This window comes from Gouania willdenowi, chromosome 11 (genome assembly GCF_900634775.1).
Source record: "Gouania willdenowi chromosome 11, fGouWil2.1, whole genome shotgun sequence".
Classification (NCBI taxonomy): domain Eukaryota; kingdom Metazoa; phylum Chordata; class Actinopteri; order Blenniiformes; family Gobiesocidae; genus Gouania; species Gouania willdenowi.
This window is the reverse complement of record NC_041054.1, coordinates 24603837-24675925: the sequence shown is the minus strand read 5'-3', so window position 1 is coordinate 24675925 and position 72089 is coordinate 24603837. Positions and strand designations below refer to the sequence as shown.

General features: G+C 40.3%; 1 protein-coding gene and 1 pseudogene across 1 annotated transcript in view; one reads left to right on the top strand and one right to left on the bottom strand.

Moving 5' to 3' along the window:
- The first annotated feature begins 42796 nt into the window (after positions 1–42796).
- Positions 42797–42914, top strand: LOC114472702 (uncharacterized; annotated as a pseudogene).
- Positions 42915–64121: 21207 nt separating this feature from the next.
- lrrc3b (leucine rich repeat containing 3B) overlaps positions 64122–72089 on the bottom strand; it is a 15342-nt gene continuing 7374 nt past the window's right edge. Inside the window, exon 2 of the mRNA XM_028461267.1 lies at positions 64122–67193. Coding sequence (XP_028317068.1) covers positions 66277–67059 — 783 coding nt within the window. The 5' untranslated portion in view covers positions 67060–67193 and the 3' untranslated portion in view covers positions 64122–66276. The remainder of the gene's footprint in view (positions 67194–72089) is intronic.

The window sequence follows — 72089 nt, the reverse complement described above, 5'->3', positions numbered from 1 at the left end:
TATAAATAATAATTGTGGTGCTATTCTCGTTACAGAGAAAAAAAAAAAAAAAGGTCACTCATCGGAGGAATGGAGAGACTGCACCGAATGTGGAATAAAAGGCATTATGATAGAGAGGCTAGAAATATGTTATGGGAAAGAGATTATGTCAAGGATATCCGAGGAGGAAGGCTCTCTCCTTACAAAATAGCTGAGAAAAATAGGAAAAGGAAGGAATGGAAGAAAAAATGGGAAGAAAAATTTAAAATGGGGATGGCAAGTAAGGCCATTATAATCTTCCTCAACCTGGCACTTCTCAGCTTACTGATAACAATTGGAATTAAAACCTGGGTGGAAATAGAGAAGACGGGTTCCATCAAGCGGGTGGTTAAAGGAGAAATTGTTAAGTGCAAATCATGCAATGTATATACACCTATGGCAGAAATAGAAGTACCCATTCCTTTTAGTTCTGGGGGAAAGAAGGTTTTTGACCAAGGAAAGTATATAAGGAAGGGAGTCCAATTCTTAGCTCTCACACGAGGTTTGGTTGGAGAATGTGATAGGGAATTCTTTCTCCCTGAAAATCTAACTGACAGGTTGAAAGAAAGCCAAGATGAGGGGAAAGAGACTAGACAGCTTGATTGCAGTGAATATGTTCGACACCCGAGATTAAGACGGCCCGATAGATGCTTGAGAGAGTTAATGTGGGAAAAATTGTTGCTAAGAAATAATACAGCTTTAATGGAGAGTTTTGTGGATAAGGGAGAAAAGGTGTGTAAAAGGATAAGACTGATAAAGATAGAAATGGTGAAAAGGGACTTGAGTGAAACGTGACAAGGCCACAAGATAAAAATTCACCCGAATCACCTAATAAATATGTAAAAGCAACAACTTTTCCGGTGACTACATTAAATACTACAATTAGTAATATAACAAAATTAAGGAAGTAAGAAGCGTGTTAAGAGAATGGATATGATGGAACTGAGAGCATGCGAGATAGCATTTGAAGCTTATCAGGGGCCATGCTGTGAGGAAGAACTGATGAAGACTATGGAAAGGCTCTCAAGGGTAGCATATGAGAGTCTATGAGTCTGTGAGGCAGTAAAGGGTGACATGGAAATATGCACAAGGGAGGATTATGAGAAGATTTATGACGATACTACTGCAGAAGGATTCGCTGTGAGAGTAAGCTGTATTGGTGAGAAAGAAGGGATACTTCAATAGAATGTAGATATCAATCCTATATTCAGATATTAAGGAAAAAATGGGAAATAACTGAAGAGAAGTTTGGAGTGTATAAAACAAACAGAAATTAGACGAATACTCAGTGTGGAATGTCCCATCTCATGATGAGATCACAGAGGAAGAATATAACATTGTGAAATGTCCTTCCACAGTTGATAAAGAGGTTTTTTTTGCAAATTTAAATTTGAACCGTTGGGAAAAAAGGCTCTGGTTCATGATATTAAAACTATGCCATTGATGACCCCGGGGTTTACGATACAAAGAGATAAGAAGATTTCAAAGAAAATTAGATAGAAACGTGGTATTAGAGATTATAAAGGACAAAAAATGTAGCGTAGACGCCGTAAAATGGTATGTCAACATTTTCCAGAAATGGAAAGACGTAACAAAAAATTGGACTAGAAATTTCACATACGGGAATGGGACGCAATGTAAATCGATAAGGTTGCAGGAGACTATTTTGGAAAAAATAATGATGCAGGATTTTTTGGAAAAAAAAAAAAATAAATAATAAATAGGAGCCTGTATCATACAGGGAATGGTAGTCTGCCACGGATTCAAAGGAGGAAATATTGGATTGCACAGAGAAGCGATGACAGAAATCCTTTAAGACACTGTGTTTTTAATACAACCAAATCCCGATGAAAAAAAAAAAAAAATGGTTAAATGATGATGAACCAAACAGTGTGGTGGATAAGTTAAAAAAAAAAAAAAATGTGTATGTCTATCATACTGGGGGTTGATTTGACGCAGGCTACGAATGCATATAAATTAATACTGGAAGTGGTCTTCAGCAACACCAGCAGAAAGGTAGCTGAAGAACCGTTTAGAAGTGATTTATGGGAAGAGGCGATGTGGAACTGCAGCGGACACCTACCTATAAATCTCACAGAACTAAGAAAGGAAGCAAAGATGAGGCCCTCTGCATTCTTTGAAGCCTGGGAATGGAGTCAATTAGCAGGTTTATTACTGGGACAGAATGAAGGCTGGAATAGTTTTGATTCGGCTGTAATGGGAGTCTTAGTGATTCCGCACCTGATAGCAATCCCTAGGGAGGATGGGTCGGTGTTACATAAATTTTTGGCTTATCCATTGCCTCCCGAAGACCATGACGGTTTGGAATTTTTTAATGAGAGGAACACCTTTGATTGGAAAGGAAAAATAGAAGTTAAGAAGGATTTGGGGAGTTTCTCTGATGAGATCAGGGTAGAAAATATGACAGAATGGGGAGAAGCAAGGAAGGAGTTTTTGCCAGAAGAGATGCGCATATTAATAGAGGACATGCATATACGTTGGCAGATGCAGTTCTTTTATTCGTACCTGACAAAAACTACTTTTGGAAAGAGACAAGAGTGGATGGATGTGATGAAAATGTATAAGGCATACAAAGCATTTTTACAAAGAATAGAATATGAGAATACAGAGAGTACAGGTGAAATCTGGATTAAACCTTGGGCAGAAAAATTAGCTGCAAAAAAATATACATTAACAAATGAAGATAGGAAAATCCGCCATCTACTCCCAGACTTTTTGCACACAATTAAAAAGCATCACAAACACCAGGGTGAATGGAATTGGCAAGACTTCATACAGTCACCGTTCCCCTATCAAATGACTTTCCTCTATACCACCGAGAGATCATTATTCCTCACGGCACCCATAAATGATTGGAACGGCGAAAAGGATAATGAGACAATATTTAAGAAATGGTTGCCACTAACTCCTGATGCTCAATGGCATCAGCTTCGCTGGTCTCACGAAGATGAATCATGGAATCTGACGATTACAGAGGCGGCAGGTGCGAGAATAATTGGAAAGAAACCAGTAATAAAGAATGGTGAGACTTATGTAGAAAATATATGGAATACAGCTGAAGTTGAATGGCAACCTTGTAGGATGAGAGGAGGCGAATGGGAGTGTCTTAAAGATAAAACTCTAATACAGGAACTAAAGAAAACTGTAAATTCCACATATGCCTTTGCATCACACGATATGCTGACCGAGAACAGAAGAGGGATGTGTGTGATTCCCGGAAAGCATGTGAGGGTACCTCACTGGCCATCCCATGTGGCGTCTGTCGGATGGTTACAGGGAATAGACATAGGAGGATTGATGTATGATAGATTGAGGTTTGTTAGAAATGTGCTTTGTGATGGAAACAAATTAAAAAATAGGGAGAAAACTGTTCCAATTTTTCAGGAATGGAAAAATGATAATACAAAAATGAAACTAAAAGAAGATAGCCCATGGTATATCCCAACTGATACTGTGAGGAATTGTGCAGTGTCAGAAATCGATAACTCAAGAATTGTACTGGAGGCCTCGGATGATGTTTTTAACTGTGAAGCAATAGGGAAGCATAGTTATAGAGAAAAGAGTATGGAAAAAAGGGGGACAGGCCTGCCAGCTTGGAGGATGTTTGGGGCTATGATGATCGGGGTCGCCGTACAGGGAGTAAAAAAGGGAGTGGTTGAAACTGCTCAAAATGTTTGGTGGTGGACCAAAGAAATAATGTGGTACCTTAAATGGATAATGCTAGCTATTGGGGGTATAATATTTTTGGCAGTAGTAGGAAAAATATTAGCAATTTTAAATTGCTGCAGAAAAATGTGCAACTGGGCATTTAGTAGAGCAGATAGAAGACACGAAACATTAGTGACTCAGTCTGCCAGGAAGTTGGACAAAGAAATACAAAAGAAGAAGAAAAGGCATCGTTTTAGGAAGAAAGGAGAGGCCCTTTAACCAGGGGCCTCCTGCTCAGCAAAGGCGTAAAAAAAAAAAAAAAAACATCATAAGATTGGGCGTTGACAGGGCGTTCCCCGTCCACGGGGGGGGGAATAGAGGGCTCCTCTCAAGAGATATATACTGCCCATGAGGCGCCTTTCGTTACTCTTGCACAAGGAAACGACCTGCAGGAGAACTGATAAGCAGCTAACAGGCGATTGACAGAGACCTGACCAGATAAAAGGAGAATAGAAATGGCTGAAGCAACACCCAATTTCTACCATCCGGTAAATATAACAACAACTCTCACATCCACACCTATGCCTTGCAGCACGGCACTAAATAAACCTTTAGAGGGTACACTGGTTTTCAGCTGTTTAATACAACTGATATTGTGCTATGCTAATACAACAAAAATATTAAGAAACAACACAAATACGAATATGGATTGGGAATTTTGTAGTAAGGAATGGGAAAAGTGTGAGAAAAATCGACTGACAACAACTGAGGCACTAACTGCCTACTGCCACCACTATGTCCCTTCGGATGATACACTTGTGTTCCGCTGTTTAATACAACTGATGTTGTGTCATGACAGTGAAATTCAAAATAACACAGAAAGAATAATAGACTGGCAACTTTGTGCAAAGCAATTGGAAAATTGTGAGGCAATGACACTGGCACTTAACGAAAACCCAGCTGTCAGCCATGAGAATATAATTCTAAAAATTAACGCAGACTTCTTTCTGCTGGCCATAATAGCATGTCTATTGATTTTGATAGCGAGGAGAAACAACTTAATTGAATGGATAAAAGTTTTAACCTCATCAATTATGATAATTGTGGTGGGTATTCTCAGAAGATTCCTGCTGAGAATCACACCTTTACATACCTCCTTAGTAATTTTTTACATTTTATTTGGTGGCCTCCCTACCCGCAATTGGCAGGATGAATTCTGGATTGCGACCACAGTTATATACATCCTAGATATAATTTTAACTATAGTTAGGATAAAGACAACAAGAGTTAACCACTTTCGTTTTATAGGCGCAGGTATATATTCAATTTGTTTTCTATTAATATTAATAGCTATGTACAAAAAGGGATCGGCCCTCAGCAAAAAAATGACAAAAAATTTAGCAATAACATGGGGGTTTTTTTTTATCTTCTCAGGAATCATCATGATAACTATGGGACAACCTACACAAGTTTTGGCCATAGCCTTTGTGGGGTTCGTCATAGGAATAAATCACCATAAAAGATTGATAGTACGGGATAGAAATGTTATTGACAGGGGAGGAATCCCCTTGCATAATATTTAATTTCATGCTAATGTTTGAATTCTCCTCCCCCATCATAGGACGGAAAATTGGTGCCCCGCGACATGACACTTCTACCAGAAAAAGCAGAATGGTACACCAAACAAATAAGGATTGCGGATGCAGAGCACGAGAGATCCCCAAGGGATTATGCTCCTGTGGGCGTCAGTAAAATGAGAGAAATTAATGACGATGCCTGGTTTTGGATGTCTTTCAGGCTTAACAAGTATAGATCTGATGGGAGAAATGGAGAGTTGCGCAAAGTGATTTGGGATACCTCAGGAATAAGGGGACAAGATGGATATTTAAATGACACGCCATACCCTTTCCGTAGGTGCGTGGGACTAAATCTCCCTACACCAGCATGGATTAGAATTAATGGGGCCCAAAGAGAAAATAAGAATATAAAGACTACAATGATCATGTCCAAAGGTTTATTGATCCAAAACGAAAACAGAGAGTACAGATCTGCCTGTTTGGAATTAGATGTTGACGGTGATCCCTTTATTTCAGAAGACAAACCCCTGCATTGGCACCCAGGGGTTCTACCGTGTGACGTGATGATACCAAATGGGGCCACAATGGCAGAGGCTTTTGAAACTGATACAACTGGCTTTTTGCCCTTGTATGAGTTGCATCCTCGAATGGGAATAGAGTTGTGGGAAGTGTTAATCAACCCACAGGATGGGGGGTGCCCATTTTGGCTTTTCGGGCAGAGGTTATTTTTAATGACACCAGAACCTTCAGTGAGATGGAACGATAGGGAAATGGCCGCTAGGCACCCCGATTACAAAAAGCAATCGGAAAGGATAAGCTGGGGTTTACGAGGCAGCACACGCTGGTGCCACACGGGGAGGAGGTGGTCTGCTTCTATGACATGTGACAGGGTCAGAATGGAAAGCGGCCCCCTGAACTCGCGGGATCTTAGATCCACTGATTGCGGGGGTCCTGATTTAACGTACTGGGGGGATGCTTGGGTGCCCCGCAATAACAAAGTCTATGAGACACCCTTGACCCTGGGGAATTACCCCTATCCGGACAGGGATACTCCTTATTTCTTCAGTGAAATTACTGAGGGAAGGATGAGTTACCTGAACCCCCATCTTTACCTAATGACGAGAGCAGAAGCAAGGAAAGTTAATTTTACTGCACTCAGACAGGTGAGGGAGTTAGGCGATGGAATGGAGACAATTAACATCGGGAGTGACTACATCTCGTTTTACCAGAAACGTTACCAAAAACAAAACAGAAAAAACAACATCCTTGAAAAAAACAGATGTGGGGATATGTCCAAAATTCCTGCCGTGGCTCGGTTCCTGGCATTAGGGTGGAGCATGAGTGATGATAAAGACATAGAAGAGAAACTTAGCATTGAGGACGGGGAGGGAAGTGATTCTTCTTCAGGAGATGAAAAAGCTGGAGTTGGTTCCCCCGCTAAAAGACGAGGAGAGGATGGAGATGATATGGGTCCGGAGTGGAAAAAGGAGAGAATGACTCTGACTGAGGCCCTGTCTGTGCCACCTCCTCGTGCTGTCTCACAGTCTCCTGCGTGTATGGAGATGGAATGGGAGAGAGATGACAACACAGGAGAGATCTTCTTTGCCGAAAGGGTGGCCAGAATATCCCCCTTCCCCACTGTGATGAAAGTCGAGTCTGCTGAAGAAGTGGCTGACTGCTTTCCCCCGCTGGAAAATGAATCGGATGATGATGGGGCGGAGCTGTTGGGTGCAGAGACATTCGTGGGTGAAAGGGGGGGGGAGGCCCCCAATGAAGGCATAGAGACAGTGACACCTGCCCCGACTGATGACAGTCTGGAAAGACTGGAGCGGGCGTTCTCGGTTCTCAGCGTCATACTGGAAGACGTCAGGGGTGTCGTTATGTCGGTTGTGAAGGAGGGTCTCACCCCGCCACAAGGGGCCTCGGATGCCAGCAGGCTCTGAGAAGTAATTCCGTAAGGGGTTGACACCCTAGACGGGGGTGGCTACTCTGGAAACACCCGGCGGGCGACAGCTCTGACCGATGCCGGTCATATATGCTCATGATGATTAATAAGGAGGATGTTGTACGTTGTGTGTATTAATCATTCATTCATTATTCTGCAAAGAAGTGTTTATTTAACCACTACAGCTATATGCCTGTCCTGATGTGTCACGCCTATTAAACTGCCATTATTATAAAAAATGATAGGAAAAATGTTACACAAGAAAAGTTATGACCATCTGGTGCTAACACTTCTATTTTCATAAAAAAAGGGATACTGTGTTTTGCTAAAACGCCTTGTGCAACCTTTTACACTGTTGTACTCCCGTTGAACCATGACATCTGCATATATGCATAACCTTTTGTACTCTTGTATGCCATGACATCTGAGTGAACTTGAAGCATCTGTTACACCAGTAAGGCATTGAAAAAAAAAATGAACTTGTATTCTCTTTTCCTATTCGCTAAGGCGGTCAGGGCATGAATTATGACACACTATCACGCCACGCTTCTTGCTATATATATCTCACTGATTTTTAAGAACGGGAGCTTTTTAGAGGGAGAGCTTTTTAGAGACGGACATTCTAGTTGTTCGGCAGGCCCCTGTCCGTTCTTGTCGGCTGTCAGTTCAGGACTTTGATACTTTGAAACTTGTGATTGACTTTTGATTTTCTTTTTGTTTAATTTTTGTGAAACCTTTAATAAAATATATTAACTATTAAGAAGCCTTCTTGAGTAAATTAACCGCCTGCAATCATCCACCTGAGACAGCGCCCGGGTGTTGAAAAACACACTCCTAGACCTCTGGTAAGTGAAAGCCCCCTCGGTTCCTTTCCTCACAGAGAAGGGAAAGGGGGGGAGCTAGCTCATACTGTTGTAAAAAAGAATTGTTTCCAGCTTTGACCTACACTCGGTGGGTCTTAATATCAATCCCACAAAATAGCGAGACGGCTCTTAGACTTCCTATAAGAGGAGGTACAATTAGTCTTATCTTTTATTAGAAAACAATAATAAAGGATAGGCAGCCAGCCTCGGTGACAAGGTAGAGGGGGAATTCTTGTATTAAGAACGGCAGTTTTAGATCCCCTACCGTTATAAAGTCCCGCGGGCTATCGACATTACCAAAGACAATCACCTCCATCTTGTCATGATTTAGTTGAAGGAAGTTTTCACTCATCCAGCAGTTTACTTTTCTAAGCAGTCACACAACACCTCAATGGAACAATAGTCATCTGGGTTCAGTGATAGATATAGTTGTGTGTCATCAGCGTAGCTCTGATAATCAACCTCAGTTCTGTAGAATGCGTCCTAAAGGAAACATACAGTATAAAGGCTAAACAGAAGGGGTCCAAGAACTGAGCCCTGAGGAACCCCACAGGACATTGGTAATCTGTCAGATTCAAAGTTTCCAATGCTTACAAAATAGCTTTGCTCCTCCAAGTAGGACTTAACCCATTGCATTACTTTTCCATTTAGTCCAACTTAACTCTTCTTTGTGAATTTTCTCTTCCATTGTTGCTTTTCTGTTTTCTGTTTTGTGTCGTGTTGTGGCCTTTGTGTTTCAACTTTCATGGTCACGGTAAACGTGACTTACTGCACATAACAAGACTCTTTCAAATGTTATTGATTTTAATCGAATTACCATTGAAACACCTGTCGACTACTGACAGATGAAAAGAAACACACCACTAGCTCGCATTCCCCAGGGAGTGGGAACATGTCCAATCTAATTAACCAGTATTGATATCTGAATTCCAATAGATCATATTATGTTCTGCTTTAATACAGGAGTAGAGTGATATTAGTAATGATTTAAGACAATTTATGAGCAATATGACAAGTTGTTCTTAAAGAAAAATTTGTAGTTTAATAAGGACTTTGCAATTGGTGAACAGCTGGGCTTCCAGACTGCAGCTATTCACAGGGGTTAAATATATATATATATATATATAATTAAACATTTTGAACACATTTTAATAATCAATTAGTGAAATTTAGAAAGCACTGATGTACAATATGATCATAGTAATACAAGTGAGTGTACTACTGTACTACATTTAGGTTTGTGCATTTAAACTACAACAAATCAACCAAAATATCATTAACCACAAATAAAGAGAAGACTTCTTAATTAAATGACTCCATTATTATCACAACAAACATTATCTGTTACTTGTAGTAACATTAGATCATCACAAGGTATATTTAACACAATTAAACATCTACTAATGCAATGTTCACTGCGTTTTATTGTTTAGCTTACTGGACTTTATCTTTCCAACATTAAATCTCTGTTTTTTTATGATACATTTTACTTATTGTTTAATAACCTTAAACATGGGCCAGAGATATGACCACAGATGATCAGGAGAATCTTCAGCCTTCTTAGGTTCTGTCTCTGTCGACACCATCGTAGAAAAACAACACTATTAGACGTGTCTCGCCTCGCTCTGATTAGCTTGTGCACTGACAAGTATGACATATTAAAGATACAGCAGAACTGGGTCAAGCCAAATGAGGATAAACAGAAACTTTATTTGTATTGGAACTGGAGCAATGAAAAACGTGAGCTGACAAAATTAAAAGTAGCGAGTAGGAAATCTACACAGACAATATTTGTCTTTTAAATGTCTTTTAAGGAATCTAATTTGGTAAATAGGTGGAATGAAACAGTATTCAGTGCCTGCCTATCATCTCCCACCTGGTGTGCAGGGACCAACACTGACTCTTGTATTTTTACTTCATATTCTAATCATTTCTATCATCATTTTATGTGTTTTTTGTGTCATGTTGTGTGTTTTGTTGTTGCTTGTCAGTTCTTTTTTTATTATTCAGTATATTTTTCTTTTATTGTGTGTGTTTTTAGTGTCGTTTGGTTGTTTCTTGTGTCGTGTTGTATAGTTATCTGTTATTTTTGTGTATTTTGTAGTGATCTTGTGTGTTTTTCTCTCATTTTAGTGTCTTTGTTGTGGTTCTGTGTGTTGTTGGTAAAAGTATTAGTGTGTGTGTTTTTGGTGTCATTTTGTGTATTTTGTTGTTGTGTGCTCTTTTTATTATTCAGTTTATTTTTCTCCTTTTTTGTCGTTTTGTGAGTTGCTGGTAATATTCAGTGTGAATATCGTTCTTAACTATAGATAAACATTATAAAAACATATGTTTTTAATGCTTTCATTTGTAAATTTTCTTCTCTCTCACTCAAGTCCCCCCTGTATTGCCATTGTGCACCGCTAGGGGTACACGCACCCCCATTTGAGAAACACTGCCCTTGGTGATACACCTTATGACATTTAATATCAAAATATCTTTTTGCACGATGTATCATCTCCCTGTTAGCAATACGCATCCCACAAAAATAATACTTAAGTAAAGTATACAACTATATAATTAAGTAAATATACTTAGTTACCGTGCACAGTGCTGAGTAAAGGTCACAAGGCATACATTGACCTTTTCATCACAGCATCAACTCTGTGTTCATAAATAGCTTTCATAGTAACAGATAGAATAAGAGTGTGCTATGAGAAAAAGGTATGGGTTTGTAAAACGTGTGTTACATTGGTCAAAGTGACTCAGAACTGGAGAATTTATGTAATGTTATCACTAAACATGTCATTTTGTGTGTTTTTTGAGTCATTTGGTGTATTTAATTTGGAGGTGCACAAAATCAGGCCAAGCATGAGGCCCCCGGACCACCAGTTGCTTGTTTCTGATGTAAAGTTTAGCCACAAAGTTGGGACAACATGGCACAGCTTCGACTCAAAAATTTAAAATTTATGAATGAGTGGTCAAATTCAAAGTACCAAAAAAGTGAACATTAGAAACATGAAAAATGTTAATCATTTAGAAGTAAAACCCATATTATCTATTAAATAATACAATTTATATTCAATTATGTAAATTCATTTTTAAAGAAAAAAAAAAACCTGGCTTTTCAATCCACAGCATCACATATACGTTTTTGAATCCTTTTTATTTATTGAAAATTAGGCGTATATATATATATATATATATATATATATAGCGTGAACCCTTTCTGAGGAGAACTCTCTGTAAGTGTGCTGTCACATTAGGTACTTTGCTGCCCTCTACCTAACAACTACAGCAAATGCACCCCTGCCCTGTGTTCAAAAAGAAGAAATGTAATGAATGTCTTGAATTGTGTATTGCGTCCAAAACTGTAGAATAGATTAATTGTAATATTCACACTGCTCTAGCAATTTTTCAAATAATGATGGAAGTGTATGGATATTTTTATTTTGAACTCTGAAGATTAATATTGGGTAAAAAACAAACAAAACAGAAACAAAACAACAACTTTAAAACATAATGATACAATAACAATTATATAATTTCTATCTTTTAGGTTTGGTTTAATTATTTTAGCTAATTGTTTTTCATTTGTTTAATATTAATATACCAAAAGTTGTTGTCCCCCCCCCCCCCTTTCTTTTTTATTTTTATACAATACATCTAATAAAAGAAAATATAAAAAACAAAACTAGGAAAATCTAAAGAGGGATAGACTCATGTCTCATAGCCTAAAGGTCTTGGGTTCAAGCCCTGTGTGTGTGTGTGTGTGTGTGTGTGTGTGTGTGTGTGTGTGTGTGTGTGTGTGTGTGTGTGTGTACCCCCGCCTAACGCCCAATGAAAGCTGGATATAGGCACCACCAGCAGACCCTGTGACCCTGAAAAAACAGCAAGAGGCTCAGAAATTGTTCACAATGTTGACAATGATCAAATCCAGAAGGGGGCAGTATTGCTTTATAAAGGGAGAAAACACTGCAATCAAATACAAGAGTTTAAATTAAAAGTTCTGGTTAGAATTTCAGGGAGTATTAGAATATGGACTAAAAGTGAGTTAGTTTTAGTTACTGCATCAGCACAGACTTCACAGATGGTTCTCAGCTTCCCCAGCTCATGGACACGTCACTGCAGGACTGAGGGAAGTCTTATGTTATAATAACATGCATCTGTTGGAGACTAATGAAATGAATCAATCTTGAGTCCTAAAGAGAGGGTTTGGCCTGACCTGGACCTTGACCAACAGTGTTGGACACGTTACTTTAAAAATGTAATATATTACATATTAGTAGTTACTGTCATTTTAAAGTAATTAATTACATTACAATATTACAGTCTCTGAATTGTTATGCGTTACACTACTTTTGAGTTACTTTCACCAAAATAACCACAGAAGTATGACTAGCATTCTAAAATGCTAAATTATAGTTTATTGCAGCTGATTATATATACAGTGGAGGGTGATGTGGTGTAGCATAATGACTGTGAAGGCTACATCAACTTAATATAATAGGCACAGTGAAGGCTCATGGTGCAATACAATAGATCAATGATCGTCAGAATCACAAAAGTAGACAAAGTTAAAGTCTGTAAGTTATGATAAAGATATTGTAAATACTTTAAGTCTAGGCCTATTCATATGAAACACAATAGAGCTAGAAACAACTATAATGTGACCTATAAACTTATGACATGACAAGACGCACAATCTCTTTTCTTTTGTTTCTATTCTTTTATTCTCTTTTAATTAAAGCTCACAGCACAAAGCTGACATGTACTGGGATTGGTAACCTTTTATATGTCGCATGTTAATTTAATATATCTGTCTATTATATACTATTTTATATGCGCGCCCAATACAAATCAGTCATAAGATAACATGACCACCAGTCAAAATTTAACACTATTTTCTGAGCCCTCAATACAAACGAGTCATAAAGTCTATAAATAGAAACAATAACTCAGCGCAAAAATGGAAATGTACTATTTTCAACTGCCATTAATATGACGGCGGCGGCGACGGCGGCTCCGGTCAGCTCTGCTATTGTTTTTTGCCACAAGCTGCTAGTGACATTTCTACTGTGAATGTCTCTACAAAAACCACTTTTGTATGAGCCTCAGTCTCAGCCAGTGTCATGTACTGAGTTTGTGTCACAGTTTGTAATAATAACACGCTACATAGCCGCTCTCTATGACATTGTTAGCTTACTTTGCTTACATTGAGGCTGCATATTCTCCACCACCAGTCTCTTCACTTGTCTTGGTTCAAGTAGCACGGCAGACCGAGAGAAACTTCATTTCTGCTGCTTTGTCTGACTGTTTTTCGCACTTTTGTCCTCTGCTCTCTTTCTCTTCGCCGCACCTGCATCTCACTCTGTCAACTTGGTGTTAGCATGTTACCAGTCCAGGTGTTTCTTCAAGTTACTGGTGCTATTTATCATATCTCAGGTTAAAATAGATTGTAACACGTGTTACTGAGATTTTCAAAGGGTATAATATTACCAAAATGGTATTAATGATGCGTTGCATTACTGCGTTAAAGCAAAAAGTAATACATTACTGTAATTGTGTTACTCCCAACACTGTTGACCAGTGGCGTAACCTCATGGTGATAGACCCTGGTGCAATTTTGTTTTCTGTGCCCCCACCCCTACCCTAAACACAAGTACACACACACACGCACAGACACAGCGAGTGAAACTTCCTTCTTATTACAAGATCTTATCCATCTTTACCGTTTTTCTTCATTAAATGCATCTTAAGACCTTTTGTCAACTATCCAAAAGTTGTATGTAATAGATCAAATCCCAAAGCTGAAGAAGCTCAGTCTGCCAACAAAGATGATGGTGAACTTCTACAGCTCCATCATCCAGTCCATCCTCTGCTCCTCCATCACCATCTGGTACGCTGCAGCTACGGCCAAGGACAAGGCCAGACTGCAGCGTATCATCCACTCTGCAGAGAAGGTCATTGGCTGCAATCTGCTCTCCCTCCAGGACCTGTACACCTCCAGGATTTTGAGGCGTGCAGGAAAGATTGTGGCCGACCCCTCCCACCCCGGTCATAAACTGTTTCAATCTCTCCCTTCTGGAAGAAGGTTTCGGTCCATCAGGACCAGAACCTCCAGACACAAAAACAGCTTCTTTCCCTCTGCCACCATCCACATGAACACACCCCAAGTCACCCACTGAACCCCCCCCCCCACCCGATCACCACCTCCATGATGACATTATCTGCTGCACTGTATACAGTATATATATATATATATATATTTATATTTATCCTATTTATCCTTTATTCTCTATCTATCCTTTATTTATCCCTCATCCTTTATACAGTATTTATTATTATTATTATTATTATTATTATTATTATTATTATTATTATTATTATTGTTTTTTTTTTTTTTTTTTTTTTTTCTTTGTTTGTTTGTTTTGTGCACCAACTACTAAGACAAATTCCTTGTACTGTCCTTAAAACTGTACATGGCCATTAAAAACATTTCTGATTCTGATTTCTGATTCTGATTCTGATTCTGATTCTGAGACCCGGTCCATGTAGGAGGCCTGTCTGGTGTGAGCCCGGCTCGTCCATACAGTGTGCCACCCAAGAGGGTAGATAACGCAGATGGGCATGGGGCCGGCATGCGGCGGGGGTCAGTCTGGATCCAGTAAAAAGTGACCATAAATAGCTGTAAATGGACTGATATGCAGACATGGGACATTGAGGAGGAGACTTAATGTAGAGATGGAAACTCATCCGTTGAAACTGATCAGAATACGCCGAAACACATGTAAACCTTCGGTAACAGGAGTACAGCAGCCCACCTACCTGCCTGTTCATAACAAGTAGTTATAAGTATCTCGGGATTTAATGCTTTTAGGTGTTCTTTATATACACAGGGTTTTTCTATCAGATATGTATAAATATCTGGACATTGAACATTGGGACAGGAGCACACATCTGATGACCACTCATTTTCTGGAATTGCTGCATGGGTCCTGCAATCATTCACCTGTACTTAAAGTTTCCTTAAATAAGCGGCCGCGTCCTCAGGTGACAAGCGTTCTACATACTTAAAACTATTTTCAAGGTTCAAGGTTCAAGGTTCTTTATTGTCAAATATGCCCCATGTTAAACATACAGCACAGATGAAATAGCAATCCCCCCCAACCCCCAGTGCAAACCTGCAGTGCATAAAAAGAGCACTTAACACACAACAAACACACAAAAAAAACAACTAGCAATACTATACAACAAATAACTTAATTAAAGACATAACAAATAACAAATAACGAACAACAATGAGGTAGAATGTGAATAAATTACTATGAGGTAGAATATAAATAAATTACAGTATTAATAATATAAACAGAGTGCAGATGAAGTTAAAAAGTGAGGTAGTGTGCAAATAGCATAACAATACAATGACGGCTGTGCAGAGTTTATGGTGCGCGAATTAGTGGAGCACGCAGGGGGTGGAGGTGGAGGGGGGTGATGCCAGGTCCTGTAGGGGCAGACTGTGGCAGGATGAAGGGGGGGGGTGGAGGGCAGAGGGGGCAGAGGGGTGAAGGAGGGTAGACAACTGAGGGCAGAGGGTGGAAGGAGGCGGAGGGGGGATGGAGGCAGGGGCAGGAAAGGGGATGAGTGGACGAATGGGAGGGAGAGCTGGGAGGGAGTTGAGTCTCCTGACAGCCTGGTGGAATAAACTGTTCTTGAGCCTGCTCGTTCCAGCACGGAGACTCTGCAGTCTCCTCCCAGATGGCAGCAGGCTGAAGAGGCTGTAGGACGGGTGGGTGGGGTCACCTGCAATCCTGGTGGCTTTGCGGGTGAGACGTGAATTGTAAATGTCCAGAAGGGGGGGAAGAGAGACACCAATGATCTTCTCAGCTGTTCTCACGATGCGCTGCAGAGACTTACGGCAGGACACGGTGCAAGCGCCGTACCACACGGTGATGCAGCTGGACATGATGCTCTCAATGGTGCCACTGTAGAATGTGTGCATGATGGAGGATGGGGCTCTTGCTCTCCTCAGTTTGCGGAGGAAGTAGAGGCGCTGATTAGCTTTTTTGGCCAGTGATGCAGAGTTGAGGCACCAGGACAGGTCTTCGGAGATGTGCACACCCAGGAACTTGGTGCTGCTCACCCTCTCCACTGCAGCACCATCGATGGTCAGAGGAGCATGCTGGGTGTGCGTTCTCCTGAAGTCCACAACAATCTCCTTCGTCTTCTCAACGTTCAGATGGAGATTATTGTCCTTGCACCACGAGGCCAGCCTGCTCACCTCACTCCTGTAGATTGACTCATCGTTGTTGTTGATGAGACCCACCACAGTCGTGTCGTCCGCGAACTTAACGAAGAGGTTGGAGCTGGAAGATGGGGCGCAGTCATGGGTCAGCAGAGTGAAGAGGAGGGGGCTCAGCACACATCCTTGGGGGGCCCCCGTGTTCATCATGATGGTGCTGGAGGTGTTACTGCCGACCCGAACTGCCTGTGGTCTCCCTGTCAGGAAGTCCAGCAGCCAGTTGCACATGGGGGTGCTTAGGCCCAGGTTGTCCAGTTTGTGGATGAGCTGCTGCGGGATGATGGTGTTGAATGCTGAGCTGAAGTCGATGAACAGCATTCTGACGTGGGCGTCCTTGGTCTCCAGGTGGGTGAGGGCTGAGTGGAGGGCAGTGGAGATGGCGTCGTCGGTCGATCGGTTAGGCCGATATGCAAACTGGTAGGGGTCCAGGGTGGAGGGGAGGGCAGACTTGATGTGCTGCATGACCAGCCGCTCGAAGCACTTCATGAGGATGGGGGTTAGTGCGACCGGGCGGTAGTCATTGTAGCAGGATGGAGTCGGCTTCTTGGGGACCGGGATGATGGTGGTGGCTTTGAAGCATGTGGGGACAACAGCTTGGCTCAGTGACGAGTTGAAGATGTCGGTGAGGACATCTGTGAGCTCCTCTGCACAGTCTCTCAGGACACGACCTGGGATGTTGTCGGGACCTGGCGCTTTCCGTGCATTTGTTCTCTGGAGGGATCGCTTCACGCTATCCCGGGAAAGCGACAGTACCTGGTCGCCAGGAGAAGGTGGCGTCTTCTGTGCTGGGGTGCTGTTGTCTGCCTCAAAACGAGCAAAGAAGTTGTTGAGGTTGTTTAGCAGAGAGGTGGAGCTGTCACAGGTCTGCGGAGGGGGCTTGTAGTCCGTGATGGTCTGGACCCCCCGCCACAGGTTCCTGGTGTCTCTGCTGTCGGTGAACCGGTCTGCGATCCTCCTGGAGTATTTCCTCCTGGCCAATCTGATGCCTCGTGACAGGTTGGCCCTGGCAGTCCTTAGGCCCCCCGCGTCCCCAGCTCTGAAGGCAGTGTTCCTGGCCTTCAGGAGCCTATGGACTTCACCTGTCAGCCATGGCTTCTGATTGGCCCGAATGGTGAAGGTCTTGGTGACCGTGACATCGTCCATGCACTTTTCCATGTAGGACGTGACGGTCTCTGTGTACTCCTGGAGGTCGGTGATGTTATTGTTGGTGGCTGCTTGTTTGAACATACTCCAGTCGGTGGTGGAAAAGCAGTCCTGGAGTGCTTCTGTGGACCCCTCAGGCCACACCCGTACCTGCTTCCTAACTGGTTTGATGGCTTTAACCAGTGGCCTGTATGCTGGCATTAGCATAACAGTGGAGTGGTCTGAGGCTCCGAGGTGGGGGAGGGGGAGGGCTTTGTAGGCCCCTTTGTTTACAGTGTAAACATTGTCCAGAATATTATTACCTCTAGTGGGAAACTTGATGTGGCCATGAAGTTGTGGAAGCACACTCTTGGGGTTCGCATGGTTGAAGTCCCCAGCCAGGATGAGAAAAGCATCAGGGTGTGCTGTCTGCTGCGCACTGATGTGTTTGTGGAGATCATTCAGAGCCTCACTCCTGTTGTTGGTGGAGCCAGGAGGGATGTAAATTGCTACCAGCAATATGGCACTAAATTCCCTCGGCAGGTAGAATGGCCGGCATTTAATAACCATAAACTCCCCAACTGGTGAGCAGTGCTTACACACTACCACCGCGTCTCGGCACCAGGCATCACTGATGTAAACACACAGACCCCCGCCGCGAGTTTTTCCACCCTCGACGAGCTCTCTGTCTGCCCGGTAGCATGTTAGCCCGGCTAGCTGAATAGCATGGTCCGGAACACCGTCATGAAGCCATGTCTCCACAAAAACAAAGACACAACACTCACTCACAGTCCTGGAAGTTGTTCGGAGTAAGCGGATATAGTCCAGTTTATTATCCAGCGAGCGTACGTTGGCCAGAGTGATGGTCGGGATAGCCGGCCGGTGAGGGCTAGCCGCTAGCCTAGCCCGGATACCTCCACGCTTCCCCCTCTTCTGCTTCCTTGTATTCCGACCGTGGCGCTTCCACTTTGGGCTTGTTGCAGAAGTGGGGGACGGTGATCGAGCAGGCCTCCGGAGCAGACCGCAGTCCCGTAGCTCTTCCGCTAGCACTGGATTAACCTCCGTATTTGTGGTTTTGCCGATGTCGAGCAGGACCTCGCGGGTGAATGTGCGCCTTGGGGTTAGTGGACGAGCTTTAACAACAGTTCATTCATTGCCTTTTGTCAATTTTTCAAGTGTCACATATGTAAACAACATGGTTTCTGCACTGAGTATGCGCGTGTACGTCAGTCTCGTGTTTGTGAACATGTGGGCCGCTGTGCCAGTTTTACTAAACTTTATAGCTACTGATACAGGCTCTGAGATGAAATAGTTAAAATGGCTGTCAAAATGATGTGGTCGCTATCTGTGGTGCTGAACTGCTTTGAATTTCTGTTGTTTTGATATTAGTGACCATGTAGTCTAATGTTTTTGTTGTTCTCTTGTTTTGTTATACTTCATGTTTGTTTGCTGGACTTCAAAATGACATAGTCGCTCTCCGTGGTGCCAAAGCTTGTGAGCCTTGATGTTGCGGGCATGTGTATGGTGTGAAATTACGTTATCACGAGCTTTATTATTTGGGTTTAAAAGACCCGGTCATTTGCCCCGCCCCCAGCCCGGATCTGATTTGTTCAGCTTGTGTCCAGCACTATATGATCTTGAACATGTAAGCAGGGGTAATACCTCAAAGCAAATGCATGTAGTGAAACACACACACGCACGCACGCACGCACGCACACACACACACGCGCGCGCACACACACACACACACACACACACACACACACACACACACACACACACACACACACACACACACACACACACACACACACACACACACACACACACACACACACACACACACACACACACACACACACACACACACACACACGGCTTGTTTCCAAAGCTTTCCAGTTGGGTAAATAAAACCAAGGTTTGGTTACTGTACAGCTAAAGTTAGCTTGAAGAAGACATAGCAAGCCAACCATTACTGCATCTTCTGCTTTCTACCACATAACTTTGTGCGCCAAAAATTGTACATGTCATGCTACGCTACTAAAAAAATGTAAACAACTTCTGCTCCTGTGTCCAGCTGATACATAAGGTTTGTGTTTGAGTGAGCGTGTTCAGCTCAGAGCTTGCCGTGGCCTCAAGCACACACACGGTGTCAGTGTGGGTCGTATTCTGCAGCAAACATGGACCTGATTGGCTGGTAAACACCAGTTAAAACCTGAAACACTGACCTCATGCTTTCATTATTCCCTGAGGCTCCAAACCAGTAGAGCTAAAAATGAATGAATGGTGTGTCTGCAAGACGCTAGCACCATGATGAAGTAGTGCAGCCCTGAGATGAATTGACTGCTCATAATAAAGGCACAGCTGCATTTCCAGAATCTAATTTCACACTAAAGAGAGAATTATTATTTAACATCCTCACACAGAGATCTCATCTCAGCAGTAGGCAGGCTGTGACGGACTGACACGAGCAGCACACGCCTGCGTGTGCGTCGTAGTCAATGTGTGCAAACACGTGCGAGAGTCTATTTTTGTGGTGTTGTGCTTTGATAAAGCAGATGAAAGCTTCTTGCTTCAGCAGGGTTTGTCTCAGCTGAGAACAGACGCTCCCCCTCACACCAGATAAACAGCTTTCCTTCTGGACATTTTTTACACTATTTATTTGCTGTTCGTTGGTTGCAGCAGCCGAGCACCACATGTGCTCACGCACTGGCTCCACGTGCACAATAGGTCTGTGAAGGAGCTGCTTGCCTGTCTTCTCCAGCAGCAGCAGAAGCAGCAGCTCATTAGCAGGAGAAAAAGTCAGCTTTCCTCCCCAAAGCCTGCACTGACGACCCTCGTTCTCACTTCACAGAAGCGTTTATTCACATCCTGAGAGAAACGACTCCTTTGTTATTCATGAGATCCACCGTTCACATGCCTGTAGATGTGTAAATGAAATCTGTGGTTAATTTTAGTGTCACAAAAATCACACAAACTTGTCACGGAAGCTTGAAAGGTGGCACGGTGAGAGAACTGGGATCGGATGTGGGAAACAGACAGGTAGAGCGATAATTCACACAGATTTACATGCTTCCATTTCATCATTTCATATAAAGCAACCAGAACATGGACAATGAAATACAAAACCAGATTAGGGAAACACCGAAAACCTTTGGAATAAGGGTGGGAATATCGATTTTCCATCAAAACAGATCAAGACCAGCACCAATTCCTGATAATTTCTACACTTTTTTTTAACGTGATAACAAAGAAGAAAACTGGATGAAACGACAGATCCTTTTTTCGTGCATTAATCCACTCTGTATAATGACCGTATGAGACTCCATTGTGGACGTTTGAGTCACAAAATGCTGCAGTCTCTTATTTTTCTTAAATGCAACCAAGCTCTGCTTTAAATTGTAATTTATCATGGAATTTAGATGGACTGTTTTGAGACATGTTTGTTTTTAGCTACCAAACCTCTTTCGCCAATAAATGAGCTTGAGTTTTTAGTTGTTTTTGTATTTTGGTCGTCATTTACAGTTTAACTGTTAAATATAAAGCATTTCCCATTGGCTCGCCTTAGACGCCTGCAAAAACCATGACTAGCCATGTTATTTATTGGCAGAAATACTTTTAAACTCTTTACTTGACATAAAAAAAACCTCAGGTATTTAAAAATAATTATGAATTTATCAGTAGCAGTAGTAGTTTTAATACATACATGTTCTGCATTGATAGGGTTGTAGACACCTTTTTTTGTCCATCAAGTGTATTTAAAAGAATCTAAAACTAAAGAGAGAATGTTATTTAACTGTCGAACCTTGTCATGGTTTAAAAAAAATTAATAAATATTATGGTCGTGACACGGTCTCCGCTCCCCAAACCCTTGGTCTTGTCTTGGTGTCGATGCATTCTGGTCTTGAGCCCAACACTACTGTATCCCTTCATGATTTAAGCCATGTACCCCCTACTCCTGCACACCTAAAATACACAATTATGTAATGTCATACAATGTAGCCCTACAGTAAAATTTGTCCCAGAATTTTTATTTTCTCTTTGTTTTGAAAAAATACTTCTACCAAACATTTGTTGATTGACCATATAACAACAATACAGCATATTCATCCCCCTGAAACTATAAAATACAACTCGCTACAACTTTACTGAAAAGGCTGAGGGTGAGAGGAGGCACATAACTCTGCAATATTTGGCTGAATTTTACATATTTCATATTTGCCCTTCTTTTAATGATTGTTTCTCAGTCTGAGGCTGGATGAGGGGGCTCTGCATATGGATCCTCTCTGCTGTCCAAGGCTATGCTAGTAGCTCAGCTATCCACACGTGTACCGCTGCTAGCATCTTGGTCACCTTGAATATTGCTTCAACTGTGGGACTAGTGATAGCAATCAATGTGGAAGGACGTTTATCTTATTCATTTTCAATGGTTAGTTGCACACGAGGGAATGAACAATAGTCAGTCATAGTTGGAAATCAACCAATGACATTTATGTAAGTCTATGCAAAGAGCAGGGCGACTGGCAATGTCATGAATTTGCTCACCACTAGAGGGTTGTCGTACATAGGCCAATGTGTCATTTATGGCAATGCATAGAGGCTCCTGACTGCTGCTGCTCTATTTATATTCGAGTTTCCAATGTTGTCACACTGTTTTTAATTTCTATTCACGTACAATTGACAATTTGCGGTACCCCACTGTGGGAACCTAGGATTTAGAGTTTAAATCCTATTTATTTAACTAGTCTCACGTTAAAGAGATATCAGACTTGTTAGATTTGTGCTTGCGGCAGACATAGAAAAGCAGATGTCTTGGTCGGCAGCTGACTCTCAGCTCTTCTTGTCGTGCTTGTCTAAGATTTTGTGGGGATCACTTCACAATAAAACTTCCATCTGATCATTTAGTACTCCAACAAAGCATATAATTTATATGGAATCTATATATTGTTGATGGTACAAATGGTATCACGATGTCTAAGGGTTGGTGTGAGTGAAGCATCCATTTCCATCACTGCTACATCTGTTCAAGTGGGCTTGTCTTTCCAACTACAGGAGATATATACAGTATGTTATAGCTGCTATCTGCAGTTTCTGAGAAACGTCTCAATGTCCCGCCCTAAACAGCCTCACTTCCTCCCACTGCCTCCCCCAATCTACCAGAAGCCACGCCTCTAATTTTCTGCATGCGCGTCACGGAACATAGCAAGGTCTCATCAGGTCACATTGATATAGGTCTATGGGTCAGGTAAGAGCCAAAATCATATTTACCTGTTTGTTGTTGTGACGCGTGGCCTTGTTTCCGTGCACTGTTCCTCATTCACTTTGATTGACAGTCTCAAAAACAGGAAGTCAAAACCTATTGGATGGGTGCACTCTGCGATCGTTTCCATTTGTATAGGGGTCTATAGGACGAAGGAGGGACTTATATACATTAATGTATATGAATGACCACCAGCAGTAGACCATAGTAAAAGACTAGTTAGGTATTTTTATGAATTTCAAATAAATCATACATAAACTCCAGATATTTTTTCATACAAACTTTTTAAAGATCTGTTGTTACCTGACTTGTCTTTTAAAAAGAAGACAAAATGAACTTGTTGATTTTATAAAACATAGACATTGTTCAAAGGTCTCAAATGCTGCCAGAAAATGTAGAATGTAAAAACTTGTATTTATTATTTTTAGACTGCATGAACTATTAGTCTCTGTTTTTGTGCCTCTTTTTGCACTTTAAATTGGAACAAATATATAATTCATTTAATCATAGAAAAGAAACAAAAAAGGGTAAAGTGACAAAATAGGGAAAAGTCTGAGATAGAATTTAGGAAATTTTGAAATGGAAAATCAGTGCCACTAAATGACCATTTGTCAAAAAACAATTGTTTATGATGAATTTCACAAAAAAATAGCAATTTTAACCCTCTACATTTGTTTGTGAATAAATTATCTTTGATGTATTGATCTACAATCTATGGCGAGGAGCTTTAGTACAAGGCTCAGATACAAGACTCTATAGATCTCAGGAAAAATGGTGAACTGACTCGATTTATATAGCGCTTTAATTACCTAAGTAGTCCCAAAGCGCTTTACAATAACAGCCACTTTCAATAGTTCACAAACCATTAGAGCAAAGCTGCCATGCAAGGCACTAATCCATGGGCCCAAGGACACTTCAACACATCAACAACCCCTCCACCACCTGAAGCACAATTTCCCCATATAGCCAAAGTTAATCTCTTTTCTTTTTTAAAAAAACAAAGAAAGAAACATGTTTATCTCCTTAATGCTCATACTTACTACTTTTTTATAAACTCATTGAGCAGTGACATTTTCCACATGTTTATAGTATTATTCAATAGATGCATTTGATACCTGGATGCCACTATTTGCTGATATGTTCTGTGCTACAATGATGGATCAGAAATGTTTTTGCATTCATGTCAGGACTGATATGGAAAGAACTCAGATATACATACAGTGCCATCATACATTTTTTTTTAATAAATAAAGAGGAACCACTGCTGATGCAACGATACAGGGAGCTTGTCACTTCTGCACACATAACCGACCTAAGCAGGAACAGATCCTAATCTACCATCATTATGACTGACCAGACAGAATCAAATTCCATCCTGACGGTGTGGACTCTCAGGTCAGTTGAGATTAAAGCTGCTATTCGGAGTTTCTGAGAAAACGTCTCCATGTCCCGCCCTCAACAGCTCTACGTCCTCCCCTGCCTCTGCCAATCTACCAGAAGCTATGCCTCTACGTTTGTGCACGCGCATTGCAAAACATAATAAAGTTGCATAACTACAAAAACTACACATTTATTGTCAGAGTGCCTTAACTTTTGATTAAAACATGTTTATTACCTGTCCATGAGAAATGTCACCAAATCCTGGTCCGTTCGCAATCCTTTTAAAAGCAGCAACTCCCTCCACCTTTGAAAAGCAGCTCTGAGATAAATTCTGTTGTAGTCACAAAGATTTTTATCCACAAGCTTTGAACCCGGACCTTTTTTTTTTAGTAGAAGCTTTATACGTAGGCAATCGTGGTATGGATAACTGGAGTTTCGGAGCGCTCCTCCATGACGCTATGCTGCTCAGTGATACCGGTTTGCTGTTGTGACGGTGCACGCACATTCATTTTGATTGATAGTGGCCCGCTCCAGGAAGTCGAAGCCTATTGGCTGGGCAAAGTTGGCGCTTTCTTGCATTTGTATAGGGGTCTATAGGATGAAGGCGGGAGTTATTTTTTCGCATTTCAAAAGAGTGATACATAAACATAGATTTCTCAGAAACTCCGGATATCAGCTTTAACATCAATTAGCTGGTTTGGTAATGATACACAGCAGCTTTATATTGAGCTATGGGAATTTGTTGTCATTGAACAACTAATCTGAGCAACCAACGTGCTGAGAGTGGAAAGATTAACTGAACAGCTGCAACCAGGCATTTATTTTTAACAACCTTGAGCAATACTCAAACATGAATGTTGTGATGATGGAGAAAACTCAAACATGCAAACTCCAACTAGAGGCGCCCTCTGATCCGGCCCAGAGAACAGGATTTGAACCATGCAAAGATCCTCTGGCTCTGAGGCAAAGGAACAAACTCAACCTGTGGAAGTTTGTAGCTGTAGTTTTATACAGCTGGTTTAAATCTTTGAATCTTCTAAATAAGTCTGACATGACACCTGTCATTAGCATGAATAAGGTGTCATGAAGGATCTAATCAAGCATTGTTCATAATCCTAACCCTTTGTGACCCTAAACTTAACCCTACCTTTTTTTTTTCTTTTTTTTTCTCTCCTTGTCTGCACATGCTGTCAAAGGTCGACACTACAAGAAGTGCAATCATTATGAGACAGCAATGCATGTTTTGTTATTGCAATAAAATAAATGGATTTTTATTGCTTAATTGTGACCATCACCAGCCCTCCCTAAGGAAGGGTAAGAAACCTTTTATTATAGGGAGGATATAAAAAGAGAGAGTGGTGTTACACCTAGGTGGAGGGGGAGGGGGAGGGGGAAGGGAGCAGGGAGGAGAGACTCAAGGTTGGAAATAGAAAGGGTGGGGACGAATAGATTATTTTACAGTGAGAGTGAGATGTGAAGTTTGAGAACATATTGTGCTTATTACGTTGTGTAATCAACCCAGTGTGGTGACAAGTGTGAAGGCTAGCTATAATGGTGGTGGCTGTGGACAGAGGGAAGGAGTGAGTGGTAATACCTAAAGCAGGTTTTTGGGATCAATGTGTTTAAAGTTAAGCCCAGTATGAGTTTTATCCCATATCCCAAGGGATGCCAGTGCATCGTAGACAGTATATGTGCAAAAACCGCTACCGCAAACCCAGGAACTGCCCCGGGCCCGCAAATGCAGCCAGGCCAGTAGAAAGAGTGGGGGCCAAGGAGCCCCAGGCCACCTCCCACGGCTGAGCAGCCCCCCAGACGCCCCCGAGATCCCAGGCCGAGAAGCAGCCACCCCCCCCACGCACACATCCGAGGTAGCACCCAGCGCATCTTGCCACCGACCCCAACCCCCAACCCCAAGGCCCCCCGCCAGCATCCCGCCCCCCCACCCACCCACACCCAAGCACCCAACCCCCGAGGGGAGGGCCCAGAGAGCCCCACGTCCGAGACCCCAGCAGAGGAGCCAAGGCCCACACCCAGCAGACGGCCAGAGCCGCGTCGAATGGGCAGCCGGCAAGCCCAGAGCCAGCAGGGACCGGACCCCAGGCCAGAAGGACCCGGAATGGAAGCAGCACTCCCAGGGACGACGACCACGCTCATAGCCCCAGCCCACGAACCGGCCCCAATCCAGCAGAACCACACAGCCCCAGACAGCACAAGAACATTTGCCCAGGCCCCGCCCCCCACCGGACAGCACAAGCCACGGGGCAATGCCCCCCCGGCGCACAAGTGACCGGCTGCCGCCACCGCCGGAGAGAGGCACCCCAATGGCACACAACCAGTGCGGAGCAGCAGCCCCCAGCCAAACCCACCCACCCGCCAGCCCGCAGATAGCAGGACCAACCTACCAAGCGGCCGATATCGACTTCAACCACCGGAACAGCTAGAGCCGCCCCCCAGCAAAAACCACCATCCCGGAGCGCCAAGCAACCCCACCCCAACCCCGGTGTAGACGCCAGCACCCCCCAGCGCGCCCACCCCGGGGTGGCCTGACCCACACACCGCGAGGCATGCCCCCAAGGCAACCAGGAGACGAGACAAGCACCAAGCCCCACACGTAGGGAAAGGGCACCCCCACGCCCCACCAGGCCAGCCCCGCCCGGAGGGACCCCGCAAAGAGAGACCCCAGCAACACCCCTCCACGCCCCCAAGAGACCCACCGCCCCGCCACGCCCAACTACACCCTTGTACTCTACACGGCAGCCCAGCCATCAAAAGAGGGACCGGGCCCCCATCCAAAAACAGGCCCAAATGTGTGAAGCTACCCACCACCCTGTTATGGTGCCTCTCCATTCCCATTCCCCAATAGAGAGGCACTTCCCTATCCCCTGAGTGAATGTGTGTGTTTAGTGAATGTATGAAGTGCTATTCAAAAAAGGTGGATGGAGGGGAGCGGTGCCTTAACCCTACCTAACCCTCTAACCCTAGCCACAACAAATGCAACATAGCTCCAAAGATTTCATAATTTAACAAAAGGTGTCATAATTTAGCCTTCATTCAGCCTTCATGACACCTTATTCATGCTAATTAAGCAATATCACATGAGAGGAAGTGCTGTTGTGATGAAATATCAGCAGTGGTGTGATTTGGCCCTAGATAATCACACCAGATATTGATTTTTCACACAACAGCACGACCTCGAGTGTGATATTGCTTTTATACAACAGTTCCACAAGTGCATTTTATCAGTTAACAGTAATAAGTGACAAGAGATCATGATTTGTTTATTTATTTATTTGGCTCCGCCAACAAAAATAGTTTCACAAGTAGAGAACACACAGACTACACTGCAGGCAAATGCGACTCAAATCTGATCTTTTTGCCCGTATGCGACCTGTATCCAATCTGTTAAAAACAGTCTGAACAACACAATTCTGATTTTAATGAACTCTGCATCCTTGAAGCCGTTGACATCCCTATCCCACCACTGTTGACTCATACTCCACATCCAAACAGTCTGTTGTAAAGATGTAGCAGCCATCACTGAAAATGGCTTAAAGATGCAATCCTTAACTTTCAGATCCCTCCCTCCCTGCTGCTCTCTTGCCTGCCTCCAAAGTCCCTCCCTCAGAGGAGCTAACAAGCTCACGTTAGCCCAACAGCAACATCACAGTAATATATTATGCACTGTTAAAAGCATATTACTGCAACGCTTCTCTCAAGAAACAAACTACTAGTTTCATATAAGGCTGTCCTTACATAGTTACAGGTTTAGCAAATAAGACAAAAAGTCACTTTTTATAAGAGTTACGGACTGCACCTTTAAGTGATAAACCTGGCTCTCTTCTTTTTCACTCTCCTTAAAGTTATGTCATGCTGACTTCTGTTGGAAAGAAAATTTATGAGCGTGACACACAGTCATCCATATTGGTCATGGGTCACCTTAGGACCTCTTCTGTACATGTGCGTCACTTCAGGGTCACATTCTGTTAATACTCCAAACTGATTGATGATGCATTTAATATGTATTATGAAAGATTACACGCACAAAGAATTGTAGTTTTGGAAAGAATCTGAATTGTGCATTAAGATCTGCAGTGTGAACGTAGTGACAATGTACTGTGGTGTGTAGCCCAAGATGTAACGGTAATTAACAGTATTTAGATCAGCTGTACAACAGGGTGATACAGTCCGTATCGGTGGGTTGTTGCTCTATATCAGCACTCTTTGAATGTCTGTCGTCCAATCAAATCACTGGGTCGGGACAAACTGTTGTATAATGACAGATAATTATAGCGTAATGTCAGCCTTATGGCGAACGATATTACATTACATGAGGAGGGGAGAAAAAATAATAGACACAGACGTCATCCTCATCTTTCTTCAATTCTTTTGTTCTGAGCTGAGTTAGAGCCCAAGCCTTTTCATTTTATTTATTTTTTGCTAATTTATGCATAATTTCACAATTTGTACAGCTTTTTTACAAATGGAAATATACTGAACAACAAACAAGCTTCATTTGGAAGATTTATCTCCGGTTGTGTGAGGATGTCTTTTGAAATGGTGGCACTGTGTTTGATTTGATTTACTTAATCAGCAGAACAATTGCTTTTTGGATCAGGTGACAGTCAATTCATGGTGTGACCTCCATGTGTAGTAATTAATGCAGCTATTCTTCTGTGCATTAAACGCACTAAATCACAGATTTCTTGTGGAATCACATGTCAATCCTCTTGCAAAGCATCATGGAGTTCTTCCACTGTGTTTGGCATCAGGATACGGGCATTAACCAGAGATAGGGCAAGGTAGTATGGTCACACGTGGTCTTCCCAGATCTTGGTCTGACATGAGTGGTCCCTGGTCTGGGTCAAGCCTACTGATAATGGACTTGTGTATTAGTAGAAAACTCAGCAGGACAATCACCCCCTTGTCTAAACAATGCAGAAGATGGAGACCTAAACCTTGAAGAATTTCCTTCTTGTATTTGGATTATCCAAATGATTCCTCCCAGATGATTACTCCAAAAACCTTCCTGGCTGCAAACGAACACCAGTAAGAGAACCTGTATTACTCCCTTCATAAATTATATGCAGTGGCACTCTGTCAGGCACAGGATCGATTTTAAGGATTATTTATGGATTTATAACACTGCTAATGGGTAAGTGTGAACCATTTTACTAGTGTTGCTTTACAAGTATGGGTCCCATGAAGCTCCCAGGTCTTCTTATGGTGCTCCTTTAAGATGATTAATACTTATGAGATAACGGTCTTTGGGGAGACATTCATCTGAGGATGTCTCCTAGAAGACACAGCCTAAAAGCGTGCGATGCAAGGACTACATTGACTAAGCATTTTTCCTCACCCACAGGGAACAGATTATTTTTCTTTGGCCGTCCATTATTTATAAAGCGTTGAGCCTCAAACGCTCCTTAGCCATCTTCTAACCATTTGTAACAACATTTTACATAACTGTATAATTAGTTCTGCCTATTTCCATTAAGAGAGTTCAGTGTTCCCCGTCTTTTTTTCTAGGGTTTGTCTTGTCCGATCAAGGACAAAAATTGCTTACTTCTACTACAAGGAAACTTTAGATTCCAGCACTATTGTCTCTTGGGTGACCATATTTAGATTTTCAATAATAAGGACACTTGGGTTGACCTCTTTATACTCAAAGTAGCCTACTCTTTGCTTTCTTGAATCTATCTTGTAAGGGCAAAATACAATAGTAGTAGAGTAGATACATTGGTTGTTTTTTTATCCATAAGGTTTAAAAAGGAATATGTCTTTATAAGACAATCTAAAATCATTGGCAACTCAAGGTACAGTATTCTGTCATGCAAGGTGGGTGTGGTCGAGGACCCAAGCACAGAAAGAGATGGAGGCAGGAAGCAGGTGTAGCCATTCATTAAATCAGTTCATCCATCCATCCATTTTCAGACCCGCTTTGTCCTATGTCAGGGTTGCGGGGGTCTGACGGTGCCTATCTCTGGCTCACACTGGGCGCAAGCCTTAATGCTCAATTCCGATTTTTTGCTCAGATCCAATTTTTCGTTTGTCCGTTCACATTACTATTTAAAATGTGACTTGTACCAGACTCCAATGTGAACGGTTTGCGGCTCTAAGCATTGACGTGTTTGTCTCAAAGTTTTTGTGCAGTGGAGCCAGAGAATGAATGCGTAGGGCTCAGAGGAGGACGAGGAGAAAGAAAAAGAGATACAAATATTTTGTTTTGGCTTTTTGTGGTGCCGATTTGCTCTGAAACACAGACCATTTATGATACGAACCTTATTCAATTGACCCAAACCCGACAGAGCAAAACTGAAACCGACAGGTCCGACAGACATTAGGTATTTATATCAAAGCCAGACCCGAAACCAACATTTAAAACCTATATTTAATTAACAGACAACTAGTAATGTCAACATCAGATAAGCACACGTCAAACACACGCAGATGCACAGTCAGAAACAGTGCATCTATTTACATAATCCACGTATCAAATATATGGATAATCCATGTTCTTGTGCAGAAAAAGGATTGATTCAACAGTGGACGCTTAAAGCCTGTCTTAATTCTGTCCCTCTCTGCTCAGAGGAAGGGCACAGCTATTTTTTTTTTTTTTTGCAGCACAGCACTCACTCACACAGCTCACTCTGCACTGACCGTTCACACTGAGGTTGTATTGAAAAAGGTCAGATCTGTTTCTGACTCAGTACCACATATGAAAGTGGCCTAAACCTGTTTTGAAAAAAATCAGATTTGGGCCACATTTGTTAGCAATGTGAACGCAGCCTAGACTCCAATCAACCTAACAGTTATGTTTTTGGATTGTGGGAGGAAAGCCGGAGTATCTGGAGGAAACCCACACAGCACGGGGAGAACATGCAAACTCCACAGAGAAAGAACTCGTGTCCACACCAGGGCTTGAACCCAGGACCTTCTTCTGTGAGGTGGACGTGCTAACAACAAAGTCACTGTGCCAAAATCAGTCCATGTTTATTTCATCTAACAAAAATCCCAAATCCAAAAAACCAAAAGAATCACGAGGAAAACTTGGGGCAGGGGACAAAAACATTGACAATGATCCAACAACCATTCTGTGTCCAAATACTCAACTAAATAGTGAGGGAGGCTTGATTGGGAACGGGCCACACCTGAGTGCAAAACATGAGGTCGCTAATCACTCACAAACCAAACACACTGACGTCATAAGCAGAAATACCTGAGAACGCAAAGACATGAGTTGAAACATAAAACAAGAACTGAAACAAAACGAAGACTTACAGAACTAAAAGAGGACCACAAGGGCTAAACACAAACAAAACCAGAAAGACCCTGACATGACCTTTCTTATGCCTTATAATAATATGTCCTTATAATCAATTATTGAAACAATGAGAAACATTGCTTCCTAGAAATTAAAACAATGGCTAAACTCAAGGCTTACAGAACAGTAAATAATCATTAAATATACACTTCAATAAATAACTGAAAGTTTGCAGTGACATCGTCCCATGCTGACTGAGTTTTATTCAGTCTTTTGTCCATTGAAACTGTGTAGACCTGACGATGGGAAACTGTGGAGGGTCAGCTCATAGTTTGTTGTGTCTAGGGAGGGACGTTTTCACTCTTCATGTACTTAAAGAAGAAGAAATAGAAGAATATGTACACACACACATGCACACACACACACACACACACACACACACACACACACACACACACACACACACACACACACACACACACACACACACACACACACACACACACACACAAACTGAGTACATGGAAAATATAACTTAGCTTATTCACTGCTCAAACCTATACATAATGTAAACTTAGATATTTTGAAGGCTTAGTAATGTTATCTAATAAAACTTTTAGCCCAAATCCTAAACACACTAACATACTCTGTTCTAAAAACCTCCCCACATGTTTCAAGGATCCATGTACACTTACATTATTGTAAAGACTCTATAGCTAAAAAAAAAAACAGAATGACTGATCCAGAAATGAAACTTATCTGACCTTAACTTCCTACAGGTTGAGTTTCTTCCAGTGGCTCTTTTGTTTTCAAATCTCTCTCTGAACCTCAATGGAGATTTTTATCTTTCAGGAGGGTCTTTCTGCTGATATTTTTCAAATTAAATCCACAGATATTAGGTCTATTTAAATTTATCTTGAACTGTAGTCCTTCCCTGATCTATTGGCTTTACAGAGCACCTCTTTAGCTTTCAGAAACTGGTGGAATTTCTGAGATAGAGCAAATGTTAGCGGAGTTACGATCTTTTAAATGAACGTGTTCCCTGAGGGTCCTTGGGAAACCCAGACATTTTCTCGAGTTTGTAAAATTTAGCCGGACCTGTCTGGACAAGACATGAAAAGAGCACATGTCCGGGTAAAAGCTGACGTACGGTCACCCATTGCCACTCTTCTACAAAACCTGACTTCCACCAATCAGGCTTTTTACATTACTGAAAGTCTGGTTGGAACACTTTATTTTTCTCCTCTTCTCCTTTTCCTACATGCAGTTATTAGTTGAGCTGAAGGACTCAGAGATTGGGCCAGTTGTGGTGCTATCACAGAGGTTGGCCTGAGACAGCAGAGTTTATCGTTTTCCCACTGCTCCTGAAAACCTTCCCTCACCAAGCAAAATGATTCCATTGTTGACCAGCAGCTGCTGCATTTAGATCAATGCTGTTCTTTTGGGCTCTGGACTTGTTTAGTATGACTGCTTGGGATGGATAGATGGACATATTAATCTGAATAATAATGACATTAATAAATACATAGATTTACAGTATGTATTCATCTTCTGACCTGCGTATTGCTGTTTGGGGTTGCTGGGGTCTGCTGATGCCTATTTCCAGCTCCATCCCTATCTTAAGACATATCTACTGCATTTATATTATTCAAGATGCCTGTGGGCTCTGCAAGGAAGAAGCAATCTTCACCCTTAGCTGGCACCAGGGCCCCATATCCAAGCCAAAGCTGCTGAACGGCACAACAAGCATTCTTTAAACAGTACCTGCATGTCATCCAAAGGTTGTTTTTATCCACCCAAACACTCTGCCAACGTGTGTTTTCATCGATTGAAAGGAGTGATGTCAAATCACTGGGAATAACAAAAAAAATAGTGTGTGGGGGGGCGGGGGACCAGAACAGGACAGAATCACTGTCTTCCTTGTCTGTCAAAGAAACACAAGAAATGATGGAAAGAATGTAATAAAACACTTATTAAAGAAACTGTTCTTCTACAGCAGTGTTTCCCAACAAGGGGTACGTGAGCACATTGCAGGGGGTACGTGGAAAAATTAAGAATTTATTTGCAAGATAATGAAAAATATTCTTAGTCATTTCAATGAAATGGTACGTGTGCGCTCTGACTTGTTTTTAAATTTTAAATGCCCGTTTAAAGGGGACATATTCAAAGAAGCTCCTTTTGAGGAAAATGTCAAAAGTTCTATATAACACAGGCAGGTTGATTATTAACAGGTAATGGTTCTATTAGGATAATTCACTTGTTTTTTCTTAAAAAAAAAATACATGTATAAACTTTTTTTTAATGTTTCGCCACTTTATTACCTTTGAAAGACCAACATATAAAACACAATAGTTTTACATAACATTGAAACATAACATTTACATTTTGTTTTACCTACATGCACTGTTTGTGAACCAGAAATGAACAAAATAACAAACAATCACAATATGAACAAGGTGTGTGTGTGCGTACGTGCGTGCGTGCGTGCGTGTGTGTGTGTGTGTGCGTGCGTGCGTGTGTGTCATCCTAGTGGGCCCTGGCACTGTCTTTATTATGTTTTCTTGCAGACAGTTTTGCCTGACGCATATTTGGGGATGAAGACCACTGTATTTCACCATTTTTTGACAGGAATGTCTTGCTTGGAAGAATAGGAATAGCAATTCCTTCATCTTGTTCAAAATCAGGATCATCAGAATTTAGCTAAAGATAGTCTTCATCTTCAGACACATCCTCCTGTATTTCACTGTCATGATGGCTTCCAGAGCCTCCAGAGGGGTTATGTTCAAACTCTGAGTATGTTCAGGCTCAAATGAGGGAAACTCTGAGTATCTCATTCCTAAACGCAAGGTATGTTCTTCTCTGAGTATGTTACCATGGCAACATTGTCCGTGAACTAAACCTGGTCGCTGGCAGGTTTTATCAAAGAAACCCTGGGTTTCTACCTGGCTCCGCCCACCTGAACACCGTTTCTGAACATTTTAATGAACCTTAACACTTTTCTCTGAAACACATTAATAACATCACACACCACAGACGTGCTCACATCATTACTAATGTTGTGCTACTTTACGTTTTTTTTTGTTTGTTTGTTTTGTGCAAACAGTAGTTTTCTATCTAACATTGTGGATACAGATCATTTAGTGACAGACACTGAGAGGTTGATCTGCATTAAAACATCTACTGACATATGTAGTAAAGTTCTCTGAATACAAACCTGTGGATAATGTAAAGGAGGAGATGACAATTTAAATGAATGCATTTTTAAGGCTCGATTGTTTTTTTTTATATTGTTATACAGTTAAATCTGTAGATCACGGCTCTTTGAAGATATGATGGCGCAGTGACTTATGACACTGCTCTTGAAAGTGACGGGTTGCGAGTTCGCGTTCCGCATCAGTGTTCTTTTACGACATTTTTTAGGAAGTTGAGATGACTCTGGCGACAATATTACATTAAAAATCAATATAAATGATGCAATATCAAGCGGCATTTACTGTCTTTATATCCAGTGGAACAGGAGGGCTCTCTATGTAGCCATCCTATGCTGCTACCATGTTTCCTCAGACACATTTTATTCATATTATTCACCACTCGTCACGTCACTGAAGCAATAAAGTGATGAAGCGACCAAAAAGTGTGACTAATTACAGGTGATTTAAGCCACTATAGTTACTGAAGACTGAACACACCTTTAGAACAGGATCATATTCCTCAAACACCGGCTTATTTCACCCATTACGGTGAATAAATCACTATTTTCCGGGTGGTTGTCATGGCAGCTCAAGTCATCTTCGATCCGTTGATGATGGCTTTTTATCGTGCGTGCACATAAGTAACCCAAGGTTTACATACTCAGAGTTAATTGACCCACTTCATACCAGCTGTAATGGAACCAGATACCCAGAGTTTCCCATCGCGGGGTATGTTGACCCAGAGTTTATGGATAAACTCAGAGTTTGTTAACCCTCCTTTATGGAATACCCCTCTGGTCTGTCATCCTTTTGCTTCTGCTGCTCATTTTGTAAAGGTCTGTCTGACAGTGTGTAATGTTGGTTGGACTCCCATGCAGATAATCTTTTATATGTTTTGCCCCTCCCCTGTTGAGTGCCCACTAAATGTGGGTGGAGTTTACCCGCAAGAACATAAATGTTTCTCGTTAAAAGCCATAACACCTGTGTGTGTGTGTGTGTGTGTGTGTGTGTGTGTGTGTGTGTGTGTGTGTGTGTGTGTGTGTGTGTGTGTGTGTGTGTGTGTGTGTGTGTGTGTGTGTGTGTGTGTGTGCGTGCGTGCGTGCGTGCGTGTGTGTGTGTGAGGTGAAATATGATTGAGGTGAAATATGATTGGGTTGAAATATATCTCACAGTTGCACAGAAAGAAATAGTCTGACATTTCTGACACCCTTTTACCTCTAGTTTGACTGCTGGGTCAAACTGACCCGAACAGTATCTATGTGATATAAACATGTAGGGGGTGGTTGGAAATATGTAAGATTAACCATTTTCATATCATATGTTGATTGCACTAATTAAGCCAAGCAGAATAAGTTTCATAATGAAAAAATACGTTTAACTATTTTTACTAGATCTTCAAACTTTAAAATGAGTAAATTTGAACCATAACATAACAGGAGGGTTAAAAGCTGAAATATATTCAGGCGGATTCTACGCATAGCGGATTCCGCACTCCTCAGAGCTTACATACTCGGACGGACTGCAAGTAGTAGTTTCCATTAAAATCCTACATTTCCCACATTTCTTAGAGCTTCTCTGTAGTTCTTGTACTCCTAGGACATGTTTTAAAGGTGTCTGTACATTCGTAGCTCTTCCGCCAGTCTCTCCTCTAAGCTTATCTTCATCTCTCCTGTTCTGTTTCACCAGGCGGTGAAATGTAGGTCAGTGTTACATTTAATGCGGGTCGATACAATGTCGAGCAGTGTTTGGTGTGACACCAAGTACGCAGACAACTCAGTGCAGTAGTAAAATCTGAGCTTTGCAGTTATTTGGCCTGGCGGACTCTGCTTTGCGGAGGTAAGCTCGAGTTTTGAGTAGCTTTATTTATTGTTAACAGTGGACTCTTAATGGTGTCCCAGAACCATCCCGTTCTGCATCATCCAACCATCCAAAGTGCTGACTCTTTTCAGGGACAAGCTTGGCCTGGTCCCCCACACCACTGGGATAGAAAGAGTTCAGCGCATGGGTAAAACATCAAAGGCAACAGCTAGGTGGTAAACTGCTCAGGTTGTCAAAACAAGTTCGGATAAACTATGAACTACGGCCAGGCCCGCGCCGAATAGCACGCACCATGTTTTCAAGAATTCAGTCAAATGACTTGGTTCCACCAAGTAAAAAAAGACTAGCATTGGACGTGCAACATCGATGTCGGATTTTGGTATCAGTGTCACAGCCATACAGAGACGATACCGGACCTCGTTCCCAGTACCGATACCGTACAGGGTTGGTTTTCAACACTGATAGAGAGCGGTCAAATCTCGTTCCCAATACCGATAGCGTGATCAAACCTTGTACACTTGAATTGCCTTTGAAACGATATATCACACGACTATGTTCTGTCCCCTCCCCCTTTCAAAAAGGTCTCTGAGAGGCTCTTGACATCCGTTCATAGAATGTCCATGTCAAATTACTGACCGATTTAATGAGCATTAACAAAGGGGTCATTTGAAAAATTAACAAAATTAAATTTGGAAATTACCAAAAATGGGGAAGAGCTCCCGGGGGGCCCCTGGCAGCCTGTGACACGTACGGGGAAATGGGGCCCATTTATATATTGGTTTGCGCCAATGATTTGGTACCACCAACTGCCGTAATATTTGACTCACAAATAAAAGAGAAATGTATTCATTTTTTTGGGGGGGGGGCCCAAATCGAAAATTGGGCCCCAAGCGTTGATGCGTACACATCTATAGATTATACCTCCTAAATTTCAACCTGATCCATACACAAATAACAGAGGAGTAGCGATTTTAACTAGTGTACACAACAACGAGAAGAAAAACCACAATTAAGTGAGTGGCGTTTTACACTTTGCACCTTATTTGTCGTATATTGAACACTAGTTTGAAAAACAATATCTTTCCACAGCTCTGGAAGGAAGAAAGAGTTACACCACTACCAAAAAACAGAAAAGAAACACTTTTGGAGAAAGCAGCATCAGATCAAATACAGGAATACTTGTCAGAAAATAATAATCACAAATTCCCAGCATGCCTAGCCTACAGAAAAAGACACTTTACTTGCACAACTCTCACACAAATGACAGACGACTGGTACAAAGAGTTAGATCATAAAGATAAACACAGTCTATAGCAGTCTTATTAGATTTTACAGCCACTTTTGATGTGATTAATTGCATCAATTTAGACCATCAGCTGTGACTTGGATGGAAAGCTTTTTAAATAGATCACAAAGAGTTTTCTAAAGGAAGTTTTTCAGACAGTGTTTCCTTGGAATGTGGCCTTTCCCAGGGTAGCTGCCTAAACCCCCTGCTCTATTCTATTTACAGAAATGATGTAGTGCCCCTAGAAAGTGTCTTGCTATAGAAAAGTGTGAGTGAATAAAAGTTAAATCCTCTTTAAACTGACCATGTAAACATGCAATTCCTAATGCAAATTAAATTCTGAATTAAACACACACTCACACGCACGCGCACGGTTCACCCAAAGCGAGCAAAAAGTGAAGCCACTCCAGCGAAGTGTTGGCGCTCTGCCGGAGACAGCACCACTAACAGATTCTTAACACATTTATATTGCCAAGAGAAGAAGAAGAGATTCACTGTTCACTCAGATCACTTTGGATTACAATATGCTACAAGATAATTTTGAATTTTTGACCAAATGATGCCAAAAAAGACTTACATACTGCAGCTTTAATCAGTACAGGAAACTAAAACTAAATTTAGAATCATATAGATATGACACTAGACGTGCAAGAAAAGGACAGTTTTCACTAACAAAAGCAAACACCAATTTCCTAAAACATACAGTAGAATACAGAGCAAGCACCATGGCACATCATCACATCGTATTGATGATATACCTGTAAATATGTTTGTTTTTTAGCCTGGACCCCAGGAAGATGAGCTGTGCTCCAGGGTACAGCTAATGGGGATCCAAAATAAATTAATAAACATGACTCAAATTCTGATGTAGCTGGTTATGATTTACAGTTTGCATAAACAGGACTGAATCATAACATAACATAACCACTAGAGCGAACATGGACTTGTCTGTGAAAGGTCACATTTACAGACCTTGGAGTTGCTGTTAACTTACCAATAAATGGGAAGAGCTTCGTCACCTTTATAATAAGTATTGACTAGGCCACTGGGAGTGAGGCCCAAGGCCAAGGCAGGCTGACTTGATAATACTGTATCATGTTTTTCTGCAGTCAGTGCCTTCTCCTCCCCCTTCTCTCTCTTCTCTGTTTCAGGTGTCATGAAGCTGATGATGGCAGTTCCTGATCACGGCTCAACTAGTCTGGGACACTCTGATGTTCTATCTCTCTATCCTGTTCTGTTGCTCCTTCTGTCCACTAACCCCAACCAGTCACAGCAGATGGCTGCCACCTCTGAACCTGGTTCTGCTGGAGATTTCTCCCTGTTAAAAGGGAGTTGTTTCTTCCCACTGTCGCTAAATACTTGTGCATATGAATCTTGTTGGGTTTTTTCTTTCTTATTATGAATTTGATATTTTGATAAGCGCATTGAGAAGACTTTGTTGTAATTTGTGCTATACAAATAAAGTTGAATTGAATTGAATTGAATTGAATTGAACTGAATTGAATTGAATTGAATTGAATTGAATTGAATTGAATTGATGGACAGTCTCTAAATTGCCCATTGGAGTGAATGGGAGTGTTGCTCTGCGATGGACTGGCATCCTGTCAGGGGTGTACCCCGCCTAACGCCCAATGAGAGCTGGAGATAGGTACCAGCAGACCTTCTCAAAACTGGAAAGAGAAGCAAGCAGATGGATGGTTACATCAAAATCAAGCACATAATGTAGTTTGTCACAATACAGAGGTTTTGTATTTATTACCACATACTACTGATCCTAAGGAAGACGTTCCACCAGAATGTTCCATGTAGTACGTTTTAGATTTCAGGCTGCATATATGAATACATTTGTACGAGGCACAGCATTCCTGTAGATCTATGATGCTGCTGTGAGTTGGACATAAAAAGGGATCATTGTCATCATTTATTACCATCGAAAAAAAGTATTTCTGTTTCATCTCCAGTACTCTGCAGCACAGGTCTCTGAACTGAGCTGCTGTTACACAACCTTCTGCCATTCCCAAGGGGTTTTCACACACTTCATAAACGTAGATATCCGCCACACTTTGGACCTGCACAATAAATCACAACAGGTCTTCTCAGCATTTATTGAACTGTGCCCAACTTCTTAAAAAATCGACTAAAAGTGTACAGAGCCAACTTCATCTGAGGAGACTTCTAAAACCTTTTCTTGCTCTCATCTGTCATCCTTTAGGGGAATGTGACTGAGTGTAAGTCAGTTTAAACACTGAAAAGTGAAAAATTTCCAGACCCAAGGGTAGAATTTAACACTTTCCTTTGGACTCGGCTATGGAGACAAGTGAACAAGATGAGATACAGTGCGCCTTCTGCGTTTCTCAGCCCCCACAAAGAGCTGAAACATTCCATATGAGGAGAGAAGGGAACAGATGGAGGGCCTGCATGTGATGATGTTGTGTTTGCAGTCTTTTCTTTGTTCGCATGTAATAACTACAGCTTAGTGCGACCCATCTGCTGCCACAAGGTCTCAGTCTCTAAAGCAATGTGAGCATCGCGTATGTGAGAGAATTCAACTGTGGCAGAAACACACAGTACACAGTACAGTACGGAAACATTGGCAACACAATAAGGTGCTTATAATTAGAGCTGCAACTAACAGTTATTTTTGTAGTCGACTAATCTATCAAACATTTTTTCGGTTTACGGACTAATCACGATAATTTTTTTTGTTATTTTGGTTATTTTTGAATTGCTATTTCAAACCACCCGCTTAAATCCTCACACCTGTGATAGTGTACTCTGACAACATGTTTTACAGCACGTGTCAAACTCAAGGCCCGGGGGCCAAATCCGGCCCTTTAGAGCATCAAATTTGGCCCCCCAGGAGACAGTAAAAAGGATAGAAAAACATGAATTATTGTGTAAAATACCAAATAATCCAGTTGTAGATATCTGAAATTCTAGAATATGTTTTATGGGCTTGAAGTTTTCCTTTGTTTACATCACATTAATGCAGTCATTTTTAATTTTAAAAATAACTCCGGCAGGGACTGATATTACAAACAAACAATGACTTTTAAAATGTTTTTTTTTTTTTCCCCAACCAATAATCTGTGGCCCACACAGTTTGACACCCGTGTTTTACAGAAAAGAAATAAAACAATGACAGGCCAAAATAATGCATTTATTATAGTATATTTTCAACATGAGAAATTGTGATCACAATAAAAAATAAATAAATTAGATAATACAAAGTGCATGTGGTCTTGAACAACTATTCATAGCGGAAACACTTTGTAAAAAAAAAAAGTAACTAAATATACAGGTTCAGGTGGTAAGAACTTTAAACCAACTAAATAGTTATTTTTACTTAAAGCATAAACAAGAGTCACTTACTCAAAGGTTGGCATTATTTGAGGGCAAACAGTCAAACTAAGATTAATAACTTGGATAAAGGAAACTTAACCCTCGGAGCATCTTTGTGACCAAAAGTGACATTTTGAGTGTTTTTATTTGTTTGCCTCTCAATTTGGTTATTTTAAGGCTCGTTGTATGAAATGTTGCCACTATTGTTTTTTCATTTTTATTTTATAATTCCAAAGTCTTGTGTATAGAAAAGGAGAGATGCATCATACTGACAGTTAGTAACCTCGAGACCAAATTTGCCCCATCGACTCCCATTGTAGCCACATATTTTTTATACACTGTAATCATGACATATCAAAATGCTTCCTCAATTAATACCTAATAAATCTTTGAAATAAAGAGAAATATGTTTTAGATGTAAAGACCCCCTACCAACATCATTGCATAAAGTTGTAGGAAAATTTCAGTGAAGGCCTGGATTTCTCATTTTGCAAAATGTACAAGTGTAATTTTCTTAAAACTGTCCTTGTGCCAAAAATAACAATGCATCAAATTAAATTCTGCAATAAACTTAATGACATGGTTAAGGCTGTAATATTTTCATCCAAAAAATTTCACTTTTTGAAAATACTGCATATTTAGAATGAGAGGTTCTCGTGATAAAAAGTCCATACCAACATAAAAAGGGTTAATACATTATACTATAATACATTTTATAAATATGGCTAGGTCTGAAGTAGATACGGTGGAAGTAAAAAATAAAAATAAAAATAAAATAATGGAGTACATTTTTATTGCACTTTTATGAAACAGACTGTATATGTACACAAGAAGTGTATATAAATTTAAAGGAGTGGACAAGGGTTTTTTTTCATGCTTGGGCGTGAGACTGTCTCTCTTCTTTGAGGCAATATTTCCAACAGCAGAGAAAAGATGCTCAGATGGTGTAGACATAGCTGGAATGCATAGGATGACTAGTGTTCAATATTTATCCTCATTCACATTCCATCAAGCAAATCCACTGTCAGCCTTTGAAAGAGGCTGTTCTCCAAAGTACATCAGGACCTACAACATGTAACAGATGAAAATAAGAATTCTGTAATGTTACCATAATTATGTGTAAATAACAAGCAATAATAAATTAAACTAAAATGAACATCTTACCTCATTTGTGATGGCTTGGTTGTGATCATCCTCTTCACGTGACTATGTCACTGTTTGTGGATGAGTCACAGCCAAGCAGTGATTCCATACCTGGAAAAGTCTCACACATGTTCTGTCTCCCAGCCTCTAGCATGGACTGTGAGGCTAGAGTTTGGAATTTTTTTTAACAATGAACCTCTGCTCAGGAGACAGAAATTTCAGTTTCCTAAAGCATGGGTCTAATGCAGCTGTGGTGATCTGTTTGCATGGACTATCACAATGTCATTTTCAGACCAGCGTGCAGTGATCTCCTCCAAAGCAACTTCCTGAAGAGTCTGCACAGGTGCTGCATCACATGTGGTCTGAGTGGACTTCAAAAACCCTCTGCTGCACCCAGTGTTTTGTTGCTCTTAGGGTGTTTTAGAGCACGACTGATAACTGTAACAGGTTGGACTTCACCTGTATGACAGGGGTAATTATTTACTTCACTAGATGATTGGACGGTTACGGCTCTGAGTCCCAACAGCCCTACACAATTCATACCTGCCCCACTGCTGTTTTGATCAAGGCTAGAGGAATTAGGCTCCAGATGTTGTGATCGTCACGGCAACCTACTGGAGTGTTTTTAGTAATGTGTATTACTCCGTGGCCATACCAGCCTGTTATTGCCCGATCTCGTTAGATCTCGGAAGCTAAGCAGGTCTGGGCCTGGTTAGTAGGTGAATGGGACACCACTGAGAATTCTAGGTGCCACAGTGGTATCTGCCATTGTGTCCTTGGGCAAGACACTTCACCCACATTGCCTAGTATGAATGTAGTGTGTTGGTGGTGGTCGGAGGGACCTATTACTGTGGCAGCCTTGCTTCTGTCAGTCTGCCCCAGGACAGTTGTGGCTACAATATTAGCTTATTACCACTAAGTGTGGAGTGAAAGAATAATGCTTTCATTCTGTTAAGCGACTTTGAGTGTCCAAAAAAGCACTGTATAAAATTGATTTATTATTATCATACACTAACCCTTACTAGGCCATCGGCTAGCTCTCAGAAAGTGCAGAGAAATTGACTTTTGTTCTAAGCAATAGGAAATACTTTTTTAAAACTCTTTTTATTTAAGTATAATACTTAAACTTCTTCCACAAAAAGTTCCACACGCAGACTTCCTGCAGTTAATGAGTGTACTCCTAAAGTTGAGAAGTTTGTGAAAAAAAATGGACATTTTAGCCTCTACAAGCACTTTTGATTCCAATTATCTCAGAGAGTAATAAGGCCTCAGACCTCACATTTTACAATAATACAGACAATACTAAAATGTTTCAAAATGTGAAAAAGGAGGTGGATAGGGGCTTTAGTTGTGTAGAAATCTCATTTTAAAAAAAGTCATGTTTTAAACAATTGACCTATTGTAACAAGCACAGGGACCTAGTTTCTTGGACACAACATTTTCAAAGTAGAATTTATAAACAAAGATGAATAACAAATTGCTCCCAATAAGTATAAACTATTCTTTAATTATATCCAATGCATTTAATATATATTTTCTCACTATGAGAATTTCTGTATACACGTAGTTAAATGAATATTCATAATCACTCTCATCATCACTATTATCAGGAATGTCCTAAGAGAGGTACAGACAGGAAAGCAATTTCTCAAAGCTGCGCGTATCCATGGTGACACCGAGTTCACATGACACCACATCTAGGAAATGCTCTGCTGCGGCATTAAACTTGAGCTAAACTGCTCTGTTTTTTTAACTGCTTTGTTTGTATCCTGGCGATGTACCAGGCCACTGCTTTGGAGCGTATTGGACTCGCACTGTTTGAGATATGACCGAATTATGTGTGACCTCAGGGGAACTGGACGGACAGCTGTTCTCTGAACATAAACAAAAAAATCATGGGAAATATTGCAATTTTCTTCAGAACTTTGCCAAAGAGGATGCATGCAAATTTACATCATGGATTCTTACATTTTCTCCACACTCTTGTTTGAACACTGCGTATGCACACACATATCAGTAGCTCTGCAATTTGTTTAAAAGTGTGGAGAAAATGTAAGAAGCCACATGATTGGCTGAAAGCAAACACACCCGATTGGCTGATGAATCTGTCAATCACTTTTATCAGCCAATGGTGACGTTCGTTGACCCGCGACGTCAGGGCAGTCTCAAAGTTCACTTCACACATTTCTCTCACAAATACACAGATGTTTCACAGCACAGAAGCAGTTTGTAAATGCACCTTCAGAAATTTGCATCATCTGTGGATTTATATTACAAGTGTGCCTCAAAAAATATTTGTGAAGTAGAGCGTGTGCATTTCAAAATTTATATTACAAGTTTGCATAAAATATATATTTGCGAAACAGATCTTGTGCATTTGTGAATCTGAAATACAACTGTGAAACAAAGCATGTGCATTTGTGAAAAACCCTGAAAGAGTTCATTTATTATGACACTGTTCTGATTCCATACATGTTGACCTAAAAAAAAAAAAAAAAATTTTGTAGTAGTTTGGTCACTCCAAAAAAACATACATTACAGAAAAATACACCATACGAAAAAATATATAAAAATGAGTAAAAAAAAAACAACACATTCATAATGCGCATGTCCCATAGAATTAAATCAGAGAAATTGCACACGCTATTTTACTTTGCACCTGCAAATACACCCCTTTATAATGGTACAGAGTATGTTGTTATTATTATGCCCATAATTGACAACTCTACTTAAGCGCCCTCTATATGAATACATACTTCCGACGGGCACTGTACTAGTCATAAACTACTACTACTGCATTTTGAATTTATTTTGGCGGGTCCATAATACAGCTTTCAAAACTTATGTTACAGAAGTTATAATAAAAACAGTTAGATTGGTAAATGTGTTTACATTTCTTAATTGTGAAGCAAAACTTGAGATGTTATATATATATATTTTTTTTTTTATTTATTTATTTATTTTTTAAATTTTTAAATGTATTTTTTTTTTTTTTTTGCTGGAATGACTTTCTGTTACTCACTGAGTGTGCTTTGATTGGCTGATCCAGCTTTGCGAGGAGGTGCACAGACACACAGCAGACACATCAACAACCTAGTCTTTCCCACTTGTGTGGGTTGCCACATAAACAATTGCAAAGTGTGGCATGCACAGCAAATTGGCATCCACCCATGCTTTTCTTGTAAGATGTTTGCAGCCAAGACAATATTAGCACCATTATTATGTACAACAGCCACAATTTTGTTTGTATTGATCTCAAACCTCGCCACTGCTTCTTTACTCCATCCAGCAGAGTTGGATTCAGTGGCATTGTTGTGAGGCAGAAGCTAATGAGCTCCCAGTCACTTATAAAGTGATGCCAAGATATGCTTCTGTGGCTTGTCCAAGCATCAGCTGTGAGGGTGATTTTATTGCTATTTAATTTGAGCGCATGTTTTATTACACTAACTGTGCTTTAATACTTTTCTTCCATTATTTTTGTGAAATGAGTTCTGCATGCAGTGTAGTCCGGATGGAAGGTCTGAAGCCGTCATCCTCAACCATGGTAATTGGTCTCATATCAGTGACTATCATGGTCAGGATGCTCTCCGTTAGTACTTTAGCCATTTGGGGGGTGCATGAACCTTTCCTGATGAAAAACTCCCACAGATGCCTTTGCTTAGAAACTGTAGATTATGTCACAATTTATAAAATATATATGTTAATGTTACGGCTCCTATGAGAAAGTTATGCCAAAAGGCTGGAGGGGCCGCACCATAAAAGACACCAAACAGAAATTAAGGTTCAGCAAAGTATTGATTTATGTTTTTAAAAGTAGCAGCATAATAGAAAATAACTCAATAAAACAAAAGGCTGGAGACCCTGACCAAACTGAACAAAAGTAGGAAGGACACTGGGCCAACCCTACGACCCTTGTGACTGACGTCAAGGCACATTGACCTAGCGCCCTTTTGGAAGATGATGGCCCTATACGGCTGCACCTTCGTGGTATTACTTGAATAATAGTGTTATTTTTTAACTTATTGAAAGTAGCCCATCTGCTAAACGAATGTTGAAGGTTGTTTCTGTTTTTCCTCAATAGGTCAGAGGCCACGGACTATGTTGACACTCTACCAGAAGCTGAGAGAAGTCGGTACAAGGAGAAACTGGGGCTGATCGGTGGAAATCACCACTACAACGTTGACAAATGAAATGAGGATGTCTCTTATTTCCTGGGAGTGACTTATCCAGACAATGTGAACTACCTTGTCTTTACATCTAGCTCATATTTTAATTCAAAGCAGGTTTTGTGAAGTAAATTATGCATAAACATAACTGAACTAGCGTTAGCTAACTGCTAACTTAGTAAGCTTCTTCTGTAGTTTTCTGACAGAAAAGCATAAAACAAACGTAATACCTAGTTTGTCGGCTAACGAACAAATCTGCATGTGATTCGAATGAAGGATTCTTGAGATATCAACGTTAGTCACCTTTCCACTGGACGTGGAGAACGTGGAACACCAGCTGTGGGTGTTAACATGTGCTTATTACAAGCAGCTTCAGTGTTATGGTATGTTGTGTTTATTTCAGACATGAACAATTTCAATTCCAAAAGGAAAAAGAAAATCAACTAAATATACAACGTATTTTTATAGCTTTATTTGGTTTCCTTTGTACAAATTGACAGCTATGAGGAAGAATCCTCCTGTTATCATCCTCTGAATCAGGACTGAAGTCTTCAGAGTATTGAGCACAAAGAATGGAAGAAACAAACAGGGTGAAATGAGATGTAGGCAGAGAGACGGGATAATGGTTCACAGGTTAAGAACACGCACAGAGCACAGGATGGATATTGATTGCACTGTTTACTAAGGAACAAAATGATTGAGAGCTGTGGCTTTACACAACTGATAAACAAGCTATAATGTTAATAATCATGCATCATTCAAGGCAATTGAAATTTATCTTTTATGTGCTGTCTTGGATTCTAGATAGTTATTTAGGACTCAACACTTGAGTTTAATGCTTTCCATTAGCAGGCATCAAAAGGTTGTTAGAGTACCCTGATCTGGGTGGCTTGATATGGCAGTTATGGGTAAAGAAACAGACACGAAGTCAAGGTTGAGGGGTTGCTGGTCGGATGCAGACACAGGGTTTAATGACAAAGCTTGCAAAATTTTCTGTCAACCAGATGAGAACATAGTCAGCTACGAATCTGCTGGAATGTGTCCCAGCTCAAACACAGCTGAGAGGCTCGTTAGCAGACTTTCTGCAAAGCTGTTTCAGGAGTGTTTGAGCAGGGACATATTGAATATGTGTATCCTGTATTTCTAAAGTCTAAATTTGTAGCAAAGAGAAAGTCCAGGGGTCCACTGTCCACTCCGAACACTTTGGATTACAATATGTTCAAAGATAATTGCAAATTTTTGACCAAATAAAGCAAAAAAAAAAAAAAAAAAACTTACATACTGCAGCTTTAAATAAATTAAGACGAATTTTAAGAAAGAAAAAAAACCCAAAACCTTGTCAATATTTACACTTACACAACTAATCACTAAGTAGAAACTAACTAATAGCCTGCAAAATTCCAAATCTTTGATCAAAATCATTATTCTAATCCCTGAGCAATGACTTCACTGTAGCTTACAAATACCAAAGCAAACCTATTTCCAACAACCTCAGGCTCCCCAAATTTCAGCAATTAAACAAACGATAAATCCACAGAGCACTGGCAATCTGTTGGCAAGCCGAGTCTCCCCAAGGATTAAAAATAACAATGACTAAAATGTCAGTGGATCTGAAATGACTCCTTTGGGACCAAAGTTAAACTTTAAAATATGACATGTATGGTATTAGATGGATGCCATCTAATACCACAACAGTAACTGTAAGATAGTTTTATCAAATTAGGGATGCCTCAGAATCTAACATAGACACAAAAAACAATAGACAGTTTGTTCACTTTTATGTAACTCAGCAGTAAAAACACTATTGGAGTTATTTTTGCTTTTCATGTGCTTTTTTTTGAGAAAATAATTTCATTTTAAGTGAGGAAATAAATGAATTACATACAATAACACTAATAGAGTGATCCACACGCACTAATATTTTCCATAAAATATCAGCTCATGAACTCTGAGTCAGCAGCTATTGTAGTTTTTTTAATGTGTCTAGTGTTGATATATTCAGATTTATTTGGGTTTGTAAGGAACCTGTTTACACTTTAAGTTGGGAATTGTTTTATTTATTTATAGTTTTTTTTAAAATTTATTGTGATGTTTATTGTTATCGCAATAAATACCAGAAATTATCGGGATAATTTTTTTAGTTCATATCACCCATCCCTAATCGAAAGTAACCACTTTTCTTGTCTCATATCTTTACATTCATAAGAATCACATGGGCACAAAAACACGTTTGGTTTAGGCACCAATATTTTATGTCACAGACACTTTAAGTTATTTTCCTGCTACTCTCTTCTGAACCTGGAATAAGAGCAGAACACTGGGAAAGTGAAACACTATTAAGTTTAGACTCAGTTACAATTTATCAGAGGTGGAAGTAACGGATTACAAATACTCACGTTACTGTAATTAAGTAGATTTTTTGGGTACTTGTACTTTTAGAGTAACTTTTTCAAGTTTGTAATTTTACTCATACTGGAGTACAATTTACACCATGTAATCTACTTCGCTACTTTTAAAATCATAAATCGCTACTGAGTACGCCCTCAATTTGCACCTCCCAACGACCATACTTTCATCCACATCTTTGTAGCCAAGAAGGCCGTCTAATCGCTATTAATTGGCGCCAGTTAACGTAACATAGGAAAGTCCGTTGCCGTAGCAGTCCCTGAAGGTAACATAGACAGCGCAGCAAAGAAGCGAAGAAGAGGAGCAGAGAACAGAAGCGGAACAGAGAAGAGGAGCAAAGAAGAGGAGCAGAGAAGCGGAACAGAGAAGCCGAGCAGAGAAGCCGAATGGAGGCAGAAGACAACACTGCAAACAGTGAAAATGATGGTGAAAAGTCGGAAGACGAGTCCGAGTGCCCGTGGCCGTACTTGGAGGAATTTTTCTTGTACAAAGGGAAAAAGGGAGACAGCGTCCAGATGCAGTGCAGACTTTGTTTGACCACTACGATCATATCGGCTTATAAAACTTCAGCATCTAATCTAAAAAAACACATTGCGGTAAGATGTTTTACAACTGTACTTGTTTTTCATGTGTGTTAAGTTTATTAGTTTGGCTAAGATAAGGCTGCTGTTGGTTAGCCTGATGACAGAGCTAGCTAACGTAACGCAAAAGCATGATTTAATTATCATTTTTAGAAAGGTTTTCTTACATAAATAATGAATTACATCTGTAGTTATTTGATACTCACTGGCAATTCAACAGGCATATATTTTGTGCTAGCAGCCAGGGGGACGCTATGTTATGAAACACAAATGGCATCAATTGAAAATTGACCACTGAAAATAGCCATTAGCTTGTCGGTAAGGAGGGTAGATTTAAGCTAGCGTTAGGCTAACGTTTAGCATTGATTTATACATATTTTGCATTCTTTGTTTTTTTAAGACATGACTGATACTGGATTTTTTTTATGCTGATGCTGATAAAAGGGAGTTAGAATATTTAAATACTGATACATTGGGTTTTGCTCTTTTTACAGACAATATACATATTGCAGAATTTATAATATATACAGAAATAGATTTTTTTTTTGTAATGATCTTTCAAAATTGATTCACACTTATGAATAAATACAGCAATATATCAGCAAAGTTTAACCAAATTTTATCACTTTTATACAATGTTAAATGATCAAAGATTAGCTCAAATTATTACTCTGGTTGAATGATTTGAAATAAAATGTGTTTTCTTATGGTTTTAATCAGTGATGTGATGAAGTAGTGTTTGAACCTGATGTGTGATCATATTTGTCTCAACAGAGGAAACATCCATCAAAGACTGAGCAGTACATCACTGTGGCTGCAACATCTCATCAGCGAAAGACAACAGCCACACCAAACAAGCTCTCAGACAATAAACAAGCCAAGTTACCAGACCTGATGTTGAGAGCTGCAAACAAACGTGTTCCACAAGCAACTGTTGACAAGCTTGTCATCAATTTCATATGTGAGGGTCTACAGCCATTTGCAGTGGTAGAACTGCCTGCTTTCAAAGAATTGGTTACCACATTACAGCCTCAAGCCAAAGTCATCTCCAGACCTACTGTCCGTGCCAGAATCTGTGAAGCTGCTGATCACATGAAGAAGACATTGGTTGCAACACTGGATAAAGTCAAATTTGTGGCTACCACTACTGATTGTTGGTCAGTTCATCAGAAAAGTTTCCTTGGTGTTACATGCCATTGGATAGAGGAGGAGTCCCTGGAAAGAAGATCTGCAGCACTAGCATGCAAAAGATTGAGAGGGTCACACACGTTTGACATGCTTGCTGGTGCTCTTGATGATGTCCATTGCCAATTCAAGATTAGAGGCAAAGTTGTAAGAACCACAACTGATAGTGGGTCCAACTTCATCAAGGCCTTCCACATGTTTGGGGCACAAAATAATGTAGAAGAAGATGAAGAAGAAGCTGACCCAGATGCTCTTGACCTGATTGACCATATTGACTACCATGATGCAAGTGCAATCCTTGATGAAGACTCTGGTTTGGAATATCAACTCCCTCCTCATCAGCGATGTGCATGTCACCTGCTTAACCTTGTGGCAACAACCGATGCTGCCCTGGCAGAGAGCATGAATGACACCTACAAGAGGCTCTCCCGTGCAACCTTTGCAAAATGCCAGGCCATTTGGAACAAAACCGGCCGGTCTCATTTGGCAAATGAAATGGTAGAGGACAAGTGTGAGCTACAGATCATTCGTCCTAATGCAACACGGTGGAATTCAACCTACCTTGCCATTGAAAGGATAATACGCATTCTTGACGAGAAGGGGGAAGATTCCATCAGAAGCATTTGTGAGGAGTTCAAAGTGAAAATGTGAGTAAAATTGGACACCTACCAATTTGGTTGCAAATTATATGCATTTTCTTTAATGGACAGTTGAAAAAATGAAGTCTCTTCATAATTTATAAGAACACAAAACATTATTCTGAGTTTAGATTTTTTTTAGCAGCATGTTAATAATGTGAAACATTAATTCAGAGTGTAAATAATTTAAACAAACAATGATTAAAAAATAACTTTAAACTCACTTTAAACAGCAGCTCAAGTCCACCTGTCCTTATTCAGCAAATAGGGTTGCCAAACAAAACTGTGTCAAATGTGGTGCTGTTTCTGCCATTTTTATAGTCATGATGGGTTTTTTTGTTGTATCTTACAGGTTGAGTCCTGCAGAAGTTGCATTCCTAAGGGAGTACTGTACCACCATGAAGCCACTGGTGAAGGCTTCAAACATCCTCCAGTCTGAGTTTACTTCCTTCATGGGATGGCTGCTACCTGTAATCCAACAACTACTCTCCAAACTTAGCAGGTTAGAGACATCAAGCAAGACATGTGTGCCACTCATCAGAGCCCTGCAAAATGGGATTCAAAAGCGTTTTGGACCGATGATGGAGGATCCAGAGTTGGCTGCAGCTGCAGTTCTCTTACCCAAGTTCAAGACTTCCTGGACTGACAGAGCAGATGTAATAGAGGCTGGTGAGGCCATATTTTTTAAAAGATTCATATGATTGCAATTTTTGTGAATTGTTATGTTTGAACACATGTGTAAGTGAGTTTACTTTATAACATCTCAGTCATCGCTCACCTAAAAGGTTGTCAGTTATTGAGGGTCTGTCCTTACTACCAAAGAATCCTTTTTGAGATTTAGCTGGTTTAAGTCTGTGAGTTAAGGATAATTCACTGAAATTAAAATAACAAAATTGTGCTATGTACCTGCAGCCTTGACATACATCAAACAACATCTTGAAACGACGGAGCATGAGAGTGCAAATCAGCAAAAAGAGTCATCTGATGAAGATGATTTCTTCTCCAGACCAATCTGCAAAAGGCTGCAAAGTCCAGTTGAGCTTGATGGTTATCTTGCTTGCCCCACAGACACCATGGAGCTGCTGCACTCCTTCACAGCCATTAAAAAGCTCTCTCTCAAGCTGAACACAGCCCTGCCTGCCTCTGCTGCATGTGAACGACTTTTTAGCTGTGCTGGTCTACTCTTCACAGCCAAACGAAGCCGGATAGGCTCGGCAAACTTAGAAAACCAGCTCTTGCTGAAACTGAACAAAAGGTTCAGAAAGTGAAATGTGACAGACAGGCTAGTATATCTTGGCCAGTATGACACTTACCTGCTTGTTGTTCACAGTGTATTGGGCAAAGTTTAAACTGTTCTATGCAGGTTTAAAAACATTTTTGTCATTCTATTAACAAACAAAATTTCTGTTTTATATTTACATTTCTTTACAAAACAATTTGCCATTTTTCTATACATTGTTCATCTGAGAAATGTGCTTTGTACGTATATTTTATACAGGTGAATTGATTCAAATGCCTGCTATTGACGAAGCAATAAAACTTCCAACAGTTAAAAAGTAATTTGTACTTGAGTAGTTTTTGAGAAGAGTACTTTGTACTTTTACTTAAGTACTTTTTTAATACCAGTACTTTTACTTGTAATTGAGTACAATTTAGGCAATGTAACAGTACTTGTACTTGAGTACAAATTTTCAGTACTCTTTCCACCTCTGCAATTTATGCCCCACATACCAGAGAAGTCAAAAGTACTAGTGTTCAGTACTTAAGTAAAAGTACTAATACTTGTGCACAAAACTACTCTAGTAAAAGTAAAAGTACTGCAACCTCTGCCTTACTTAAGTAAAAGTAAAAAAAAGTATTACTACGTAAGTAAAAAGTAAACCAACATTTTTCCCCTCAAAAATAAATCATAAATATTTTGACCTTCAAATACTTTTTTTTTTTTACTCAGACAACTCACAGAGTACTGATAAATATGTCACTTTGTATGAAGTTAAATGCACATCCGACAATGTAGTGATGCCCTTAAGACTCTTTAAGTCATTATGTGCCTGCATAATGTGGCATTTTCATCATTCTTATAACTTAAATAAACTCAAAACTATAAAAGTGCAAGAAAAACAAAGTGCAAAAACACCCCAAACAACTTGGAGCTTATACAATAACCAAATAACTATACAATGAAAAAATGGAACCAGGCAAATATAAGGGGAAGCAAACTACCAACATTTTGGATTTAGCTTCAACAAGAAGCATTTTTTTCACGGTTTTGTGAATAGATGCGTGCCCTTTTGGCTCAAAAAAATGAGTCCTGCTGTGCTGAAGAGCCTCTAACAGGCAGCAGAAGCAGGTAGTGAAAGCTGTAGTGAAAGATTCAGGACTGCGGGAAATGACTTCAAGACTTCCATGGTGTCATCGAGACAGGCCAGGTATGACTCCAGCTGTTTGGTGTTTTCTTGCACGTTGCCTTGCTTGATAGGTGAAAAGAAGTCTTCTTCCTCTGAAGAAGTCGTGGAGTCACCAAAATTTACCAAAAACACAATACACATACAGTACAATCCATTTTTGCATTGTATATATATATATATATATATAGAACAGTGACGTGCAGTCAGGGTAGGCAAGGTAGGCAGTGCCTACCTATTCACCCAAGGGTGAATTAATATTTTGATTATTTGTTTTAATTATAGTATAATTATAAATTATTTATTTTTACATTTCCAATAGCCTACAGTACCAATAAGTTTGAATGTGTCCGCATTTTGTGCGTTTCATAGCCCAAATTACTAAACAGCGCTATTTCCTGGAACAGCTGCACAGTCTCCATCCGCTGTAAGACAGAGGGAGGCCACGCCCCCTCCCAAAGGCACGTTGCTCCTCTACCTCCATTCCCAATGCGTGGTTTTACGAGTTTGAGCATGCGCAGTCAGGTCCCCAAGATGACAACCATTTACGTCCAAAGGCAGCGTAGAGTGCTGCCTTTGGATGTAAATGTGCTATGCTAAATGCTATACGTAAGTTCACAGTACATTAGTGAATTGATTCCATGTGACCGCTGCTGCTACGTTCTCTAGCTAGTGGGTGGGATAACACTACAGGCAGGATGACAGCGCTAGAGACAATAGAGAAACTTTTTTTGAGGAAAAACAACAGCTTTTAAAAGATAGAGACCAACACCTGAGTAAACAGACCTTCAGCAAAGGTAAGGTCAGAAAATGTTTCATACTTTTCACAGTGAATGGTACAAAAGGAAGGATTGGCTTTGTGGATGCTCCTCACTGAAGCTGTTCTGAGTTGTTAGTGTTGTTGTCTTTTTCTCCATGTTACTGCGTTTCCAACACAAACAACGAATGCGCTGCCTTGTCATGAGATATATCTTGTTGGGAGAATATGGAGGCTGAATTAATTACTTGTTTATGTTTCTTTTATGGTGTTTATGATGTTGATTTTGTTAGATGGCTAAATGCTTGTTCATGTGAATCTGGTTGGGTTTTTTCTTTCTTATTATGAATTTTATATTTTGATAAGCGCATTGAGATGACTTTGTTGGAAATTGCTTTATACAAATAAAGTTGATATGAACTGAATTGACACTTGTCAGCAGAAACATATGAAATTGTCATTGGTGGTCTCGATTTGCAACGTGCCTACCCAACCCTAGTGGTCACGGCACATCACTGATATTAAGTAAACATAACAGTGCAACAATGCAAAAAAATTAAATAAATAAAAATACATACCAAGTTTTAGGATGCCCTCATCTGTGGTCCAGCATCTTCTGAATTTGGGCACCAGAATGGAAGCTGCAATGAGCTCAAGATCCTTGAGCATCTATGAACGGCACACAGCACTTGGAGGAGAGTCAAAGGTGTTGTAGTTTAGTCATGAGAAGAGTAATAGTGTGAAAGAGCCAACCCATCTGCACACTGGTCTCTCCTTGAAGAACATAAATTGTTTTTGCAACAGGACACTTAATCTTGACGTATTCACTGAGAAAGGCAATCTCAGGAGGAGAAAACCTGAATTAAAAAATGAATAAAAAACAATGACAAAACATCAGTGGCTGCTAAAGAGAAACAAGCAAAAACTATATTACACATGTTTTACTGTATGTTGCATGATTATTAAACTTAATATAATATAACTATCATAAAAGCTAGTCACATGGGCAATTTAAGTGGAGCTGTGATGGCTTCTTCTCCTTGTTCTCTTGTGATTCTTAGAATTCTCTCAACAACAAGGTAGAGGGAATTCCACCTTGGGCCTCAGGAGCTGGAATTTACATTTTTCCTCAATGATTTCAGCCGCAGCAGTAGATCTCCTACTTTCATTCCACAGGCTAGTATTTTGAAAAGGCTGACCGGGAGAGTTGTTTGTTGTAGGTTGTTTGTGCATTTGACACCAGGTTGAGGAGGTGGCAGGCACAGCGATGGTGCCTGGGCAGTTGGTATTCAAGGCCATCGTCTTCGTTCAACGATGTCGCTGCTTCAATGAAGTTTATATTTCCCTCCTGTCCTCTTTCCTCATCTTCACTTGCATCTGATTCACTTTGCCTTTTCCATTTTCCTCCCATCTCCATACACCCGGAAAGCTTTGATTAAATTTCACCCATTGTGTTGTTGTACGTACAATTTTTTCCCGAATGCTGAATTCTGTGTGAATGCCATTCAGTGCTTGAGCTAGGCTGTCAAATGTGTGTGAACCTATTAACTGTTTACATGCAAGTGCTACAGAGAATCTGTTTCTGTCTCAATCCAATGTGCAGTGACTCCAAGGAAACGTCTTCTGTGTGCGGCCCAACAATCAGTAGTAGTCACAAAGAACTCAACCTCATTCATGGCAGCCTTCAGATTTTTCTTAATTTCTACCTTAGCTTTCTCAACCCTGTTCATCATTGTGCCCAGGGACATTATTGCCACATCTGGTTGCAGGTGATTGATCATAGCTTTGAAACCCTGCTGCTCGACAATGCTGCCTGGGTGCATACCTTGAATGACAAAGTGCAAAATGCAAAAACTACTTAGAAAATCATGGAGCTGTAATAACTTCGACCAATGGCAAAAACACAGAATTTTTGGTCATGTTTTTTAACATATATAATGGTAAAGTTTATTGTTTACTTGCTGCTGAATGAGACATGAGACGACAAAGTTTCTACACAATACAAGCGATGAGCTGAGCGCCTCTTCTGCAGCAGCTGTGCGCATGCATGTGAGTGAGACGGAGCACAGAGGGGAGGGGGAGGGGGAGGGCGGTAAAGGCAGAGCCGTCGGGGAGGCTAAATTGAAAATCGTGCTAGCTTTTGAAAATCGCCTACCTTACCTTTAAAGAACTGGTAGGGTAGGCAAAGATTTAATTTTTTTTACCAAAGGTTTTTTTGGGGAATACCTGATGCGGCCCAGACTCTGCCTACTGTGGCCCCCAGGTAATTTGAGTTTGAGAACCCTGCTTTACAACATTAATAGTTAAAGCAGAACTAAGTAACTCCCACTAAAGGTCCCTTTTCTTTATGACTTAACCTTTGTCAGTGGCCCATGTAATATGCAAACAGGTTAAGTCAAATGTCAAAGTCAACTCTATTCCTCGACTTTAGTTTTATTATAACTGTAAGTCGGCAGTGTAGACCTTCGGGACCGGACCGTCACAAGTAAGGGAAATCCCAACAGTTTCATTTGGAGACACATGGAAACACTGATTGAGGTGAACCTGTGGGGAGGGCCAGCACAAGTATGCCAAAGAATTGACGGGATAAATCTGAATGTATTACATTGCATTATAAAGCCTAAATAACATTGTATCTGTGCCGTCCACTCCTTGTCCTGGAAGGGCAGTGAGTGCTGCATTGTGGAGGAGAGCTGGAGTGTGCATCCCATACCTGAGCACATCAACTTCACCAGCTCGAAACTCTGATGGAGCTCCGATTTCTGTCCATAAAGGAATTCTGATTCTGATTTAATAATCTGTGTACCTGTTGTTCTTTGGTTATTTCATTTCAAAGTAAAATTGAAAAATAGAAAAAAACGGATTTAATGTGTTAATAATTTAAAACCAAAAACGGAAAAACCAAACAAGCAGCGTGTTTCTGTTTTAAAATCAAATATGGTTCTGTTTGTGTGATATTTGGATATTTACGGGTAAACTATAGGATTAGAGCTTCATGTTTTAATCTCACTACACAGATCGACCGACATGAAACATCCACAGACTGAATGAAAACATGAGCAGGACCAGAAAATTACTGAAATGAATCCTTAACAGTCCTATTGTGTGAGGAGACCTGGTCCAGGACCTGGGGAGGGAAAGCAGGTGCAGCGGACTTCAGTTCTCACTCTAATTTCCCCGTAAATATATATCACACAAACAGAACTAGTTAAAAAAATAAATAAATAAATAATTAAAAAAAAAAAAACGTGCTTATCTGGTTTTTCTGTATTTCTGTTTTGGTTTTAAATCAGTAGAACAAAATAATCACACTGTTTATTTGTTATTTTTATTTGGTTTTATAATAAAAAAAAAAACAAAGAACGAAAGGTACACAGTTGTTAATCCATTTTAAATTGAATTATGGTACAGATATGCTTCCATAGAGACGCCCCTCCCCCCTCTCTGTTTTATGCTTGACGCATCCGCGAGGTCTGCACGCTCTGTGTGTACGAATGATGTAATTTTTGCAGCTTCCTACGATTTAAAGGACGAGTCGACCACCTTCACTTTCTTTTCCGTCTCAGTAGTAACAAATGATCCCCAAATGTCCACCTTCCTCTAGGAGAAGTAGATGCAGTCGAGCCGTCACTGCCATGTTGTAAACAATGGCTACTTCTTCTGCTGTACTTTTGTACCATGGTTGGCGTGTGTTTGTAATAGCAGGGGGTGCTGTTTGGTAGCGGAAGCCGCACAGAGTATAAATGCAACGTGCCTTGTTTCATGCGAATTCCTTGAGTTTCATTTCCGCGCAGCACAATGATACGTCAAGCATAAAACAGCCTTAACCCTCCATCCGGTGTAACCAGTGTTGATTCCATGGTGATTTAAAATTAAAATTAAAATAAACATTTTGAAATGTAATCACCAAATAAGGAACAGTCAAAAAGTATGTTTCCTCAAAAGAGAAATCCACAGGAGCTCAAAACTTTTGAAAAAGCCTTATGCTGCGTCCACACCGGATGCGTCATGAAATGTCGGTACGTCTAGATTACATACAAAGTCAATAGATAGATGCGTCCCAGCTGCGAAATCTTTCCTGTGCGGCGGTGGGGTCCGATCCGCACGTCAGGAACGTTGGCCGTGCGAGCGCGCTCGCGATTCACATGAGTTGAACATATTGAACTCCTGCGACTGTATCGCATGAAGAAAGCCAATAACAGTCTTTATTGACGATGACGTCAGGCCGTCAACACGGACACCGGTCTGTTCACCCATTCAACCATGGAGTAGAAGCTGTGTGTGACCACCTGGAGCTGTATGACACGGCCTTTATAACCGGGACCGGACTAGGAAGGCTTTGGCATGGAGGAGAATCAGCGAGGAGGTGGTAGCAGGTAAAAGTTCTCTCTGTAGTTTTCATCTTTGAAAGTCGGCACTGAGTTAGGATAGCATTAGCCGCTAATCACACCGGCTTTTTTCACTTGATGTTGATGAGAGGAGAAAAAGGAGCGCAGCTCCTCGCTTCAGCAGGTAGTGAAACTCACCGAGTTTGATGCGTCGCTGGTGGGCGGTGCTTCGCTAAAAAAGCGCATGTGAAGCGAATGGAGATATTTTTTGGTCCTGTGACACATGCGGAACGTTTTGTGTGGCAGATGCATCTGGTGCCGCAGAAGACGCATTCGGTGTGAACGCAGCATTAAACTATCTTCCTCTCTCTCACTCATGTGTCTGCTTGGCTGTGTGCGCGCACTTCTGGTGCATGCTCACGTAGCTACTCAAGCTCTTCAGCGATTGGCTCTGGCCCCACACGTGACTCTAGTTCGCCACTGTGAATGGCTATGGACGCACACGTGACTCTAGTGGCTCTGCTTTGCTCGCTGAAAGCATATATGCATGTACTTGTGCAAATGCATGCATGTGTATGTATATTGATATATGTAAAATTCTGTATCCTTTTCCCCTTTTATAACAGCCATTTTGTTCATGAACATCACAACTCCTTTGATTCTTCCGTGCAGCTGTTACAGTATGATTCCACACACACCATGTACTGAGGCCAGGAGGTGGGCTCTCCAGCGATTGGCTCTGGTGTGCACGTGGCTAGGGTGTGCTGCGATTGACTCTTGTGTGCACATGACTGTGTTGCTTCTGGTGGATAATAGCATTTATGAAATAATTTCTCAACGGTATTATTGCAGTACAAACAAATCCGACGTCGCACACCCTTGAATCAAGCAGCAGCCATGTTGAAAGTCTTATGGCAGTCTGAGCCTTATCCGCAGAGATATTTGAGGAACACACAGACAGATAGAAATTCATTGCTTTGATAGATAGATAGATAGATAGATAGATAGATAGATAGATAGATAGATAGATAGATAGATAGATAGATGACATCCTAGAGGAAATACAGATTTTAATCTGACGGACTGAACTACATTTGTCAGAACATAAATTAAAAAAAAGTTTTATCGTCTTAAACAATTAATTTTCAAAGGCATTCCCCCTGATTATTATTATTTGGTCCTATAAACACTTAAAATATTTGTATAATATCACTTGAATGTATATCTAATAAAATATCTGTTTATTTATTTTCATATTTTATTCATCTGCTCCTTCAGGTCAAGCCTTGAGGTATACGGCTGCTCAACGACCAGCTGTTGCAGAATTATTCATCAAAATAATTGTGATAATTGTAAAATTTTAATTTTTTTCTCAAACAATAATTGTAAATCTATAATTGACATCCCTATTGCGAAGTGATGTCATATCACAGGAAACACCATAAATAAACCAGAACAAAAATGGTACCAAGCCAATCACTGCCCTCCTTGTCTGGTGAATAAACACAAGAAATCAGGGTAAGAATGAAGTAAAAAAAAAACCTATCCACTCAATGTTTGTGATGGAGTCATAAACAAACTTGAAAGTGGAAATTTAAACCTTCCACATTTGTTTGTGACTAAATTCTTCTGTATTTCAGAAGAAATACCTTCAATGAAATGGTCTATAAGGTCCACACTCTGTCGACCCCAGCAACTTTAAGGTAGGCCTGTGTCATCTATTCCTAGAGCTAGACAAATATCTAAAAGAAAACAGAGACCATAAACCAATGCATACTTTTTATTTCATTTTCTAAATGTCATGCCATTACAACACAACCATGATAGTCTGTGCTAAAACTGTGCAAGTCCATCTATCACACATAGCATTGTCTGGACACAGAAAACTGTGGGATGGCCCTGTATTTACCAGTTCATCACATCAACATGGTTGCTCTTTCTATTATGAAAAAACCTAAATCTTTCGACATGTTCTAAAAACAGTTAGATTCCTTTAACTGGAAGTGTTGTGATCAAGGACGTTAAGTGGGCAGAGAAATCAATCACATGAAGAGAGAAGTATTCAGGCACTTAGAAATACTCCCGGGTCCTTGGCTACACTGTGCTTCGTTACATTGAACATGCATGTTACAGACTATCCTGATGCTGTCTTGAGGAGGTTGTTACTACAACACAAGGCTAGGGGCTGAAGCACATTTAAGAACAACTAATTAAAGGGATTTCAAGTATTTCACAAAACAACAACATTTCTATTTACACGTTTACCCACATTCTTAGAATTTACCCTAATATGTCATTGGAATAAATCTTACTGTACAAAGTCAGTAACTCACACAACAGAACATGAAAGAGACCCACAATCCGATGTACATCCCATTGGAAAATGTGCAAGATATTTAAAGAGTATCTTTAAAACCAGAAGTAATTTGGTGAGAACTACACATCCTCTGTGGTCTTTGCTTTTGATCGTAACATATCATTCCTGATCCTGAATTAAGTCCCAGCATCCTTGGCGAGAAGGAGACTGGCTTTAATTTCCACCTTAGAGCATGACTTGAATGAATTGTTGTTTTAAGGACTAAGTGGATGGAACCTATGTATGTCAATTAACATGCAAAGAAAACTGCACAGAAGAAACTGAAACTGGTCTTCAAATGAATCTTTTCCAAGACAACTTGATGTAAGTGTTTTACAGCAAGAAAGCAATAGATCAAAATTGACAATTCAACTACGCATGTGCGAGAATAATGCAGTCTTTTGACCTTGTCAAATGGAAAAGGAGAAATGTGATGTATATATGGTTGTAATAACGGTATTGTGTGATGCAAATTTCAACCACTGTTTATAACTTATACGTTCCTGACAAAGTTAAGAATGAACAAAAATGGCAATTAAATGTAAAATGATGTGATGTGTTATCAGGCAGATAATTGAGGGAGGTGATTCAGGGAAAGACTCTGTGTGATTGAATGTTTTTCAGGAAGACCAGAATCAAAAGGTTACCAAGCTAATGAAACTCTGTATAAAAAAATAGCAATTAAGAGTCATAAAACCTGTCTGTGTACTGTGTATTTAACCCTTACCTGTTCACCAATCTTGCTACATGTTATTACAGCTAAATCTAACTTGAGAGGTGTTTACAAAAAATGCTAAATTTTTGACCAAAGTGGTTTAAATATCTGAGAACCATTTTGGCAGTTGGTTTGGCAGTTAAACATTTCCTGTGCTTGAAATGGCTGATATTTTGTGATTCTCTTGTGTCTGCCATTTACTGTGACCTTCGACCCAATCCCACAATGCAGCGCGCAGCTGAGATGTCAATTCTATAAATAAAACACAAGCATTTTCAAAGAAAAGAGTGCTCTCTTCCAGAAGAATTGGTAGAATTGCCAATATTCTAAAAAAAAAATGGAGATTATTATAATATGGTAAAATCTCCATGACCCACAAGATTATACCTTTACACTAGCTTGTTGCACATATAGATGAGAAAGGAAGTTAGTACAACGGTTCCTCATCCGTGAGACAAAAAAGTTATTAAATACATATTTCCAACTTTGGTAGAAAATACATTTAACAAAACATTACATAGAAGTGGTATGGAATAAAGTTAAGACAATCCAGGAAGACAGACTTACAACTTCACTCAGCTCACAGGTTTGCTGCAACATTTAAAGCCCCTAATAACACATCTTCCAATCAAGGGTTATATTCCAAATAATTTAAATTATTGGGTTAGCTGATAGAATGTCAAACACAAACGCAGGACAGCATTTAGCATTAAAAACAATTAAAGGTATTGATTAATATAGTTAATCATTAATCATTGGTCACTCAACCCCGTTTCAAGACATTTGTTAGTTTTTCATTTGTGTGGACTGGACACACAAGCTACATGAGGAAACCAATTCTTCTTCTGGTGTTCAGGGGCTTTATTGGGGTTGACAAGTTTACTTTATAAGTAGAACTGGAAACAGCAGTTGCAGCACCTGTGCAGAACTGAGCCAAAAGTGAATACAGCAGCAATGTGGAAAGACTTTGATTGAATGAAGACTTTTGGTTTAACTGTCAGTCTTTAAAGAAAGGATCTATTCATACGGTTGCCGTACGGACAACCCCCAGTGCTATACCGAAATACACGTACGTAGCATCTTAGCGTTAGGGTTAGGTTATAACCCTATATCGCAACAATTTTAGGGTTAGGGTCAGGTTTACAGTTAGATTTAGTCTTAGTCACGTAACCTAAACTGGCCAATGAGGGGCACTGCTTATGGATAGAATTTCGGTATATTGATACGGCAACCATATGGATAGCCACTGCCATCTTTAAATGAGGCAAAAATGGGATAAAAGTGAGTGTAATGTCCTATACAGGCACATTGTTAAGGTCCCTGTCTTTGCAAAGTGGAATCAGAATAATTTATTTTATTTATTTAGTTAAACAAGCCATGCTAGAACAAAAAATGGCATATTAGCTTTATTTTGAGTGACCCTTGAGCATAAAAGCAAGAACAATGTGTTTATTAGCAAATAATTTCTCTAAAAGGACAGATGAATAAATGGATTAAAGCTGCTGGAGACATTTTTTTTTTTCAGATAAAGACATAGTGTTGGCTTCAGATCAATAAATCAAAGATCATTTGCTTGAAGAAAAGATGTAAAAGAAATCACAGTAAGAATGAAGGAAAAATACTTACATGCATCTATCTACAGGACTCTATATCCCACAATGCAATGCAATGCACAAAACTTTCAAACAATGTCAATAAACCAAGGGCCTACAATATGAAGCTGGATACGTATATCCAGGATATTTCTCCATTAGCAGGCTTCACTTAACTAAAGATGTTCAATCCCAGAGCAGCTGTCCTACAAAGCTGGTTATCAACACGTTAATTCAAGGCAGGTGTTTCCAATCTGGCTGCCTGCGCGCTCACATACAGTAAATGGGGTGGACATTGCAGCGTCTGACTAATCACAAACACAATCAAACCATGCAGAGCAATTTACGTCACAATGAGGAACAATTCTTGAAAATTAAAATTAAAATCTATAAACCAGGCCAAAAACAACAATGCTAGCAGGAAAACTTCAGACTGTTAATGCGTAAAATTGTGAGATTTAATATTAATCCATCAGAGAATAAACAGACACACTGATCTGTTTTATTTTATTACGGCACAGACGTGTTTCTATTCACGTATCTGCCTCATTTTGTGTGCAGTCTGTGGCTCTGATGATGACCCAGCCAACATCATAAGGTATAGACATTATTTTATCTTTCCTATATGATGTCATTGGGTAAATGAAAAGCACGATAAGAGGAAATCTAGCTTCGTAGTACAAACCCCAAGTGTTTACCGTGGACATCAAAACAAAGCAAACGAAACAAAGCTTTTTCAAAGATAATTTCAAACAAATCATTTTTGATTTATTGAACTTTTAGATCTACACTACGTCTTAATTTAATTAAAAAAAAAAAAAAAAAAAGATTGTCTCCAGCAGCTTTAAACATTGTACTTTGGCTCTTTGAAAAACACATTCAAACAATGTACATACAGTGCAGTAAGAAGAAATGTCACAAACTAATTTCCACTTTTGTGACTTTTTTCTTGGTACCTAGTTTCAAAATTAAAAACTCTTTACAAACATAACCACATATTGGTTCTGAAAATTAGGTTTTAAAGAATCATGTTATAATTAGTGTTTTCACAAAGGGTGGAGATGTTACTTCAGCAGTCCCTGAACACACAATGCTTCAACTGCAGAGGTCAGATACATCGTGACTTCAATTACCAGGAAACATAACGGGACATTTAACAAGTTCATTTCAAAATTACCTGTGGCCCCTATTAAGGACAATCATTTTAGTTCAATTCAGTACTGGAAGAAAAGCTCCTAAAAAATCTCTGGCTGGATTTGTGGTATTTCTCATCTTGTAAATGACACCTTTGAGAACAAGCTCTAGTAGTCTCGTAGGTTTAGAGACTGCTAGCAGAAGTGAGAAATTCAGCATTGGCCAAATGCCATAGCAGAGATATGAAAGTAAATGAACACCATTCTTTTTTTCAATATGCAGTTAGATGGGTAATAAAGTATTTTCCAATTTAAGCATACAATAAGATACGTTCATTTGGGAGTGAGCGAAATGTGGTAAATTGTGTTGTTTCTGAATGACAGTGCACGATATAGAAGTTACATGTGTACCAGTGTCCCTCAGTAAAAGAGATCTCCTTGGCTTAACAAATCCTATTGATAAATGTGAAAAGGTTTTTCTCAATGAAACTCAATGTCTTTACAAAAGCATTGCTTTGTAAGCTAGTGAAAAATGTGGTTTTCATTTGATATTGTCCTTCAAAATACTGCCAAATGAAACCTTTAGCTAAGTTCAGCAGCTAACAGAATAACACATAAAATGTGTAACAGTTACATAAACTACTCGCTGTAATTAAACTAGCATTTTTTACTTTAAAAATTCCTACTTACATGACATACTTAAGCTGTGTTCAAATGTTTTTGAGTTACATGATGTGCGTGTTTGCTAACGTTAGCTTCTTAGTCCATACAATTGCACTTTACATTTGATAGTGAAAGAAGTTGTGCTCATTTGAAGATAATCCTGCTAAAATACACAAAACAAATTGTTTGGTTAACGAACTTTAAAAACTACAATTATTTAAAATGCACTAAATTTGATGTGCTTTGTGAACCCACGTGAGGCTGGCATCTCAGTTAGCCTGTAAACATCTTTACCCTGCACTTTATCCTACAACATAATGACGTAAGCCAAGTTAGAATCCAAGAGAGGACCGATACAAATATAACTCCACACTAATAGAATTGTATTGAACTAAATATTCTGAATTTGTTGTGGCTTTACCTTAAAATATACAAATTCCCTTGTTTCTCTATATTTTAGGCAGTCTGACCTTTCATTCAATGTTGTATAAGACCTCCGTCCCACTTGTGATTTTTATTAACTTCAGATAAAATAGACATAAAAACTCTATTATCCATAATGTTGAAGCCTGGGTGCTACATTGATATTCAAATTTATCATACAAACTGCATGCTTCAAGTTTAACATTCAGAGCCCAAAGTTCAATATAAAATGCTAATGAGTAATGTCTGACATACCTTGAAAACCAAATGCAAAAAGCAAAAAGTTACAAAAGATTTTCAATGTGCCTTATGAACAAAATTAGAAACAAAAAGCCTCTCTGTAATTATAATTTTTTAACGTAACAGGTAAACGAAAGAGGAAAAGAAAAAAAAAACTATATATCATGTCTATGATACACATTTTATGGGCTTTAAGATTCACAAAAAAACCTTTCATAATTTAACTTTAGTAAATTATGTCTTACAAATATATCTTTCGGAATTTCCAAATTTTGATTTAAAAAAATCGAGTGCTTGGTCCTTAGCTCAACCTGAGATCCCAAATTTTGACACTGATTCAGAATATTTCAGTTGAAAATGAGGGTTGCGAGGCCTTCTTTTCACCTAATCAATCTTGAACAAACCCTGGTTAGACAAAAATAATTTTGCTGCTCACAAGAGTGAAAAATTTGTAAACACTAGTTCTGTGGGTCCCATTAGAGAAATGTTTTGGCGCTTTTTATATTTGTGGTGCACAATCGGATGATCGCCTGTCAGACTACGGTGCTTATGTCATCAGCCTCATCAGGCTTCTTGGGTTTGCTTGGGAGGGACTTGAGGTACTCCAAGTGGCGCCTAGCATCCTCTTGATTCTGACGAACATAATACACCACATAGGAAATAACCATGGCAAACCAACCAAACATGGTCACCAGCATGGCGTAGTCTGTGGTCCTTTTGGTCAGGTTACAGAGATCAGCATCCACTGCCAAAAAAGGTCGCCCCTCCTGATCGCGAAGTTCTGAGCTCCTGCAGAGAACACGAGTAGAGGCCTCGTGATTGTGTGCCATTCCACCGATGGCCTGCTGGAGGGCGCAGTCACAATGCCAGGGGTTATCATCGACAATGACGTGGGCCTTCAGTCGAGCGAACGCATCCCTGTGTACGCTAGTGATCCGGTTGTGGGATAGGTCAAGCACCTGTAGAGTTCCCTCAATGCCACTAAAGGCCCCTTCCCCTAAAGTCTCTACTGCGTTGTAGGATAGGTTTAGCTCCCTCAATAGCCTGAGTCCATGGAAGGCTAAATCTGGCACTGCGCCGATCTGATTGTGGTCCAGCCTCAGCAGGACAGTGTCTATAGGGAGGCTGGGGGGAATCTCTTTCAGGCGAGACTGACTGCAGGTGACATTGAGACCATGGAGGTGCGGGTCGCGCAGGCATATGCAGCCTTTTGGACACATGCTGGCCGAGGGAAAGCACAGCGCCATGAGAACAAGACTCTGCAGGAGTAGGCACATGGGGATGGAGCGTGTCAGCCACAGGTCCAGCAGAGTCATAGCGACTGGCCGTCAGCAGCATCCCGTCCAGGGTCAAAACTCCACCGCTGGACTTCTATACACATTTCATTGTGAGAATTATCCCGAGCAATCCGCCGACTGGAGGAAATGGCGTGCAGACCAATGTTACCATGCTGAAATGAAACAGAGCACAATAAGGGAGAGGAAAGGTTGAGGACATCTATAACAATGAATCAGCTCAAGTCTAACAATCCATGTTCTTTGGTTTAGCTGCCCATTGGATTCTTGTGGTCAGAATCAGAGAACTTTATTTATCCCCGGGGGCAATTCAGTTTGCAGTAGTGGGTTGGGTTGCAGCAAGGGACAGAACATTACACACACATCCACATTTCATCTTGTCAGTCAGTCACTATGCAGGAGAAAAAACAGACAGCCATAAAGTAGCTACAGCAGTTACAACAGTGCAATAAAGTGCAATAGTGGCAATAAATAAATAAATAAAAATAGATTCAACAGTACATGAGACATCCCATTTAGCGTTTGCATATCTATTTGTCTTCCTGCTGCGAGCGATATAGCGCCCCCCTCCCCAGAGAGCATGAGGGTGAACCTCTCTTTAAGAACATGATGTGGATGGCCAATGATGTTCCTTGCTTTTTGGAGCACCTGCCTGCTCCATAGAGAGTGCAAATCAGGAATCTGTACACACATGATCCTGGCATAAGTTTTTTACAATAATGGATAGGCTATTTTTGTCTTTCACTGACGATCCATAAAACCAACACATGAATGAAAAAGTTAAGTTAAGACTCTCAATAAAAGAATGATAAAACGCACATTAAATAGGTTTAGATACGTTAAGAGTTCAGTTTGGTGACCATTTTTCAACAGCTTAGAACCTGGAAGTAAATGTGTAAGTGGGAGTTGTGTGTCTCTGTGGGTCAGTACTGTGATAGGATGTTTTACATATCCTTATTTCATCAAAACATCATCAAAGGATTATTTATTCTTGCTGAGAGTTGATCATTTTACTAGATACTGGATTCTGCTAGCAAGGCAGGTACACAACTGGCACACACAGTGAACATCTATTCTATAAGGACTCCCTATGTGAGTCAGAACAGGAAGGCTGAAATGCTTCAGTTATTGTGCAACTTGGTTTTCTTTATCCAACCTTTAAAAAAGAAGCAGTTTATCAGCGACACTATCGCAAGTCAAAAACACCATTTCCATAATATTTATGCACTTAATGAAACACATATAGTCCAAGGATTTATTTGCCTCACGAAGTGTCTGCCACATTCATAATGCAGAAGACAGAATAGCATTAGGTCTTTAAACAGCATATTAAACTGCTCACACTGGAAAAACATTGCTTCTGCTTTAAAAAGTTTAATTTTCTGCATAATCTATTTTTCTTCTGTTTGCAGTATAAATGCATTGCCAGTGGCAAAAAAATGGCAATAATTAGAATTTCAGTTTTCAAGCTCCTTTCAAGAAAATATCAGTACTAAATATGTACAGGTTTGAGTGGGATGTAAAGTTTAACAGCATGACTTCTTTGCTTGTCCCTTCCCTTTCTTCCTTCCTTGTTTCATAACACGCAGGGAAAATAGGGGGCTGACATGATGAATGCCACGCTTGGAGGCAGCGTCATTTATCTGCTGGCAAATAGTAAGCGAAAATATTCAATAACAGTGGATGAATAGGAGAGGAGATGAAGGATTGTCTGCAGTGCAGAGGACCAGAGCGGATTCAGGGCTCCCAGAACTGTTTGCCCAGCTGCTGCAGCTGCAGCTGCTGCTCAGTCACCAGAGGCCAAGCCTGTTGTTTGTATGGAAGCTAGCTTTGTGCTGGATCCATTACAGCGCTCGTTAACACACGGCCCCATTAATGACAGCCTGTCATTAAAGTTTGATAGGCTAATAAATCACTGTACTCTCCAGGTGTGGTCAACAGGAAGAACTGGATAAGCAGAAATTATAGTTAGGGTGCATTCACACTGACGGATCTTTTAAAACGCAAGAGCATTTAAAACACTCGTTGAGTGTTGGTGCTGTGCCAGATTTAGCCTTCCATGGACTCAGGCTATTGAGGGAGCTAAACCTCTCCTACAACGCAGTAGAGACTTTAGGGGAAGGGGCCTTGAGTGGCAGTGAAGAAACTCTACAGGTGCTTGACCTATCCCACAACCGGATCACTAGCGTACACAGGGACGCGTTCGCTCGACTGAAGGCCCACGGATAGTCCTCCATGTGTTGGCAGTGTGAACATGCAAACAAACTCGCACAGGCGAATTCTAGAGTGATTGGTTCTGCCGGTCTTGGAGCGTTTCCAATCAATGTCTAAAGCTATTAGATGCGCTGTGAACACAAGCGAACTCAGAGCGGACGAAAAACAGGAAGTATTGAAAATGACGTCGAAAATTGGGAAATTATTGGAATGCGGCCAATACAGCAATGTGTTCAATAGCCTGGAAAATACGGTAGTTGGTAATGTTGGAGAGTTAGCAAGATTTGAAAGTGGTACCGGTTCTAAGCACCACCCCCTCCTCCCCTTTCCATCAGTTTTCATTCCAAAGCCACACCCCCACAAAGTTGAACGTGCAGTAGGCATAATGAGTGTGTGCATGTGGGGAGGAGGAAAGAAATGAGGAGAGCAGGGCCAGGACAAGACCTGAAGGCTTCTGATTGGTTCTTTCCAGACGGACCGAATGGCAGGGACTGGTCAGAGTTTATTTACAGATTTGTAGCTGCTACACAGGTCTGGTTCTTTTCAATATTTTTCTTGAATACAGATTGTATTGACTGCTCTAAGGATGGAAGAACCAAATTCACCCAGAATAACAAAAATTGTTTATGAGCAGATCAAAGACTATTGCTTTGAGCATCATTAGTTTGCAAGAGGAATGAGGGGAATCATTATAATAGCCTACTGCAAGCCCCTGCCATGTTTTATTGACTTTTGTATTTTAAGTGACTAAAAGATGTGGTAGCAGTTTAGTAATTTAGTAGTACCACAGACTATAGATAAATTATCCACTTTGACATCTTAAGGCGATCTTCCCATGTATTTTAACAACTGAATTAAAAACATTACATGTTAATGATTGCCATCGTAATATGATCTTTCTAACCCTAGTGGGTTATAAAAAGGTTACTTTTTCCAGTCAGCTTGGAACCAAAAAGCCTGACATCAAAAGTTTTTAGCCAAAGGCAAACAACGTGCTCCTACTCAGCGCTGTTGGTATGAAAACACATGAGACATGATTGATAAATAATCAAATCACACACTGTGCTAGTTAGAAGTTAATTATCATGTAAATAAGACCCAAGGTTAAAGTCTAACATGAGCAATTCTTGAGTTAGGTAAGAATATATATATATATATACACACACACACACAAACACACAATTATAGTAGCAGTGTTGAATAATCCAACCTCTTCATCCTCATGTGCATCCAACCATTAGAGAAACTATACTGAGCACAAAGAGAGCGAAACACGGCCCTCCCCAGGCCAGACATTGGATAAGATCAATTCAAAAACTCCAGGAATGTCTCGAGGGTCTCATCCCACCTGGCAACCTCCCACCCCTGAAACCATTGATGGTTCTGACCAAGACTTGTTTGTGCTTGTGCGCACTAATGTCTCCACATTAAACGAGCAAAACGCTCATTTCAATAGGGGCGGTCAGCACCAGTTCTGCTCGTGCACTAATGATTGCTGCAATCTTAGTGAATTCTGCACAGCAGGTGAGGAAACTGCGTCACTAAAGGATTTAGGGAAGCAACTGAATTACCACCCTTTGATTCAGACCTTTGTGAATCTGGCCCTGAGGGTGTTACATTTCAATAACCTCAGATGCACCTGTTCCATCGCTCTGCCTTTTATAACTCATATTTAAACACTGCATTGTGCCTACTCAGAGAGTTTGAAATTTTGTGTAAAAACTTTAAAGGGTTTTTTTTTCATTTAAGTCACAGAATAACAACAACTCACTGACATGGTGCAAGAGGATCCCACTTCTGGATGCCAAACCACCTTGATTCACAAAATCTAAACATCCACACATATAAATGGACTCAATTTTAAATGCTTAACACAAGTGCATTAAAACGTGGGAAGATATGTTTGTTCCCACACAAAACTTGTAAGCCAGAGTTCCAGTATGTGTGGCTGAGATTATCTTCTTCGTCAGGTTAAAGGTATTCTAAAAACGCCTCTGCGGGGATTCAATTTTTTTTTCTCAGTATTTCAGGCACTCTCTGCTCTGGTTATGAAACTCTCTGCCAATATTCATTCTTCATCTAGAAAGCAGTAAAAGAGCTTGGCCAGGAAAAGAGAATGAAAACATCTCATTCACAACATAAGAACAAAGCTGCAGGGAGTAATTAATTAAAAATCTATCAATGAGTGTCAAAATAAAACCTAGTCACCACATACGTGCAGATTCATCAGTGGAGGATAGACAAAGAAGAAGACGAGCCAGACTGTGGGAAGGTGCAAAACACTCATTGGGACTCCTCTGACTTCATTATCAAACAGATTTGGCAGCAAATAAATGAATGTTTTACTAAGTTACCACAACACATAAATGCACAAATAGTTGTGGATGTGTGTTACACCACCTCACAGATGGAGGACGAGGGTTAGAGTTAGAGGTCGACCAATTATTCAGCTGATGGCCGATATCTAAAGCAGATTTTGGAAGCCGATATTTGAGACTGATATACTTTTTTTTAAAGCACATTGATTATGAAAGACAACTGAAACACTCTTAAATTAGAAATTAAATAAAATACACCAATAGAACTCTTAACATTTATTGAACTTTAAATATACCCACACACAACCAAGTGAAACAAAAAGTACAGGACGGGTAAGTAGCAGTAAAGCACGACAACAATACAATGTGTAATGTGCAAGTCGTCGGATTAAACTAAATACCTGTTTTAGGTATAACCACTTACTCCTTCCCTTTGTTCACAGCCACCAGCATTATAGCTAAGCTTCACACTTGTCACCATATGCACAACTACAACATCACATCTCATTCTCACTCTCC